This window comes from Papio anubis, chromosome 20 (assembly GCF_008728515.1).
Source record: "Papio anubis isolate 15944 chromosome 20, Panubis1.0, whole genome shotgun sequence".
Lineage (NCBI taxonomy): Eukaryota > Metazoa > Chordata > Mammalia > Primates > Cercopithecidae > Papio > Papio anubis.
The window spans coordinates 44,639,830-44,703,746 of record NC_044995.1 but is presented as its reverse complement, the minus strand read 5'-3'; the positions used below and the strand labels follow the sequence as shown (position 1 = coordinate 44,703,746).

At 44.4% G+C, this 63,917-nt stretch overlaps 3 protein-coding genes across 6 annotated transcripts in view; 2 read left to right on the top strand and 1 right to left on the bottom strand.

Moving 5' to 3' along the window:
- The first annotated feature begins 4,843 nt into the window (after positions 1–4,843).
- LOC116271702 (adhesion G protein-coupled receptor E1-like) lies at positions 4,844–16,249 on the top strand. The gene is made up of 4 exons (XM_031660045.1): positions 4,844–5,424; positions 8,324–8,386; positions 15,344–15,487; positions 16,092–16,249. The coding sequence occupies exons 1-4, from the start codon at positions 5,394–5,396 to the stop codon at positions 16,130–16,132; spliced, it is 279 nt and encodes a 92-aa protein (XP_031515905.1). The 5' UTR covers positions 4,844–5,393; the 3' UTR covers positions 16,133–16,249.
- Positions 16,250–18,004: 1,755 nt separating this feature from the next.
- Positions 18,005–55,480, top strand: ADGRE1 (adhesion G protein-coupled receptor E1). The gene is made up of 16 exons (XM_031660044.1): positions 18,005–18,296; positions 20,079–20,219; positions 20,305–20,451; positions 22,403–22,491; positions 24,125–24,208; positions 30,089–30,266; positions 32,714–32,833; positions 36,501–36,700; positions 38,952–39,122; positions 41,930–42,124; positions 43,647–43,882; positions 45,787–45,853; positions 48,915–49,006; positions 52,323–52,491; positions 52,607–52,711; positions 54,974–55,480. The coding sequence occupies exons 1-16, from the start codon at positions 18,182–18,184 to the stop codon at positions 54,977–54,979; spliced, it is 2,115 nt and encodes a 704-aa protein (XP_031515904.1). The 5' UTR covers positions 18,005–18,181; the 3' UTR covers positions 54,980–55,480.
- Positions 55,481–59,974: 4,494 nt separating this feature from the next.
- Positions 59,975–63,917, bottom strand: part of LOC101006089 (putative adhesion G protein-coupled receptor E4P) — a 53,624-nt gene continuing 49,681 nt past the window's right edge. For 3 of the 4 annotated variants that reach the window (XM_031660042.1, XM_031660043.1, XM_031660041.1), the window contains 3 exons: positions 63,472–63,652; positions 61,144–61,239; positions 59,975–60,116 (listed from right to left, as the gene is read on the bottom strand). In XM_031660042.1, the coding sequence (XP_031515902.1) occupies positions 59,991–60,116; positions 61,144–61,239; positions 63,472–63,652 (403 nt within the window). In that variant the 3' untranslated portion in view covers positions 59,975–59,990. Of the gene's footprint in view, positions 60,117–60,743; positions 60,854–61,143; positions 61,240–63,471; positions 63,653–63,917 lie in introns of all 4 variants that reach the window. The other variant, XR_004180411.1, reaches the window with a different exon arrangement.

Below are 63,917 nucleotides of genomic sequence, written 5' to 3'. Positions count from 1 at the left end.
AAGAGGATCATTTGAGCCCAGGAGTTTGAGACCAGCCTGAGCAATAAAGCAAGAGCTCATCTATTAAAAAAAAAAAAAAAAGAAGGGTATAGTAGTGTACGCCTGTGGTCTCAGCTACTTAGGAGGCTGAGGTGGGAGGATTGCTTGAACTCAGGCAGTTGAGGCTACAGTGAGCTGTGATTGAGCCATCGCACTCCAGCCTGGGCAACAGAGCAAGACCCTGTCTCAAAAAAAAAAAAAAAAAAAAAAGAGAGAGAGAGTTTGAAGTAGAACTGCTGTGAGGTTTCTTGTGCACAGGTGTTTTTGAGGGAGAAGATCAGGACAGAGCAAGGGAAAGAACTAAGCAAGGAAGTGGTCTCAGCTGGAGTCCAGCCTTAGCTGGATCCCATGGGGAGCCCTGGAGTGTGATTGGCGCCACCAGGTTGATCTCACCCTGGGGGCATGGGGCTGGCCTTCTGCACTTCTGTGACCATCTGTTATGGCTGTGGGCTGGGTCTGAGGGTTTGGACAGCTGAGGAGAAGGGGGAAGCTGTGAGCTATGAGCTACTGTAGGCAGCACTCACTCACAGCAGCCCCGGGATGGGTGCACCAACCTGGGAAAGGCCAGCGGGCAGAGCGTTGACTGCACCCACAACAGGAGCTTCAAGTATTTTATAATCACTGGGGGGCTTTTTGTTGTTGTTGTTGTTTTGAGACAGGGTCTCACTCTGTTGCCCAGGCTGGAGTAGAGGTGCCATCATGGCTCACTGTGACCTTGACCTCCTGGGCTCAAGCAATCCTCCCGAGTAGCTGGGACTACAGGCATGCACCACTATGCCTGGCTTATTAAAAATTTTCTTTTGCAGAGATGGGATTTCGCCATGTTGCTCAAGCTGGCCTTGAACTCCTGGACTCAAACGATCCTCCCACCTCAGCCTCCTGAGTAGCTGGGACCACAGGTGTGCACCAGCCACTATGCCTAGCTAATTAAAAAATATTTTTTTTTTTTCTGTAGAGACAGGATCTCAGTATGTTGCCCAGGCTGACCTTGAACTCCTGGGTTCAAGTGATCCTACCACCTTGATTTCTCAAAGGGGTGGGATGACAGGCACGAGCCACTGTGTCTAGCTCATCACTGGAGCTTTAGGGGGTGACCAGAGTCAGACTAAGTTGAGCCTTGAGTGACGTATTAATAAGCCTGAGCTTCATCCTGAGGGCAATAGGGAGCCATGGAAGGGTTTAGACTCTAAGCAGGGCATGGACAGGTTAGGCAGGGATTCCCCAGCTTCCCTGTCCCTTCCCTGCACTCTGTGTGACAGTAAGTGATGTTCCTACAGCTCCCCAGGCTTATTTCTTCAATCTTGAGAGTCCCTTGTATTCCCCTTTGCTGGAGAAGTCATTAGGGGTTAGACTTTGTAAGCTGCTTGGCCAGAATTGTTGATTTCCTCTTCCATATCCTTCCTCTTCTCATTCTCACACCCCCACCCGCAACCCTGCAGGGCCGCTGCAGGACGGTCTTTATAACCTCGGTCACCTCTGCAGGTTTGAAGGGTGTCTGGAGTCTTGGGTCTTCAGGTTCTCACCAGGACCTGAGACCCCGCCTGTGGTAGGTGGGATAAAGGGGCCTCCTCTCCCTCCACGAGGCATCCACAGCCTAATACCTAAAATCCATGGATGTGTTCCCTTCTATGACAAAAGGGACTTTTGCAGATGGGATTCAGTTAAGGACTATTTTTTTTTGGAGGGGCTGGGGGACAGAGTCTTACTCTGCTGCCCAGGCTGGAGTGCAATGGCACGATCTCGGCTCACTGCAACCTCCGCCCAATGTCATTACGAGAATTCTTATGAGAAGGAGACAGGAGGATCAGAGAGAGACAGATGGAAAGATAGAGATGGAGAGATAGAGATATACAGAGAGAGAGAGAGAGAGAGAACAAGAGCAACAAGAGAGAACAAGACAGAGACACTGGGCCGGGTGTGGTGGCTCACACCTGTAATCCCAGCACTTTGGGAGGCCGAGGCAGGTGGATCACCTGAGGTCAGAAGATCGAGGCCAGCCTGGCCAATATGGTGAATGAAACCTCACCTCTTCTAAAAATACAAAAGTTAGCCAGGCATGGTGGCAGATGCCTGTAATCCCAGCTATACTCGGGAGGCTGAGGCAGGAGAATCGCTTGAACCCTACAGGAGGAGGTTGCAGTGAGCCGAGATTGTACCACTGCACTCCAGCCTGGGTGACAGAGTGAGACTCTGTCTCAAAAAAAAAAAAAAAGAAGAAAAAAAGGGAGAATGAAAGAGCCAGAGGGAGGGAAAAGTGAGAGAATAAGCAAGAGAGAGAACTAGAGAGAGACAGACAGAGAAAAAGAGAGAGGGAGAGCGAGAGAGAGAATGAGAGAGCAAGAGGGCGGGAAAATGAGAGAGAACAAGAACGAGAGATTTAGAGTACGCAAGAGACATTTGAAGCTGCTAGCTGCTGGCTTTGCATGGGAAGGAAGGGACCGTGAGCCAGGGCATGCGGGTTGCCTCCAGAAGCCGGAAAAGACAAGGAACGGATTCTGCCCTGGAACCTCGGGAAGGAGTGCAGCCCTGCTGGTATCTTGGTTTCAGTCCCATAAGACTTGAGAGGACTCTGACCTCCGGATCAATCGTATACTTTATGTTTTCCCCAAGCTGCCAGGTCCATGGTAAACCTCATCCCATCCCCATCCCCAGGAGGGATCTGGGCTTGCTTGCAAAACCTTCCAACTCTTTAGCCCAGCCTGCAAATGTCAACTCCTTCTTCTGTCTCAAACTCCCCTGCTACATCCAGACAGTCCCCAAATTCGGTTGTTCCTGTCTCCTAAATTCTTCTCCGTCACTACAGCCCCTGCCCCAGACTTCTCTCTCTCCTGGCTATATCCCCAGCCTCCTCCCTGTCTGTTTATCTGTGAGCCCATCCTGTCCAACACCCACCTACAAAACACAGGCGTAAAATTCCAACCTGAGCCTGTGGCTCCCTTGCTGAACCCCCTTTTATTGCCCCGAGGGTAAAGCCTAAACTCTTTCACCCACGTTACAAGGTTCTGTCTGATATGAAATTTGCTGGCTTCTCCAATTCAAGTTTTGCTGGTATCAGGATTTTTTTTTTTTTTTTTGAGACGGAGTCTCACTCTGTCGCCCAGGCTGGAGTGCAGTGGCCGGATCTCAGCTCACTGCAAGCTCCGCCTCCCGGGTTCACGCCATTCTCCTGCCTCAGCCTCCCGAGTAGCTGGGACTACAGGCGTCCGCCACATCGCCCGGCTAGTTTTTTGTATTTTTTAGTAGAGACGGGGTTTCACCATGTTAGCCAGGATGGTCTCGATCTCCTGACCTCGTGATCCACCCGTCTCGGCCTCCCAAAGTGCTGGGATTACAGGCTTGAGCCACCGCGCCCGGCCAGGATTTTTTTCTAGGAGTAGCTGCGACCATTTAGTATGGTGGAAAAATAATCATGCCAATAATAACTAATAGTATTTAAGCATTTAATCTGTCCCAGGCAAGGTTTTATTATTGTATCACCTTAACCCTCAAACCCTGTGAAGTTAGACACTTTATTTATTTATTTATTGATATATTTATTTATTTTTGAGACAGAGTCTTGCTCTGTGGCCCAGGCTGGAGTGCAATGGCATCATCTCTGCTTACTGCAACCTCCGCCTCCCAGGTTCAAGTGATTCTCCTGCCTCAGCCTCCTGAGTAGCTGGGACACTACAGGCATGTGCCCCCATGCCTGCCTAATTTTTTTGTATTTTTAGTGGAGATGGGGTTTCACCATGTTGCCCAGGCTGGTCTCGAACTCCTGATCTTAGGTGATCCACCCATCTTGGCCTCCCAAAGTGCTGGGATTACAGGCATAAGCCACTGTGCCCAGCCTAAACCTTTGCTCTAAAACTCATTTTTTGTGTCTGCATTTTATTTTATTTTATTTTATTTTGAGATGAAATCTCACTCTGTTGCCCAGGCTGGAGTGCAGTGGCACTGTCTCAGCTCACTGCAGCCTCCGCCTCCTGGATTCAAGCAATTCTCTGCCTCAGCCTTCAGAGTGGCTGGGATTACAAGCACTTAACACCACACCTGCTGGCTAATTTTTTGTATTTTTAGTAGAAACAGGATTTCACCATCTTGGCCAGGCTGGTCCTGAACTCCTGATCTTGTGATCCATCCTCCTAAGCCTCCCGAAGTGCTGGGATTACAGGTGTGAGCCATGGCGCCTGGCCGTGTCTGCATTTTTTATTTCCTTGGTGTGAGGCAATGAACCTTGGGTATTACCCCAGATGGATGATACTACTTCAATATCTGCCAGTCACTGCAATTTGTTATCAGTGGGATTATATCAACTGCAGCACATTCTATCTGCTTGGAGGCCAGGCCTGAAGTTTCAAGGGGTTGACACCCCCTAGGAGCAAGCCTCAAGTCAACCCATGACTGACAGTAGGTGGGATATAAATACCTCAGCTCCCTCACCCCTCGGTTGGAATAACTGAAGAGTATGTTCCATGCCACTTCCCAGATGTACCTGGGGAGGTTAAGTTCCACTTTCTCACCATGTAACTTGTTTGAAGACACACCCGGTATTGGCTCTTTGCCTTTCCTCTTCCACTTTCTCCTTCCCCAGCTGGCGTCTTCTGGGGTCACCTTCTTGATAAACTATGTTTGCTAGAATCCTTGTCTGAGGATCTGCCCTTGTGAGACCCTAAGATGTTACCAGAGAGAGTTAGGAAGCTCGGAATGGGGTGGAAGTGTTGCTGTATAGTGGTTAGACAGAGTTGAGATCTGAAGGAAAATAAGATAGTTAAAGCTCTTGACTCTGGAGTCAGAGGGTCCTGGGTTCAAATCTCAGGTCTGAGAGATCTTGGACAAGTTATAACTCCTCTGCAAGTCTCAGTTTCCATTTTGTTGGTGAATGGAGGGAGGGAGGGGAATTCCTACTTTATGAGGTTGACACGATAATGAAATTACACTTTGTTGTCAATGTGCCTAGCACAGTGCCTGGTACATGATGGTTGTGATGGCTGTTATACGGGAGACTGGGAAGAGATCCTAAGGGCTGAGATTTGCTTCACTGGAGGCAGGAAGTGGAAGCTCCTTTATTGGGTGCAATGAAAGAAGGTGTTGAGAGATGGGAGATAGATGTTGATGGGAAAGAAAAAGGGAGAGATGGTGGGAAGGAGAGAGAGAGAATGGTACGCATTAGGCAGATTAACTTCTCTTTATTGCAGAGAAAGGGGGGAAATTAGGATTTTCTAGGCTGTCTGCAACTCAGCAAAAAGGGCTGTGATGACCGGGCAGCATTGAGCAACTCTGACTCCGCCTTCTCCTCTTCCCACACCTTCTGGTTACCGAAAACCCAGGGTGTAGAAAAGCTTCTTCTCTTTGAATGACAGAACCACAGCATAATGCGTGGCTTCAACCTGCTCCTCTTCTGGGGTAAGTGTGAGGTTGAATGGGGGTTAGGGGAGGCCTGGGTTGGACATAGGCTTCAGGGGAAATGGGAGGGCCATGGATGGTCCAGCCAAGAGATCATAAGTCCAGGCTGGATGCTGCAAACACCTTCATTCGGGGAACCTTTGACAAAATTCCATTGCCCAGGGAAGTCCATCTGTCAGATTAGATTTTTCTCAATAGTCATTCATTTGACCTGTGTTTCCTGAGCACTTCCTGTGTCTTAGGTGCTGTTCTAGGCACTAGAGGATATAGCAGTGAGAAAAAAAGACTAAGTTCCTGCACTCTTGAGGCTGATATTCTAGTGGGTAGGAGCAGACGGGAAAGAAGGCACAAACGATCATAGTCCACTTAGCACTGCTCTAACTTCTTTAAACATAGAACGTATCCAATTGTCACAACATTTCTATGACATTGGGTTATTATTAGTCCTATTTTGCAGATGAGAAAACTGAGGCAAAGGAGATAAAATAATTTTCCCAAGGCCACTTAGTCAATAAGGGGTAGAGGCAGGATTTCAAGCCAGGCAGTCTGACTGCAGAGTCTGTAAGCTTTTCCATTACACTATGTTGCCCCAAATTATAAGTAAACATAGGAATTTCAGGTAGCGATAAGTGCTATGAAAGAAGTTGTTACAGAATGTGGTTGGGGGTTATGTTGAAGGGAGAAGTCTGGGGTTGAGGAGGGGCAATTCGAGCTGAGTCCTGAACAATGAGATAGACCCTTCCTGTGCTCTTATTTCTCTTTCTTCAGGTGTCAGTTTGTCTCAACCTTGTTTATCTTCTATGTTTCTGGTTTTTCTTCTATGTCTTGTGTATTTTGGTCATTGGATCACATTTAAGAATGGAGGATATCGGGGACATATTCTAAGTAGCAAGTATGGGTTTCCTCTGCTGTTGTACAGTGGATCTGAATCCCCTATTTTAACAAGGAGGAAACTGAGGTACAAAGAGATTAAATAACTTCCTCAAGGCCACACAATCATTAATTGGTGAAGCCAGATTTTTAAACCCAAGCATTTTGACTCCAGACGTTGTATGCCTAAACAGTATGCTGAATTGCCTCTAAAATAATTAATGAATGAGCAGAAGAATTTTTGTTAGTAATAATAGATAGAATTTGGGAGTTTGGATCTGTGGGACCTGTTGACCGGCAGGCTACATTAGAAGAAATAGGTGGCCTGTGGGCATCAAATGTAGGAATGTAGAGTTGTTATTTTGGGGTGTTGGCAATGGTATTAACTGTTAACACTCCTTATTCTGCCCTGAAGCTAATCAGCAAAGAGTTGTGATGATGATAGTGATGATAATGATGGTGATGATCATGATGGTGGTGGTGATAATAGTGATGATGAAGATGGTAATGATTATGGTGATGGTGATGATGATGATGATGAGGATGATAATGGTGATGATAGGGATAATGAAGATGATGATGGTGATGATGGTGTGATAATGACCATGAAGATGGTGATGATGGTGGTGATGATGGTGATAATGCTGATGGTGATGATGATAATGGTGATGATGGCAATTATAATGGTGATGATGATGATGGTGATGATGAAGATGATGATGGTGATGATGACAGTGATAATGATGGAGATAATGATGATGGTGCAGGAGACCTAAATGCTGCAGGGCTGCATTGCCTTTAAACATTAAAAAATGGGCTGGGTGCGGTGGCTCACGCTTGTAATCCCAGCAGTTTAGGAGGCTAAGGCAGGCGGATCATGAGGTCAGGAGATCGAGACCATCCTGTCCAACATAGTGAAACCCTGTCTCTACTAAAAATACAAAAATTAGCTGGGCGTGGTGGCACGTGCCTGTAATCCCAGCTACTCGGGAGGCTGAGGCAGGAGAATAGCTTGAACCAGGGAGTTGGAGGTTGCAGTGAGCCTAGATCCCACCCCTGCACTCCAGCCTGGCGACAGAGCGAGACTCCATCTCAAAAAAAAAAAAGAAAAGAAAAGAAAAGAAAGGAAAAGAAAAGAAAAATGAACTGCCCTACCCTGTCACGAAATTTTAATACTATAGACACACTGTATATCTATATATGTATTTTCTGTATATACATATGCATCTTTTACATAAAAGAGTGAGCTTAAAAAAATCTCTTCCTGAGAACCAAGTTTGAGTCCTTTGGGGGAGATATCACCCCTTTTGAGAATGCATGCTTTAATGTATGCTTTAGAAAATCAACTGGAACTTTTTTTTTTTTTAGAGACAGGGTCACCTAGGCTGGAGAGTAGTGGCATGATCTTGGTTCACTGCAGTCTCAATCCCCTGGGCTCAAGCAATCCTCCCACCTCAGCATCCTGAGTAGCTGGGACTACAAGGAGTCACCGCCACCCAGCTAATTAAAAAAGTTTTTTTTTTTGTAGAGACGAAGTCTCACTGTGTTGCCCAGGCTGGTCTCAAACTGCTGGTCTCAAGTGATCCTCCCAACTTGGCCTCCTGAGTAGCTGGGGCTATAGGCATGTGCCACTATGCCCAGATAGTTTTTGTATTTTTTGTAGAGATGGAGTTTTGCCATATTGTCCAGGCTGGTCTTGAACTCCTGGTCTCAAGGAATTTACCCACCTTGGCCTCCCAAAGTGCTGGGATTACAGGTGTGCACCATAGTGCTTAGCCTGGAACTATTTAATCAAAAAGAAAAAGAAGATAAAGACAGACAAAATGAAAAGCAAAAACAAAGTGCAGAAAACCAGGAATGGTCATTGTTAAGCTTATGCAAAATAGTGTATGTTTGTTCCTTAACTAAGTTTGTCATCTAGCCTCTTCAAACCTGTTTCCGTGGGGCCAAGCCAGGAGTAATTTTGCAGATTGAGCCCAAAAGGTTTTCTTTTGGTGGTTCATGGTGATTTTCTTTTCTCTCTTCACAGGATGTTGTGTTATGCACAGCTGGGAAAGGCACACAGGACCCACACTGAAACCAACGACGAAGGGTAAGTGGGCCAGAGAGAATGCAGATACCGGAAGGGGTGGAGAATGTTTTCTCCCCAGGAAATATCCCAGGAAGCTGAGCCTCATCCAGATGCTTGCTGGGAGCTAGTTAGTGGCAGAGCAAGGGTTAATATGCAGGTCTCCTGATTCTCACTTCAGGATCTTTCCTTTGTACTTAGAATAGCTGTGTGATCTCAGATAAGTCACCTAACCTCCCTGAACTTCAGTTTCCCAAGCTGTGAAATACAGATAACAATAGGGATGTTGTGAAACTTAACTTCAAAGAAGTAGCTTTGGAAACCACCTAAGATAGATAGATAGATAGATAGATAGATAGATAGATAGATATAGTGTGTGTATATATAATGTAGTATATATTTTTAAATATTAATATATATTTAAATATATAAAATATATCCACTACATATTAATATATATTAAATGCATACATTATATATTATTAGTATATAAGATATATTTTATTAATATATAAATATATTTTATATGTTTTATAAATATAATATATATGTTTTATATATTGTTTATATATAAAATATATTTTAAAAATAAAATAAAAGCAAGGAGAGGAGGAGGAGGAAGAGGAGGAGGAAAGGGAGCGAAAAGAAGAGGGCATCGAGAAATTGTAAAAATGTGGAACCAACCCAAATGCCCATCAGTCAACAAGTGGATAAAGAAACTGTAGGCTGGGCACACTGGCTCACGCTATAATTTCAGCGCTTTGGGAGGCCGAGCCAGGCAGATCACTAGAGGCCAGGAGTTCAAGACCAGCCTGGCCAATATGCTGAAACCCCCATCTCTACTAAAAACGCAAAAATTAGCTGGGCATGATGGCACATGCCTGCAATCCCAGCTACTCAGGAGGCTGAAGCAGGAGAATTTTATATATAAAATATATATTATTATAATAATATATAATGTATTATATAATAATATAACAATATATGATATATAAAATATTATATATTATATAATAATAAATCATTTATATAATATATAACATTAATATATAATGTATTGTATTATTAAAATACATATTAATAGTATTCATATATTAATAATATATAACATATTATATATTAATAATATATAACGTATAATACAATACATGATTAATATATAAACCATATTTTATATATTATTAGTCGAGTGTGGTGGTGCGTGCCTACATGCTGCAGTCCTCGAACCCCCAGGCTGGAGCGCAGTGGTGCTACCATAGCTGACTTCTGCCTCGAACCCCCAGGCTCAAGCGATCCTCCCGCCTCAGCTTCCCGAGTAGCTGGGACTACAGGCACGCACCACCAAACTCGACTAATTTTCTTGATTTTTTAAAATAGTAGAGATGGGGTCTTGCTATGTTGCCTAGGCTAGTCTCAAACTTCTGGGCTCAAACAATCCTCTCACCTCAGCCTCCCAAATTGTTGGGATTACAGGCATGAGCCACTGTGTCCAGCTGGCTCCTGAAATATTTATAGGGACTTTTAAGATATCTTTTCCCCCATTCACGTCTTTGCTTTCTGAGAACTCAATCAGCCAATTTGGTAATTAAAGAGTAAACATTACTGTTTTGCTCTCATTGTGTGTCTGGTGCTAAAGCATCTCCAGTTCTCCTAAATGAGATGAAATCTTTCTCAGAATGGGTTGGGGGTAGTCACATCCATATACGTGGAAAAGAGAAAATTCCATTAAAACATTTTCAAAAAGATTATCTTTGATAAAACAGCCATCATTATTATTGATCCCAGAAAGCCCTTGGAGGGTGGGGAAGAGGCTGTATTAATCTTTATACCTCTGGAACTCAGCCAGGATCTGGAAGCATGTAGGCAAGTAACGTGGGTAAATAAAAAAAGGAATAGACCGGGCATGGTGGCTCATGCCTGTAAACCCAGCGCTGTGGGAGGCCTAAGCCTTGGATTGCTTGAATCTATTGTGTCATTCTTATGCCTTTGCATCCTCATAGTTTAGCTCCCGTTTATGAGTGAGACCATATAAGGTTTGGTTTTCCATTCCTGAGTTATTTCACTTAGAATAATGGTCTTCAGTCTCATCCAGGTTGTTGCAAATGCCATTAATTCATTCTTTTTTATGGCTGAGTAGTGTTCTGTCATGCATGTATGTATGTGTGTGTGTGTGTGTATATATATATATATATCACAGTTTCCTTTTTTTTTTTTTTTTTGATGGAGTCTCACTTCGTCACCCAGGCTGAAGTGCAATGCCACGATTTCAGCTCACTGAAACCTCTGCTTCCTGGGTTCAAGTGATTCTCCTGCCTTGGCCTCCCAAGTAGTTGGGATTACAGGCATGTGCCACCACACCTGGCTAATTTTTGCATTTTTAGTAGAGATGGGGGTTTCACCATCTTGGCCAGGCTGGTCTCAAACTCCTGACCTCAAGAGATCTGCCCGCCTCGGCCTCCCAAGGTGCTGGGATTACAGGTGTAAGCCACCATGTCCGGCCTACAGTTTCTTTATCCACTTGTTGATTGATGGGCATTTGGGTTGGTTCCACATTTTTGCAATTTCTCAATGTCCTCTTCTTTTTCCTCCCTTTCTTCCTCCTCTTCCTCCCCCTCCTCCTCTCCTTCCTTTCCCTCCTCCTTTTCCTCCTCCTCCTCTTTGTCTTTGGGGTCTTTAAAAATTAAATCATCCTTTGGAAGTTAGTAATGAAGACTGAATTTAAACGGAGGCAGGATTCTGACAAACCCACTTCTTTTCATGCTTTATTTAATCTGTATAGTAACAGAGAACACATCTAAAGTATGGTAAACAACACTACAGAAAAAAAATGTGCTGGTTTAAAAAACCTTTCTTTACCCTGTTTTGTATGTTTCTTTCTTTTTCTTCCCATGCTTGCATTTGATAAAAGAGCTATTATTTTCCTGCATTATGATAAACTTTAAATTTATCCTGGTATGGTTTGGCTGTGTCCCCACCTAAATCTCATCTTGAATTGTAGCTCCCAGAATCCCCATGTGTCAGGGAAGAGACCCAGTGGGAGCTAATTGAATCATGGGGGCAGGTTTTCCCATGCTGTTCTTGTGATAGCATCTCGTGAATAAGTCTCATGAGATCTGATGGTTTGATAAAGGGTAGTTCCCCTGCACACGCTCTTGCCTGCCGCCATGTAAGACATGCCTTTGCTCTTCCTTCACCTTCCACCATGATTGTGAGGCCTCCCCCGCCAAGCTGAACTGTCAATCAAGTAAACTCCTTTCCTTTATAAATTACCCAGTCTTGGATAGGTCTCTATTAGCAGCGTAAGAACAGATGGATACAATCCCAACTTACTTTTTTCTGAAAATTATTTATGTTCTATTTTTTTTAAAGACATGAGCTGTCCCTCGTAGATTTTTTTTTTTTTTTTTTTTTTGAGATGGAGTCTCACTCTTGTTCCCCAGGCGGGAGTACAGTGGCACAATTTTGGCTCACTGCAACCTCCACCTCCTGGGTTCAAGCGATTCCCTTGCCTCAGCCTCCTGAGTAGCTGGGATTATAGGCACCTGCCACCACGCCTGGCTAATTTTTGTATTTTTAGTAGAGATGGGCTTTCACCATGTTGGTCAGGCTGGTCTTGAACCCCTGACCTTAGGTGATCTGCCCACCTCAACCTTCCAAAGTGCTGGGATTACAGGCATGAGCCACTGTGCCTGGTCCCTTTGTAGGATTTTTTAAAAAGGGCTTTATTGAGATGGTTAGGAAAATTTTTTTAAGGAAGTGACGTTCCAGTGGACTTAAAGGATGGATGAATTGATGTTACCCAGGCAAAAGGGCAGGGTGGAATACGGCATGACTGATGGCCAGAACAGTGGGTGCAAAGGTCCTGAGGTTGGAAAGAAGTTGGAGGACCGAGCGAAGGTGAGTGTGACTGATGGCAGATGGCAGGAGATGAGATGGGGAGGTGAACAGGTACGTAGTCCCGCAAGACTGGGTTGTTATTCTGGACTTGGGTGGGTTTCAGTTGTGAGGGAGAGGGCTAGAGGAAGAGGATGATGGAAAACTCACAGCATGAAGGGACCACAAGTGATAAAATACCGGAAGTCTGCATAGAGAAATGTTGCCTCTGCAGATGAAAGAGGAAGATGGAAATGAGAAGAGAGATACCATCTGAGGTCTCATGCAGGGAAGGGAAATAAACAAGGCACATTATAGGAGCAAAGAACTTAGATCTCAAAACTGAGTGTATAACATAAACAGGGCGAATAATGTCACAGTCATGATAATCCCTTCCTTCTATTTTTATGATACGTTTTAGTTTTTCCGTACTACCAATTGATGTTGGCATTATCGTTGGTTCCTCTCTTTTCACCCCTCACGTCCAATCCATTGGCAAATTTTGTTAGTGTTGCTTTAAAAAGAAAATTCTGAATTGCATTCCCTCCATTACTCCCCTCCGGGTTGTATCCACAGACATTGTTCAACTGGACAAGTGCAGCCACCCCGTCCTTGGTCAGTTTGTTTCTGATCTTCTATAGTTCATCTTCCAACCAGTGGCCAGAAGGCTCATGTTAAAACCTTATGCTGTGTCCCTACTCTGCTCTAAATCCTCCCATGACTCCCATCTTTCTTTGATACAAAGCCCAAGTCTACTATTCATAATAGTCAAGATGTGGAATCCACCTCAGTGTCCATCAACAGATGAATGGATGAACACAGTGTGGTCTGCATACACAACGGATTGCTATTTGGCCATAAAAAGAATGACATTCCACAATTTGCAGCAACGTGGATGAAACTGGAGGTTGTTAAGTGAAATGAGCCAGGCACAGAAAGGCAAATATCACATGTCCTGACTCATATGTAGTTGCCCTATTGTGCCACTGAGCACTGGATCTTATTCCTTCCATCTAACTGTGGTTTTTGTACCGACTAGTTAATCCCTCATTATCCCGCTTCCCCACTATCCTTCCCAGCCTCTGGTAATTACCATTCTACTCTCTACCTCGGTGAGATAATGATGATGATTATTTTTAGCTCCCACATAGGAATGAGAACATGCAATATTTATCTTTCTGTGCATGGCTTATTTCACTTAACATAATGTCCTCCAGTCTTCCAGTTCCATCTATGTTTCTGCAAATGATAGAATTTCATTATTTCTTCTCTTTTCTTTTCCCTTTCCTTTCCCCTTTCCTTTCCCCTTTCCTTTCCCCTTTCCTTTCCCCTTCCCTTTCCCCTTCCCTTCCCTTCCCTTCCCTTCCCTTCCCCTCCCTTCCTTTCCTATTTTCTTTTTTGATGGAGTTTTGCTCTTATTGCTCAGGCCGGAGTGCAATGCGTGATCTTGGCTCACTGCAACCTCCACCTCCGTGGTTCAAGTGATTCTCCTGCTTCAGCCTCCTGAGTAGCTGGGATTACAGGCATGCGCCACCACACCTGGCTAATTTTTTGTATTTTTAGTAGAGACGGGGCTTTTTCATGTTGGTCAGGCTGGTCTCGAACTCCCGACCACAAGTGATCCACCCACCTCGGCCTCCCCATGTGCTGGGATTGCAGGTGTGAGCCACCGTGCCCGGTGAATGCTGAATAGCTGAATGCTATTCCATTGAGTATGTATACCACATCTTCCTCACCCATTCATCCATTGATGGACACTTAGGTTGATTCCATCTCTCGCATGCCCACCACAAGAATGACAGCATCAAGTGAGCCTCTTTCCTAGCACCTAGGAGCCTGACCCCACCTGTGATCTTGTCCTTTTGAAGCTCACAGTGTGGTGGTGAAGGTGGCCATGAAGGAGGGAATCACTGAAACAATCAAGCAGTCACAGTTTTGATGAATTCCATAAAAGAAGAGCTCAGGGAGCTATGGAGGAGTCAGGGAAGGCTTCTTGGAGGAAGTGACATTAAAGCAAGATCTGAGAAATGAGTGGAAGCTGGCCTGGCAAAGCAGAGGCAGAGGGAACAGCATGTGCAAAGGCCCTGTGATAGGAAGGTTAGAAATGGAGCACAGAGAGAAACTGACATGATGAGGCTGAATGATGTGGTTGGGTCTGGTCACTGGGGGCTTTGCAGTTCATGTTGAGTGATTTGAGTTTTATTTGTAAGGAGAACAAAGAGCATTATAGGCAAGGGGTGGAGGTGGGAGGTCGAATGTGCATTCAGAGATGACCATGGTGTGGAGTAGAAGACTGTGGAGGACAATGGGGGTATGTAGAAATGTTGAATTTAGAGGAAGATCTGGATCAGGCAGATGGTGGGGTGATGGTGGGTAATTGTCAAATGTTATTTGGGAGCGGGGATCAACAGGGCTTGGAGGCTCATTAAATGTGGTGGTTAAACAGGCAAACTGAGGTACAGAGACGTGAAATCACTTGTCCCAAGACTGGACTGGCTAGTATAGAGTGTTGATTGCTTTCATAGAAACAAAGTAACCACGAATGAAACAATGCAGATGTTTATTTTTATCCATCTCATAAATCTCCAACTTGAAGATGGAACAGGGTCGTGGAACAACCTTGCCTAGGAGGTCATCCCGTCTCCCAGGTGCCTTTTGCCTTGTTGCCTCTCCAACCTTAGATGTGAGCCTCATCTGCCATGGTTGGGAATGGATCACCCTACTCTGTCCATCTTCCAGCCCAGGTGAAAAGTGAAAGGAAGTGTAGAGTATGCTCTTTCTTTTCAAGGTCATGATCAGACAGTGAACACATCACTTCTATTCATTCTCCTCAGCCAGATTTTTGCCAGGTGGCCACAGCTAGCTGCGTCTGGCCCACCCTACTCCAGCACTACTTCATCTTAACTTATATCTTAATTACATCTACAAAGACGCAGTTTCTAAATAAGATGAAATTCACAGGTACCAGGGTTTAGGACTTTAACGTATCTTCTGGGAGGAACACAGTCCAACCCATAACAGCCACCTCCACCCTTGTATGCTGGGCTCCCTTGCAGCCTCACTCTAATGCTCTAATCTTGTCTAAACTTTTCTTTATACACCACCTAGATAATAAATGTAGAGACAGTACCATGTGCCCATCTCATGCCACCTGCACCAGCACTGTGGACAGTTACTATTGTGCTTGCAAACAAGGATTCCGGTCCAGCAATGGACAAAATCACTTCAAGGATCCAGGAGTGGAATGCAAAGGTGAGTTCATATCCCCTCAAACCCTCCAGCATTTGGTAGTAAAATCAAGCAAAAGCGGGCTGGGTATTGAATGTAGGTACTCCCCCACCCCCCTTTTTTAAAATCTGGTTTAATAATCTATACCTTTTAAGTGGAGCATTAGGCCATTTCTGTTCAAGGTTAATATTGATATGTGACGGTTTTGTTCCTGTCACAGCATTACTAGCTAGTGTTGCTAGCAAATGTACTTACTTATTTCCTTCCTTCTTTCCCTTCTCTCTCTTCTTCCTCTTCTTCCTTCCTCTTCCTTTTCTTCTCCTTACGTCTGGCAAACCACCGTTCTGTCGGTTCGTCGATCCTGAGGATTCCAAGGGGATAAGCATCCTGAAGAGCAGCCAGGTGTGGAAGGACATCATTTCGCGACCCAGTGTCACTTCCACCATATGTCGCCAGCATGCTCAGATTCCAGATGAGTAGACATAAGATTTCATTGCTTGATGGAATTGAAGTCGCAAGCATTGAATGATGCATATGGAATGGTATATTGTTTTACTTATTTTCCTTTTTTTTCAAAATACAGTCTTCCAGCGTAGTAGGGCAAATTTGTAACCTTAACTCTGTCTAGATGTTGATGAATGTTCCTGGAAAGCCAGCCCCGCGTCCTAATTCAGCGTCTGCAAACCTGTCGGGAGGTGGTATCAATGAAAGTGCAGTTGTTTACTTGGTTTCTCTTCTCCCACTGGAAATAACTGGAAACCAGGAAAGCCAGGCAATTCTCCACTGGTAATGCTCGTGACTCCCAGCAGGGATGGGTCTTGGGTGGGGATGATTTCATGTATTTTCAAACTTAGGCACCCACTTCTCTTATCTGCTCAAATCTCTCTTCCACTGCTTCAGATATTAATGAGTGCCTCACCTGCAGGGTGTGTGCCCTGAGCATTCTCCTGACTGTGTCAGCCCATGGGAAGCTAAGCAATTGCAACTGTCAAGTTGATTCATCTCTAGAAACTCCATCTGTTTATTATTACCTACTTAATTACACTAAGGGTCATCTCACCGGAAGACCTTATAGAAAGGGATTTTTCCATGTAGGGATGAGAAAAATAGCTCGTCTAGAGAGGTAAAAACATATAGTTGCTCTATGTCTTTTCCTCTATCCTCATTTTGGGCCTGTGGCTGTTCCTACATGTTGTAGGTAGGTTCCCAGGCAGCAATACGGTTGAGGTCTTTTTTTGTTTTGTATCTTGTTTAACAATCTATATCTTTAAGTGGAGCATTAGGCCATTTCTGGGTTCAAGGTTAATATTGATATTTGAGGGTTTTGTCTTATCACAGTAAGCAGTAAAGAAGGTTGCTTTGTGATCTCAATTGTGTAAAATGCTTTATATCTGTGAACTATATGCAAAATGTTAAGTGGGAAATGGATTAAACCTCTTGCTCTAACTGAGTAAGTCAGATAATGGTATCAGAATATGATGGGGTGCATTGTCTCACATGTCTGGGGATTCATCTGGGAGGGATTCATTTCTTTTTTTGTTTTATTTTATTTTCTTTTTTTTGTTTTGTTTTTTTTTGAGGCGAGCTCCTGTTTCATATCACCCAGGTTGGAGTGCAGTGGGTCGGATCTCGCTCACTGCAAGCCCGCCTCTCCCGGTTTACGCTTATTCTCCTGCCTCAGCCTCCCCGAGTAGTTCGACTGTACCACTACTCTCGCTAAGCTTTTGTATTTTTAGAGACGTGGGGTTTCACTGTGTTAGCCAGGATGGTCTCGATCTCCTGACCTCGTGATGGGAGGATTCATTTCTCTGCCATTTGGTCTTTTGTTCTTCATTAGGCTAGTCAGGGGCTTGTTCGTGTGGCAGAGGTCAGAGGCCCAAGAGAATGAACAGAAGCCAACAGGTCTCTTGAGGCCCATGTTTGGAATTAGCACCTCATTACTTCACTGTCTTCTATTGGTCAGTGCAAGTCATAGGGCCAGCTATATTTAAGGGGTAGAGAAACAGACTCCACCTCCTAGTGCAAGGTATGGTAAAGTCACATGGCTTGCAATCTACATCTTGGGGTATATATACAGAGAGAAGTAAAGGACTATGGCTACTTTTGCAATCTCTGATAATTATGTTTTGAAACTATTTGCCACCCTTCTGCTTACATGCTAGTGGCTAGAATTTGTTCTCATGGCCATGCCTACTGTAAGAAGGGGCTGGGGGCCGGGCGCGGTGGCTCAAGCCTGTAATCCCAGCACTTTGGGAGGCCGAGACGGGCGGATTACGAGGTCAGGAGATCGAGACCATCCTGGCTAGCACGGTGAAACCCCGTCTCTACTAAAAAATACAAAAAACTAGCCGGGCGAGGTGGCGGGCGCCTGTAGTCCCAGCTACTCGGGAGGCTGAGGCAGGAGAATGGCGTAAACCCGGGAGGCGGAGCTTGCAGTGAGCTGAGATCTGGCCACTGCACTCCCGCCTGGGCGACAGAGCGAGACTCCGTCTCAAAAAAAAAAAAAAAAAAAAAAGAAGGGGCTGGGAAATATGCCCCACTGTGTGCCTGGGAAGAAGGGGGGGAACATGGATATCAGGGAGCATCAGCCCTGTCTGCTGAAAATCAACACTCAGAGTGAATCTCCTATTTGTTGTCTCTATTCCTTGCTTTCTCATTTACCTTGACCTGGGTTTTTTCTTCTACTTGTCAGATGACAATGAATGTGCCAACCCAAGAATGTGCCCAGAGCATGCAACTTGTAATAACACTGTTGGAAACTACTCTTGTTTCTGCGACCCAGGATTTGAATCCAGCAGTGGCCACTTGAGTTTCCAGGGTCTCAAGTGTGAAGGTAGATGGGGATGTCGTCTAAGAAATCAGGTCCAAGACTGTTTGCAAAGACAGCAGTGAGGGGATTGGGGTGGGTCTTGGTTGAGTTTGAGACTTTCATCTGCAAATCTGAAGCCAATAATCATTCATTCACTCATTCATTCACTCATTAAAGAAATACCTCTTGAGCACTTACAGTATACGAGGCTCTATTCTAGGTACTGGGGATACAGCAGTAAATAACATCTCTAAATAACATCTCATTGGGGCTTAGGGCTTCCACGTAGGAATTTGGAGGAGGGATACCATTCAGTCCATAGCACCCATGAACAAACAGCCTGTAAGTGACAGCCAGGTTTTGAACTCAGAATGTCCATGTTCTCAATCCCTCTACTCTGTGCCTCTTTTTTTTGTTTGTTTTTTGTTTTGGGGGCTTTTTTTTTTTTTTTTTTTTTGATAGAGTCTTGCTCTGTTGCTCAGGCTGGAGTGCAGTGGTGCAATCTCGGTTCACTGCAACCTCCCCGTCCTGGGTTCAAGCAATTCTCCTGCCTCAGCTTCCCAAGTAGATGGAATTACAGGCATGTGGCACTATGCCCAGCTAATTTTTGTGTTTTTAGTAGAGACAAGGTTTCACCATGTTGGCCAGGCTGGTCTCAAACTCCTGACCCCAGGTGATCCGCCTGCCTTGGCCTCTCAAAGTGTTGGGATTACAGGCGTGAGCCACTGCGCCCAGCCTGTTTTTTGTTTCTGAGACGGAGTCTCGCTCTGTCGCCCAGGCTGGAGTGCAGTGGCGTGATCTCAGCTCACTGCAACCTCTGCCTCCCAGGTTCAAGCAATTCTCCTGCCTCAGCCTCTTGAGTAGCTGGGATTACAGGCATGTGCCACCGTGCCTGGCTAATTTTTGATTCGGGGCAGGCGAGCCCCAAAGTGGGGTTTACCTCACAAGGGTTCTTGGCTTTGCCCAGGAAAGAATTTAAGGGCAAGCCAGAGGTAGAAGAAAACAGCTTTATTGAAGAGGCAGTGTTACAGTTTTGTAAGTGCTGCAGCTCCGGCAGAGCAGGGCTACCTCATAGCAGAGAGCAGCAGCTCTGGGCAGTTTTGCAATCATTCTTATACCGACTTTTAATCATATGCAGATTAACAGGTGGTTTCTGCAAACATTTCTAGGGAAGGGGTAGTAACTTTTGGGTCATCGGGTCATTACCATAGAAAGGGGAAGTAACTCCCCAATGTTGCCATGTCAATGGTAAACTGACCTGGCACACTGGCGAGCATGCCTTATGGAAAGCTGCTTCCACTCTGTCCTTGTTTTAGCTGGTCCTCAATTTCCTCCAGTGTCCGAGTCCCTCCTCTGGAGTTGAGTCCTGTTTCCTACCTCATTACTAGCTTAACATAATAGAAAGTTATCACTCTCATAACAATTCAATATGGATATACCTGGCCAGTGGGCAGCTTTTCTCCACGTGGTGATAAAGGAATTCAATCTCTCTCCATCTTTTGGTTCTTGCGTTCCTTAGAGCCTTGGAGTTCCTGGTTTTAGCCAGTTGAGGTGAAAGAGGGAGGAGAGAAGTTACACTCACTTCTTGACCACCTTGTCCCTGAAATGACATATACTGTGGCTCTCATATTCCACGAGTGAACAGTAGTCACATGACCTCACCTAGACGCAGAGGGTTCTGGGAAATGTAGTCCCTGGCTGGGGTGCCATTTTCTAGTGAAACATGACTCCGTATTTTGCAAAGGGAAGTATGATTTTGTTGGATCACTGACCAACTTGACTCCACACCCATTCTATACCCCACAGATATTGATGAATGCACTGAAATGTGTCCCATCAATTCAACATGCGCCAACACTCCTGGGAGCTACTTTTGCACCTGCCACCCTGGCTTTGCACCAAGCAATGGACAGTTGAATTTCACAGACCAAAAAGTGGAATGTAGAGGTGAGCAGAGGGTTTGATGGACAATCCAGAAAAGACATTTCTCTTTGTTCTTCTGGGTTTCTTGATATTCTCCAGTTCTTTGCAGATATTGATGAGTGCCGCCAAGATCCATCAACATGTGGTCCAAATTCTCTCTGCACCAATGCTCTGGGCTCCTACAGCTGTGGCTGCATTGCAGGCTTTCGTCCCAATCCAGAAAGCTCCCAGAAAGACGGCAACTTCAGCTGCCAAAGTAATCATCTCTTCGTATTGTGTTGGCAATGGAATCTGTTTCTGGCTTTGACTGGAAAATTCTCATTCTACCCAACCTCAGCATCTTCCTCTTACTGTTGCCTCATCCGCATATTCTGTTTCTTTTCTTCTTCATCCATTTCCTCTTTCAATAAATGATTTTTGGAGTACCTATTAATTAATTAATTAGTTAGTTAAACAGGCCCCTGCAGTAGGCGCTGAAGATTTGGTCCTAAATATGATAGGCATGATTCTTGTCCTCTTGTAGCTTATAGTCTAGGGAAGGAGCCAGAAAACACACACACACAATTATTTAATTACAACTATGAATAAAACAACAAAGAAACATAGTGTGCTTTGAAGTGACTAATAGGATATTGATTGTGCTCCAAGCAAACAGTTAAGCAGAAACCTGAAGGAGGAGAAGGACTTCTCTAGAGCAACAATGGAGATCATGCTGTTCTCGGTTATAGCAGATGCAAAGGTCCTGAGGCTCACACCAAATGAGGACAAGGGGAAGTGGCATTAGACATATCTGATGAAGTGGACAGAGGTCAGATTCTGCAGTGTCTTGGTGGCTTGTGAAGAATTTTGAAAGGGCTGGATGCAGTGACATGCCTATAAACAGCACTTTGGCAGGCAAAGGTGAGAGGATCACTTGAGGCCAGGAATTCAAGACCAGCCTGGGCAACATTGCAAGACTCTGTCTCTACAAAAAATAATGATAAAAAATGAGCCAGATATAGTAGCATGGGCTTGTAGTCCTAGCTACTCAGGAGACTGAGGTGGGAATATCACTTGAGCCTAGGAGATCGAGGCCACAGTGAGCTATGCTCATGCCACAGCACTCAAGCCTGGGTGACAGAGTAAGACCCTGTCTTTTATTTATTATTATTTTTTTTGATGGAGTCTCACTCTGTCGCCCAGGCTGGAGTGCAGTGGTGCTATCTCAGCTCACTGCAACCTCCATCTCCAGGTTCAAACAATTCTCCTGCCTCGGCCTGCTGAGTAGCTAGGATTACAGGTGCCCCCACCACGCCCAGCTAATTTTTGTATTTTTAGTAGAGACGGGGTTTCACCATGTTGGCCAAGCTGTTCTTGAACTCCTGACCTCGTGATCCGCCCACCTCGGCCTCTCAAAGTGCTGGTATTACAGGTGTGAGCCACCGTGCCCTGCCAACCCTTTCTTTTAAAAAAGAATTTCAGAGTCCTTTTCCCCCCCAAGAATAATGGGGAACCATGAAAGGTTTAAAACTGTTAAATTATGGATTATTTACATTAAAAATATGTGTACCTTATTGGAGGCAATGAAGTATAACAAGTAAATGAATATAGCTGATGTATTTCCCAATATAATAAAGATAGTATCATCAATGCCACTGGATCTCCTATGCGTTTCTTCTCCACTCTATCTCCTTGTATCCTCCTCAGAAAACCACTTGGAATTTTGTGTTTATTATTTCCCTACTTAAAAAAATATTTTCCCTGGTACGTACCCCTAAACAATATCTGCCTAGTATTGCTTGTTTTGGAGCTTTGTAAAAATGATATCATACTACATATGACTATAGATGTATGTCTTTTATATGTATGACTTCTCTAATTTGCTCTGTTTCACTCATTATCATGCCTTTTAGAGTATAAGTTGTGCAGGGACATAATACGGAGTGAGAAGTCACACATATAAAAAACATACATCCATAGTCATATGCATGACTGCCTCTAAGAGGTGTGATATTGAGTGAAATAGAGCAAAGTAGAAAATTGTGTGTTGTAGTAAACACATCCTTCATGTTGTAGTGTGTAGCTGTGGTTTGTTCATTTTCCCCCTTGTGTATTAGGGTAATACATGGATTTTAAGCCAGGGAGGGGAGGACATGAAATCAGACGTGAATTTTCATCATCTTTTGCTGAGGTTGAAATTTTTTTGGTTACTGTTGTTTTCTTCCTAGGGGTTCCCTTCAAATGTAAGGAAGATGTGATACCCGATAATGAGCAGGTCCAGCAATGCCAAGAGAGAACCACAGTGAAACCTGAATATGCAAGTATTTCTTAAGGTTCCTAGTTTCTGAGGTTTTCTTAGAAGTCATTCAGGTAGAATGTTGTTTTTGCAGTTCTAACAAAGGCAAAAGTAATAGTGGCCAAAACCAGACAGCAGTTTATTTTTCTCCTCTGTAACTGGCTGAGTGTAAGCTGTGCAGAGTTCGTACGATGGCTCCATTATGCTCTGCCAGCATCAACACAAACCTCTCACTTTGTGGTCCAAGATGGCTGCTCCAGCTCCTGCCCTCACATCTGCATTCCAGCTTGTGGGAAAGGGAGAAGAGGAAGTGAAAAGCACGATCCTTCTCTTTAAGCGTATGACCCAGCACCACTTCTGCTTGCACCTGATTGGGTAGAAATTAGTCATGTGGTCACATCTAGCTGCAAGGGAAGCTGGGAAGAGAGGATATTTGCCTATCGAAAACTTCAGGATTCTCTTAATAAAAGAATGGGAGAATATATTGGAGTCTTCCTGTCAGTGAAGGTGTTGATGCTGCAACTGAGGGATGTTGGTGTGGGGCTGTTACACAGCCAGCCAGGCCAAAAGGAATTTGGACATCCTGATTGTCTAATGAAGTCATTGCAATGAGTAAAGACTCCATGGCCTCTTTAGACATTGATGTCACTATTCTAAATATGAGCTTGTAAATTAGCTTTGGACCACTGTTTTTCTTTTTAAATTGTGGTGAGGTACACATAACATAAAATTCACCATTTTAACTATTTTGAAGTGTGCAATTCAGTGGCACTTAGACCATTCACAATGTTGTGCAATCATCACCTCAATCTAGTTCTAGAATATATTTTTTTTTTTTTTGAGATGGAGTCTTGCTCTGTTGCCCAGGCTGGAGTGCAGTGGGGTGATCTTGGCTCACTGCAACCTCCACCTCCCAGGTTCAAACAATTCTTCCTGCCTCAGCCTCCTGAATAGCTGGGACTACAGGCACCCACTACCATGCCTGGCTAATTTTTGTGTTTTTAGTAGAGATGGGGTTTCACTATGTTGGCCAGGGCTGGTTTCAAACTCCTGACCTCAGGTGATCTGCCCACCTCAGCCTCCCAAAGTGCTGGGATTACAGGTGTGAGCCACCATGCTCAGCCAAGTTCTGGAATATTTTTATCATTAAGCAGTCACTCCCCATTTTCCCCTCCCGCTAGCCCATGGCAAACACTAATCAGCTTTCTGTCTCCGTGGATTTGTCTATTCTTGACATTTTATAGAAACGGAATCATGCGATATTTTCTCCTTTGTGTCTGGCTTCTTTCACTTAGCATGATATTTTTGAGGTTTATTCATGCTGTAGTACATATCAGAGAACTCCATTCCTTTTTATGGCTGAATAATATTCCATATGGACCACTGTTAGTTCATACGTTTCCTCTCCTTTTAATATCACTAAGTAGTTTCGCTATTTGTTTATGTTTGCTTTTTTTTATTCATGGGAGGAAAAGGTGATATGATTCTAATTCTGATCAAACAATGAGTTTTTATTTCCCTGAGAATTCTACAGACTCAGGAATTCAGGGTTACCTCATATGATGGGCTTTATGGGCTAATTTATAGATTACATGCTTGGGGGAATAATCAATTCATGCTCATAAATGCTCTTTTTTTTTTTTCTGGGTCACAGGTCTCCTTCTGTGCACAAATAAATAACATCTTCAGTGTTCTGGACAATGTGTGTGAAAATAAAACAACTGTAGTTTCTCTGAAGGTAACAATTGGGTCTTTTAAATTGTGTTTTGAGTTTCAAACATCCTGGGCACACTTTGGGTGTCTTTATGGCCGGGTGTGGTGGCTCACACCCATAATCCCAGCACTTTGGGAGGTTGAGGCATGTGAATCACTTGAGGTCAGGAGTTCGAGACCAGCCTAGCCAACATGATGAAACCCTGTCTCTACTACAAATACAAAAATTAGCCGGGCATGGTGGCGGGTGCCCATAGTACCAGCTACTCAGGAGGCTGAAGCAGGAGAATTGCTTGAACCCGGGAGGCGGAGGTTGTGGTGAGCCGAGATAGCACAACTGCACTCCAGCCTTGGCAACAGAGTGAGACTCCGTCAAAAAAAATAAATAAATAAAGGAAAGAAAGATCTCTTTATAATTAATGGATTGTGAATTAATATTTGATTTTTTATAGCTGTAAGATTTGAAAAATTAGCATATAGTAAAATTACCTTTTTACTTGTATAGTTCGATGAGTTTTCTAACCTGAATAGATTTGTGGAACTACCACTATAATTAAGATGCAGAACAGTTTAATTATCTCTAAACATTCCCTTGGGCTTCTCCTTTATAGTCAGATACTCCCTCCACCACTAACCTCTACAAATCCCTGATCTAGTCTCTGTCACTGGAGTTTTGTCTTTTAAAGATTGTTATATAAATGAAACCACATAGTATGTGGTCTTTTGAGACTGGCTTCTTTGACTCAGCATAATGCATTTGAGATGCCTGGATAGTGTGTGTATAAACAGTGCCATTTCCTCCTCCTCCTCTTTCTTCCTCCTTTCTTTTCCTTCCTCTTTACTGTGAATGAGATTCAGCACATTCTCATTGCTGTATAACCATCCCCACTATCCATCTCGAGAACTTTCTCATCTTTCCCAAAAAACACTGTCCCTGGCAGGGCACAGTGGCTCAGCCTGTAATCCCAGCACTTTGGGAGGCCGAGGCAGGCAGATCATGAGGTCAGGAAGAGGTCAGGAGATCGAGACCATCCTGGCCAACATGGTGAAACACCGTTTCTACTAAAATACAAAAAATTATCTGGGCATGGTGGCACGTGCCTGTTGTCCCAGCTACTCGGGAAGCTGAGGCAGGGGAATCACTTGAACCTGGGAGGCGGAGGTTGCAGTGAGCTGAGATGGAGCCACTGCACTCCAGCCTGGGCAACAGAGTAAGACTTCATCTCAAAACAAAAAAAAAACAAAAACAACAAAAACAAAAAAAACCACAAAATATCCCACTCTGTCTCCCTGAAACACTCACTTCGCATCCCAATCCCCAGCTCCTGGCACCCACCATCCTACTTTCTGTCTTTGTGAATCTGGTGACTCTAGAAACCTCCTAGGAGTGAGATCACACAGGATTTGTCCTTTTGTGTCTGACTTCTCTCACTGAGCGTGATGTCCTCGAGGTTCATCCACGTTGTAGCATGGATCAGTGCTTCATTCCTTTTTCATTACCGAGTAATATTCCATTTTATCAATAGAGCTGCTATAAACAAACATCCATATATAGTTTGTGTGTGTGTGTGTGTGTGTGTATAAGCATAAATTTTAATTTCTCCAGCATAAATACCTAGGAGTTGTTAGGTTATTACAGTTGTTGATATTAAGTTTTTCTTTCTTTCTTTCTTTTTGAGGTGGAGTTTCACTCTTGTTGCCCAGGCTGGAGTGCAATGGTGCAATCTCGGCTCACCAAAACCTCCACCTCCCAGGTTCAAGTGATTCTCCTGTCTCAGCCTCCCAGGTAGCTAGGATTATAGGCATGCACCACCACATCCAGCTAATTTTCTATTTTTAGTAGAGAGGGGGTTTCTCCACGTTGGTCAGGTTGGCTTCAAACTCCCGACCCCAGGTGATCCACCCACCTCAGCCTCCCAAAATGCTAGGATTACAGGTGTGAGCCACCACGTCTGGCCAAAACCTAGTTTTTCTCCAGCTTTAAGTTGAACTCATTGACATTGTCATTTTCTTTATAAATCTGGTTATTTCTGTATGAAAATAAGAATAACTTTTTACTTGTAATTTTATTAATTTTAAATTAATACATTTATTCATAAAGTACACATTCATTCCTAGGGTTTTCAGATTAAATTTTAATAAATGGTTAACCCTATTTACAAACAGTTTAATTTCCTCAAATGTTTTATACTATGTTTATAAATATTCCAAATCCCCCCTCCCCGCTCCACGCAAATTTCAAGTACCTAGTGAAGAGGATTTACAAATCTAACACGCAAAGTCACCTGGGTCCTCAGCGACTCATAAATCCAATTGATCGAATCTGTAAATGTAGTAATTCAGATTCTTTTAGACATTAAATATGGTTTATAGACAGCCATGTTATCTTAAATTGTTCATATAAAATAACAAGTCTAATTGCTTTTTGCAATAAAAATCATGTGGTTAATTGGTTAGCTTCTCTAATGTGTCAGACTGTTCCAACTCTTTTTTTTGAGGGGGGAAAGAGTTTCGCTCTGTTGCCCAGGCTGGAGTGCAGTGGTGCCATCTTGGCTCACTGCAAGCTCCGCCCCCTGGATTCACGCCATTCTTCTGCCTCAGCCTCCCAAGCAGCTCAGCCTACAGGCACCCACCACCACACCCGGCTAATATTTTGTATTTTTAGTAAAGAAGGGGTTTCGTCATGTTGGCCAGGCTGGTCTCAAACTCCTGACCTCAGGTGATCCACCCACCTCGGCCTCCCAAAGTGCTGGGATTACAGGCATGAGCCACCACACCCAGCCCCAACTATTTAAATGACAGATGTTTCTAGATTATGCTAAAGATGTCAAAAACTTCTAAATTTAACACAAATCCTACTAAGGAGTTTTAGTTGGCCTAAAATTTTCTAACTTTCCTGAGGATATAACATAACTTTCCTAGCTAGGAAGAATAGACATGACAAATCAGAGGGGCAGGATTTGAAGAGATTTCGTCAGCTGTAGAATTGAGTAATATGTTTCCTGGAGATGGTGCTACTTGAGATATTTCTGCTATGTCAGTGGGGAGGGGAATCCCACACCCATACCTTTCGGGGAATACAGAACTCAGGGCATCCTGTTTCTCTTGGACACATATCTCGCAACTGTCCTGCTTACCTCGTGTTTATTGAAATCCTTTTTTTCCTTTTATCATCTAATTTGGATAGATAGAAATTTGTGTTGCTGCTCAAATTTCAGTTTAATTTCCTCTACCATCCAACTGGATTTAATTCATTTAATACATTTTCTTGCATTTATTAGGTTCTGAATTCCTTTTAGTTTTGGGGTTTTTTTTTTGCTTGGGTCAGAGTCACATGTGATAATCCATTTATTGGTGATCATCAGTAATAAGGGTAATCACATGAATATTACTATTACTATTGTTGTTATTGTTTTTCTTACCTTAATCCTCTTCCTCAGACATATCCAGTGTTAAGAGGTAGAAAAGTATCTTCCCCTTTTTACTTTGTGAGCAGGTACACACATACACACATATACATACATACACATACAAATAAACACACACATATACTCACATGCACACACACATATATATATACACATACATGTACACTGGATACATACACACAAATACACACATACACATATACACACATATACATCTCCCCCACATGCACACACATGCACACACATAAGTACATGCATACACACATATGTATATGCACATACATATAACACATACATACACACATGCACACACATAAGTACACAATACACACACATATATATGCACATACATATAACACATACATACACACATGCACACACACACCCCCCACACACACATTTACACACATACACACAGGTATATACACATATATGCATATACCCATACACACATACAGACATACAGACATCTACACACAGATACACACATACACATACATACACACACATATCCACGTTCCTCAGACACATACACACATATATACATACAGGCATATACAAATGTACACACATTCATGAACACACATATATACACACACGTATACATACATATACACAAACACACATACACAGATAGGCATACATAGACATACACAGAGATACACACACATGCACACACATGTACACAGCCCAACACATACATATACACACACTCACATACATAAGCGCACACACACACGCACACACATTGGAGTCATTTTATTGAGCACTTATTTGAGAGGTTTAGGACAGTAATTAATGATTCAGCTTCTGCTGCCAGACTGTCAAGGTTCAAATCGTAGTTCTTCCACCTGCTAGATACGAGTCCTTGTTTCTCCTTTCACACATCAAAATAATCATAAATACCCTCTACTTGCTAGATATCTTCTACAAATTAAACAAGTTAATATATAAAAGACATTTAGAGCAATACCTGGCTCATAAAAAGTGTGTGCTATTTTTATTTCTATATACCAGAACATAAATACCATAATATATAATTTAAAATTAAACCAATTGTTTCTAAACCAAATGCGATACTATATACATGATACTCTGTAATTTGCTTTAGTTAACGATGGCTCAGAGACCTTTTTGCTTGTTGGTGCCTGTAGGTGTACTGCGGTATTCATTTTAACAGCTATATGGCTATCTCATTATTTGATTTCATTTTCATTTATTGACCCAACCTATAGGGCATTGAGGCGTTCCACAAACTATCCTGAAATGAACAGCACTGGACAAGATCCTTGCACAACTTTTAAGTATTTCTGGAAAGATTAATTCCTGGAAGGGGAATTGCTGAGTCAAAGGGTGTATGCAATTTACATGGTTATAGGTACAAACTTACTACATTGCATAAAGGTTACATCGATTTATCTTTCTTGCTTGCTTGCTTTTGACAAGGTCTCACTCTGTCACCCACGCTGGAGTGCAGTGGAGTGATCACAGCTCACTGCAGCCTTGAACTCCAGGGCTCAAGAGATCCTCCCACTTCAGCCTCCTGAGCCGCTGGGACTAGAGTTATGCACCACCGTGCCTGCTCATTTTTAATTTGCTTGTATAGATAGGGTCTTGTTGTATTGTCCAGACTGGTCTTGAATTCCTGGACTTGAATTTGTATTTCTTTTTTTCTTTTTTGAGATGGCCTCTTGCACTGTCGCCCAGGCTGGAGTGCAGTGGTGTGACCTCAGCTCACTGCAACCTCTGCCTCCTGGGTTCAAGCGATTCTCCTGCCTCAGCCTCCTGAGTCGCTGGGATTACAGGCACGTGCCACCACACCCGGCTAAATTTTTTTGTATTTTTAGTAGAGACAGGGTTTCACTGTGTTCGCCAGGCTGGTCTCGAACTGCTGACCTCATGATCCACCCACCTCAGCCTCCCAAAGTGCTGGGCTTACAGGTGTGAGCCACTGCACTTGGCCTCAATTTGTATTTCTTTTTTTTTTTTTTTTTTGAGATGGAGTCTCGCTGTGGCACCCAGGCTGGAGTGCAATGGCATGATCTCTGCTCACTGCAAGCTCTGCCTCCCGGGTTCACGCCATTCTTCTGCCTCAGCCTCCCAAGTAGCTGGGACTACAGGCACCCGCCACCATGCCTGGCTAATCGTTTTGTAATTTTAGTAGAGACGGGGTTTCACTGTGTTAACCAGGATGGTCTCGATCTCCTGACCTCGTGATCCGCCCGTCTCATCCTCCCAAAGTGCTGGGATAACAGGCGTGGCCACCACGCCCGGCCTCAGTTTGTATTTGTAATGGGGCTTCTTGAATCAGAAAAAGGAGCCCGAGTGGATGCCCCTTTTAATTCTCCCTTGGACTGACTCCCAGCCTATTCTTAATGAGAAAAAGGACAGCTGTTATTTCATTAATGAGAGAGACAGAGACAGAGAGAGACACAGAGAGAGAGACAGAGAATGAACAAACACGTCTTTCCTTGCAGAATACAACTGAGAGCTTTGTCCCTGTGCTTAAACAAATATCCACGTGGACCAAATTCACCAAGGAAGAGACGTCCTCCCTGGCCACAGTCCTCCTGGAGAGCGTGGAAAGCTTGACACTGGCTGCTTTTTTGAAACCCTCAGCAAATGTCACTCAGACTGTTCGGACGGATTACTTAGGTAGGAGATACCCTTCGTGGCAAGGTTACATCTAGGTGATGATTTTGAGAGTTGACTTTGGCAATGGGATTTTCCCTGGGTTTCCCACCCATTCTTTCTCCAACTGTTTAAATACCTTGAATTCACAGCAAAGTAAATCTAATCATATTAACAATACATTCACTGAGCACTTGGCAAAGGCCAGGCACTATGCTAAGACCATATCATTAATTTATTCTACAAATATTTGCTGATTAGCTGCTATGTGCTGGGCTAAGGTATGACAGTCATAGGCTGTGCTCAAGTACTTCCTGTTTGCCCTGCTGGGCCTACGGTAGAATTGTACTTCCTGGCTACCGTGTGGTTAGGTGGGATTTGGGGACTAGTTCAGGCCAATAAATTGGGGAATAGAGTAGTTGCCAGTATGAGACTTTCCAGAACTTTCTTTCCCTCTGCCCATACGATTAGCAGTGCCTCAGGTCACAGCTGCTCCATCTGCCTGGGTGCCAGAATAAAGATAATATGGAACATGGCCTCAAGTCAATTTACAATAGATACAAAGCATTAATGAGATATAAACGCTTGTTTTTTTTAATCCACTAAGACTTAGGGTTGTTTGTTACTGCTGCAAGACTGATCCTTTCCTGACTCATACATACTTGATAGATGACTACTTGGGAATAGTGGCTGCTGTAGATCTTTTACATTAGCACCCTACTCCTGGTAGTAGTTCCAGTATCATTCACATAAACCTAGGAAGTTCCAACCTAATGGATGCCCAGAAGGCCAAGAGGTGGAAATAAAGTATTTGGTGGACTCCAACCAGTAGTGAACAAAATTAGCCTCATGAATCTTATATTTTAGTGAGTTGAGTCAGATAATAAACAAACAGACATCTGGTATACCAAATAGAGGTAGTGCTACTGAGAAAAAATATAGCAGGCTAGGGAGGTTAGAGAGGGTTGGGATTAGAGGGAGAGTTGCTACTTTATATAGTGAGATCAGGGTAAGTCTCATTGGGGCAGGGATGTCAGGGAAGAGAGTCGTGTAAATATCTGGAGAAAGAGCAAGTGCAGGAATACCTGGAGAATTCAAGGAATCATGAGGTGCCCAGTGTGGCTGAAGTGGCATTGAAGATGGTGATAGCAGTAGGAGAAAGGAAATGTAGACAAATTTAGGGACTTGAGGTTTTTCTTTTTCTTTTTTTTTTTTTTGAGACAGGGTCCCACTCTGTCACCTAGGCTGGAGTGCAGTGGTGCAATCATAGCTCACTATAGTTTCACACTCCCAGGCTCAAACGATCCTCCTGCCTCAGCCTCCTGAGTAGCTGGGAACTATAGGCGTGCACCACCATGCTTGTCTAGTTTTTAAAATTTTTGGTAGAAATGAGGTCTTGCTATGTTGCCCATGCTGGTCTTGAACTCCTGAGCTCAAGTGATCCTCCTGCTTGGCCTCCCAAAGTACTAGGATTACAGGCCTGAACCGCTGTACCCAGCCAAGATTTTATTTGAAGTGAGATGAAAAGACATTGGAAAATTTGGGAATAGGTATGGTATTATCTGGCTTATATTTTATAAGGATACTTCTGGTTCCATTATCTAGTTTGTTTTCAGGAAGGGCCAGTGGGTTAGGTCCTGCAATGTGTTGCCATGATACGGATGAGAAATAGGAGGCATAGGGATGTTAAATCAATGCTCAAATTTAGGCAGCTAGCGCGTGGCAGAGCTGGACCTCCCAGTTACCACCATCTGACTGCAGAACCTGAGCTCTTGTGTACCATGCTAGGCTTGCCCCAATCCCTTACTATTTATTTTGGTTTTAGAAAACACATGAAGCCGGGGGCAGTGGCTCATGCCTGTAATCCCAGCACTTTGGGAGGCCGAGGCGGGCGTATTATGAGGTCAGGAGATCGAGACCATCCTGGCTAACACGGTGAAACCCCGTCTCTACTAAAACTACAAAAAATTAGCTGGGCGTGGTGGCGGGCGCCTGTAGTCCCAGCTACTTGGGAGGCTGAGGCAGGAGAATGGCGTGAACCTGGGAGGCGGAGCTTGCAGTGAGACAAGATCGTGCCACTGCACTCCAGCCCGGGCAACAGAGCGAGACTCTGTCTCCAAAAAAAAAAATCAACAAAACTAAAAAACAAAAACAAAAACAAAAAATTAGAGTAGAGAGAAGATCATGACTGTTGCCTTCCATCACTGTTGACTTTGACCCCATCTTTCCCTGATGCACCTCCTAGGATATGAGAGCTCGCTTCTAAGGCTCCACCTGGGTTACTCATTTGTTTGGTGCTATGGTTCTCCTATCATTCATCATGGGACTCAAGATCTTTCCTATCATGAATTGAACTTTCTATTCTTTTTCTCTGCTCGCCACGATGGATGTGTACCTTTTTTTGGACAGAAACAAAATTCAGGACCGACTTTCTGGGCGACCTCATAGGAACTCTCCCTTTTTCTTTTTAGACATTGAGAGCAAAGTTATCAACAAAGAATGCAGTGAAGAGAATGTGAACTTGAGCTTGGCAGCCAAGGGGGATAAGATGAAGATCCGGTGTTCCACAATTGAGGAATCTGAATCCACAGGTACAGTTCCTCTCCTGAGAATGCAGGTTATGGTGTATTCCATTAATATGCATTTATTGATCCCTTTCAAGGTGCCAAGACCAGTGCCAGATGGTTGAGAACCAATGAGGGCAGAAATGGCCTATGCTCTCAGAGTTTTCCATCTGCTAGGGAAGTCAAACATTAAATGACCTTGTAATAATGGAGTATTGAGACCTTCACTGGCCTGTATGATATGAACTGGTCACATTCAGCTGTTGAGCAGTTGAAATTTGATTAAGCCAGGTTGAGAACTACTGTAAACCTAAAATAAACATTGTATTTCAAAGGCTTGGTGCCCAAAAAGAAGGATTAAAACATCTCACTAGTCATTTTTTTGTATTTAAAATAATATAAAAATAAAAAATATTTAAAATTTTAAAATATTTAAATTTTTAAAATATATAATATTTAAAATTTTAAAATAAATTTTTAAAATATGTAATATTTAAAAATTTAAAATATGCAATATTTAAAATATATTTTTACATTTTAAAATATCATTTATATGTTGAAATGATAATATTTGGCTTATACTGAGTTAATATATTATTAAAATTAATTTTATCTTTTTTTAATTTAAAAAAATGTGTACTAGAAAATTTAAAATCACATATGTGGTTCATACTATATTTCTGTTGGACACTGCTAATCTATGTCAGGGATGGCAAACTTTTTCTGTAGAGGGTTCGTTAGTAACTATTTTAAGCATTGCAATTAATACAACCTCACCGGGCGCGGTGGCTCAAGCCTGTAATCCCAGCACTTTGGGAGGCCGAGACGGGCGGATCACAAGGTCAGGAGATCGAGACCATCCTGGCTAACACGGTGAAACCCCGTCTCTACTAAAAAATACAAAAACCTAGCCGGGCGAGGTGGCGGGCGCCTGCAGTCCCAGCTACTCGGGAGGCTGAGGCAGGAGAATGGCGTGAACCCGGGAGGCGGAGCTTGCAGTGAGCTGAGATCCGGCCACTGCACTCCAGGCTGGGCGACAAAGCAAGACTCTGTCTCAACAAAAAAAACAAAAACAAAAACAAAAAACAAACAAACAAAAAAAAAAAACCTCTATCACAACGACTTAACTACCATTATAGTGTAAAAGCATTCATAGACAATATGTATATGAATGTGCCTGCGCATGTTTCAATAAAACTTTATTTAAAAAAGTAGGTGACAGCCAGATTGGCCCATAGGCCACAGTTTTCCAGCCCCTGATCTGATCTATGCATATGATTAACACTGTGGTTAATACTTTCATGTAAAAGCACAGTGTGAAAAATGGAAGAGATATTTAAGCGAAGTCCTGAGGAATACATAAAGAAAGTAGGAGAGAGTGTGTTACAGGAAGTGCAAGCTATGGCTCTGTGTTGAAAAAAAGCTTGGTATGATCATGGAACTAAAAGTAGAGTGGGCTGGAGCACCAGGAACGTGGGGGAGAGAGGGAAAAGAATTGAAGGTCACTGGGCGTGGCGGCTCACACCTGTAATCCCAACACCTTGGGAGGCCGAGTTAGAAAGAGAGAGACAGGGATATGTCCTATGCCGCTTCCTGTAGGGTCCAGCCCCACAGGGTTGGTGGGTTTTTCTCCCTGTGTGCGGAGACAAGAGATTGTAGGAATAAAGACACAAGACAAAGAGATAAAAGAAAAGACAGCTGGGCCTGGGGGACCACTACCACCAAGACGTGGAGACCGGTAGTGGCCCCGAATGCCAGGCTGAGCTGATATTTATTGGATACAAGACAAAGGGGCAGGGTAAGGAGTGTGAGCCATCTCCAATGATAGGTAAGGTCACATGGGTCACGTGTCCACTGGACAGGGGACCCTACCCTGCCTGGCAGCCGAGGCAGAGAGAAAGAGAGGAGAGAGAGAGAGAGACAGCTTACGCCATTATTTCTGCATACCAGAGACTTTTAATACTTTCACTAATTTGCTACTGTTATCTAAAAGGCAGAGCCAGGTGTACAGCATGGAACATGAAGGTGGACTAGGAGCATGACCACTGAAGCACAGCATCACAGGGAGACGGTTGGGCCTCCGGATAACATCAGTCAGGCCCTTCATAAGAGGTGGAGGAGTAGAGTCTTCTCTGAACTCCTCCGGGGAAAGGGAGACTCCCTTTCCCTGTCTTCCCTGTCTGCTAAGTAGCGGGTGTTTTTCCTTGACACTGACGCTACTGCTAGACCACGGTCTGCTTGGCAACGGGCATCTTCCCAGATGCTGGTGTTACCACTAGACCAAGGAGCCCCCTGGTGGCCCTGCCTGGGCATAACAGAAGGCTCACACTCCTGTCTTCTGGTCACTTCTCACTATGTCCCCTCAGCCCCTATCTCTGTATGGCCTGGTTTTTCCTAAGTTACAATTGTAGATCAAGGATTATTATAATATTGGAGTAAAGAGTCATTGCTACAGACTAATGATTAATGATAGTTATACATAATCATATCTATTATCTATATCTAGTATGACTATTCTTATTCTATATATTTTATTATACTGGAACAGCCCGTGCCCTCGATCTCTTGCCTCGGCACCTGGGTGGCTTGCTGTCCACAGCTTCCTGTCCCAATCAGACAGTACCATCCCCCAGGCTTCATCTGTCACTGCCAAGCTAATGGAGGGACCCCTTGGATGTCCCCCTAGACATCATAAATTGAGCACTTTCTCTCTCCTCCTCCTCCTCCTCCTCCTCCTCCTCCCTCCTCCTCCTCCTCCTCCCTCCTCCTCCTCTTCTTCTTCTTCTTCTTCTTCTTCTTCTTCTTCTTCTTCTTCTTCTTCTTCTTCCTCTTCCTCTTCTTCTTCTTCCTCCTCCTCCTCCTCCTCCTCCTCCTCCTCCTTCTTCTTCTTCTTTTCCTTCTTCTTTTTCTTTTTTTAGAGATGGAGTCTTGCTCTGTTGCCCAGGCTGGAGTGCAATGGCATGGTCTTGGCTCATTGCAACCTCCGCCTCCTGGATTCAAGGGATTCTCGTGCCTCAGCCTCCCGAGTAGCTGGGACTACAGGCGCCCGCCACCATGCCCAGCTAGTTTTTTTTTTAATTTTTAGTAGAGATGGGGTTTCACCATGTTGGCCAGGCTGGTCTTGAACTCCTGACCTCAAGTGATCCACTTGCCTTGGCCTACCAAAGTGCTGGGATTACAGGCGTGAGCCACTCTGCCCAGCTGTGGAAGTTTTTGTTTCATTTTGTTTTGTTTTGTTTTGAGACGGAGTCTTGCTCTGTCACCAGGCTGGAGTGCAGTGGTGCGATCTTGGCTCACTGCAATCTCTGCCTCCCAGGTTCAAGTGATACCCCTGCCTCAGCCTCCCAAGTAGCTGGAGCTACAGGCGCACATCACTACACCAGGCTAATTTTTTGTATTTTAGTAGAGACGGAGTTTCACTATGTTAGCCGGGATGGTCTGGATCTCCTGACCTTGTGATCCACCCGCCTCGGCCTCCCAAAGTGCTGGGATTATAGGCGTCAGCTACCATGCCCGGCCGGAGGTTTATTTTTTAAACCTAGAAGCCTGCTGGTTATTTTAATCTCGGAGCAGCACAGTGAGGTGCATGTCTCTTTCTCTCTCTCTCTCTCTCTCTCTCTCGTGTGTGTTCGATCTTCTATAATAACTATTGAGCAAACGATTCCCTCTTTTTTTCATTTGGGGAAACCTGCAGGGACCACTGGTGTGGCTTTTGTCTCCTTTGTGGGCGTGGAGTCTGTTTTAAACGAACGCTTCTTCCAAGACCACCAGGCTCCCCTGACCACCTCGAAGATCAAGCTGAAGATGAATTCTCGAGTCGTTGGGGGCATCATGACTGGGGAGAAGAAAGATGGCTTCTCAGATCCAGTCATCTACACTCTGGAGAACATTCAGGTTTGTGAAGAGGTCTCTGCTGAGATTCCTGTCTACCTCTTGGGAACTCCTCGTCTCTCGATTTCCTTAACTCTCATTTTTTATGGGAAGCTATTGTGGTCGGTAAGCTTCCACAATTTCTAGCAATTCAAGTCAATTAACAGAAGCCACCGCTAGAGGAATGAGGTCTCCCACTGTTACCAAACAGAACTAGGTCCATTTGCCCATGTGCAACAGAAAGTTAAACACTGAAGCACCGGGTTTTTGTAGAGAGAGAAGTTTATTGCAAGACTGCCAAGGAAGGACACAGGAGTCTGGCTTAAATCTGTCTCCCCAAGCTGGGAGGTTGGGGCAGGTTTTATAGTCAGTGGGTAATGAGCTGCGATTTGATTGCATCTTACAATGAAGTGATGCAGGAAGGCGTGATCTGATTGGATGCTGCCATGGGGTGATGCCAGGGCTTGATCTGATTGGATCCTGGATGCTGCTATGTGGTTGTTGCTTCTTTTATTATTATTATGATTATTATACTTTAAGTTTTACGGTACATGTGCACAACATGCAGGTTTGTTACATATGTATATATGTGCCATGTTGGTGTACTGCACTCATTAACTCGTCATTTACATTAGGTATATCTCCTAATGCTTTCCCTCCCACCTCCCCCCACCCCACAACAGGACCCAGTGTGTGATGTTCCTCTTCCTGTGTCCAAGTGTTCTCATTGTTCAATTCCCACCTATGAGTGAGAACATGCAGTGTTTGGTTTTCTGTTCTTGTGATAGTTTGCTGAGAATGATGGTTTCCAGCTGCATCCATGTCCCTACAAAGGACATGATCTCATCCTTTTTTATGGCTGCATAGTATTCCATAGTGTATATGTGCCACATTTTCTTAATCCAGTCTGTCATCGATGGACATTTGGGTTGGTTCCAAGTCTTTGTTATTGTGAATAGTGCCGCAATAAACATATGTGTGCATGTGTCTTTATAGCAGCATGATTTGTAATCCTTTGGGTATATACCCAGTAATGGGATAACTGGGTCAAATGGTATTTCTAGTTCTAGATCCTTGAGGAATCACCACACTGTCTTCCACAATGGTTGAACTAGTTCACACTGCAACCCCTGCCTCCTCGGTTCAAGCCATTCTCCAGAGTAACTGGGATTACAGGTGCCCACCACCACGCCCAGCTAACCTTTTTGTATTTGGTGGAGACAGGGTTTCACCGTGTTGGTCAGGCTGGTCTTGAACACCTGACCTCAAGTGATCCACCCGCCTCAGCCTCTTAAAGTGCTGGGATTACAGGCATAAGCCACCATGCCCACCCTTCTAATATACATTCTTAAAGCATGTTGTTCTTAAACTGTTACTAAAAATATATCTCTGTTTACTTGGCTTTTATATGTTTTTCCTCCCACTGCACTATGATCTCCTTGGGGGAAGAACTGTGTCTATTTTATTTACTAATGTCTCCCGTAAACAGCACAGATCAAGGCATGTAATAGGTATTCAATAAAAACATGTTGAACGAGGCTGGGTGTGGTGGCTCATGCCTCTAATCCCAACAGTTTGGGCGGCCTATGCAGGCGGATTACTTGAGGTCAGGAGTTCGAGACCAGCCTGGCCAATATGGAGAAACCCCATCTTTACTAAAAATACACAAATTAGCTGGATATGGCGACACATGCCTGTAATCCCAGAACTTTGGGAGGCCCAAGGCAGGTGAATCACTTGACATCAGGAGTTCAATACTGGTCTGGCCAACATAGTAAAACCCCGTCTCTACTAAAAATACCAAAATTAGCCAAGCATGGTGGTGGGCACCTGTAATCTCAGCTACCTGGGAGGCTGAGGAAGAAGAATCACTTGAACCCTGAGGCGGAGGTTGCAGTGAGCTGAGACTGCACCACTGCACTCCAGCCTGGGCGACACAGTGAGACTCAGTCACACACAGACACACAAAAAAACCACACATTGAATGAGTAAGTGAATAATGAGTGACTATGCAGAAGGCCTTATTATGGATTTGATGAAAGGAGGAGTTTTCTTCTAGCAACAGGAATGTAAGCTGCCCCATCAGATTGGCCCTCATTGCATAATGAAATATCAGCATTTTCCCCCATTCCCTCAGAACGCACCCTGTGTATTCTTGTTCCCAGTGACTCTTGAGGATGGTCACATTTAATCTATTTGATGGGGATCCTCAGGTGACCAGGGCCTTTGTTTTTTTTTTTTTTTTTTTTTTTTAATTTTTGGGGTTTTTTTTTAGCCAAAGCAGGAGTTTGAGAGGCCCATCTGTGTTTCCTGGAGCACCGATGTGAAGGGTGGAAGATGGACATCCTTTGGCTGTGTGATCCTGGAAGCCTCTGAGATACATACTGTCTGCAGCTGTAATCGGATGGCGAATCTTGCTGTTATCATGGCTTCTGGGGAGCTCACGGTTAGTCATGATGATTTGTTCCCTGAGGCAGAGTATCTGCCTCCAAATCCAATGGGAAAATATTGATTAAACGTCTGTTGTGTTTCTCCCATGGGGTTGGGTGTTGTGGGACGGAGTCATGGGGACAGAAGGGGTAGGTGATACGCCGTCGCCCCTGCAGAACTTACAGTCTGGTTGGAAGGCCATGAAGCTCACGTATACAATGAGAAATAATGACCCTAAATAGGGCCAGGCACTGGAGCAATCACAGATCTTACTTAATGAGCACCTACAGCGTGCTGGGCTCTTTAAGTTAAGCCGTTTCAGACGCATTTCACAGAATGGGCAAAGTGGCCCGTCTAGTCCTGAAGTTAGAAATTGGGGCAGGTGGAATTCAAATCTGGGGAAATCTCTTTCGACTAAAACATGCAAATGGGTCAAGAAGGAATGCTGTAAGAATTCAGAGGTATTGGCCAGGCGCGGTGGCTCATGCCTGTCATCTCAGCACTTTGGGAGGCCAAGGTGGGTGCATCATGAGGTCAAGAGATCGAGACCATCCTGGTCAACATGGTGAAACCCCATGTCTACTAAGAATACACAAATCAGCTGGGCGTGGTGATGCATGCCTGTTGTCCCAGCTACTCCAGAGGCAGAGGCAGGAGAATCGCTTGAATCGCTTGAACCTGGGAGGCAGAGGTTGCAGTGAGCTGAGATGGCACCACCGCATTCCAGCCTGGCAACAGAGCGAACTCTGTCTCACAAAAAAAAAAAAAAAAAAAAAAAACCCAAAAAACAAACAAAACAAACAAACAAACAAACAAAAAAGAATTCTGAGGTGTTTCCAAGAGAGACGATGATAGATCGGGAGGGAACAGAATATGAAATAAGCCTTGGTGAATGAGTAGATTCGGCAGAGAGGAAGGACGTCCTCATTAGTGTTGTAGAAAGCATCCTTTCGCCGGGCGTGGTGGCTCACGCCTGTCATCTCAGCACTTTGGGAGGCCGAGGCGGGCGGATCAGGAGGTCAGGCGATCCAGACCATCCTGCCTAACACGGTGAAACCCTGTGTCTACTAAAAATACAAAAAATTAGCCGGGCGTGGTGGCAGGCACCTATAGTCCCAGCTACTTGGGAGGCTGAGGCAGGAGAATGGTGTGAACCCGGGAGGCAGAGCTTGCAGTGAGCCGAGATCACGTCACTGCACTCCAGCTTGAGTGACAGGGTGAGACTCTGTTTCAAAAAAAAAAAAAAAAAAGTATCCTTTCCTATCATGGTAGACCCAACGTTTAATTCCCTACCAGGGAGGCCCATAAGTAAGTGCCGTTTTAAGGACCATGTGGCTTAGGATTTAAGAGAACTGGATCCAGAACAAAACTGACTGAGTTTCAAGTCGCATCTCTACCACTTTCTAGCTATGTTTTCTTGGAAAAGTCACTTAACTTCTCTGCACTGAGCCCAGCTGTCTCATCTCAAAAATGAGAACGATAACAAAAATTGCTGATGATCACTAGCATTTATACAGCATGTTTCTGGCACAGTTGTACTTTAAATGTTTTCTTTTAATCCTCCTACAACAACTGTGTAAGGCAGTTACCATTAATATTCTCTTTTTAACAGATGAGGAAACTGAGGGCAAAGAGCAGTTAAGTGTCTTGTCCAAACTCACACAACTAGAAATTGGTCAGTTTTCTTTTCTTTTTTCTGTTTTTTTTTTTTTTTTTTTTTTGAGACTGAATTTCGCTCTTGTCACCAGGCTAGAGTGCAGTGGCGTGATCTCGGCTCACTGCAACCTCCGTCTCCCAGGTTCAAGTGATTCTCCTGACTCAGCCTCCCGAGTAGCTGGGATTACAGGTGCCCACCACCATGCCCAGCTTTTTTCTTTCTTTTTTTTTTTTTGGGGTAGAGTCAGAGTTTTGCCATGTTGGCCAGGCTGGTCTTGAACCCCCTGACCTCAGGTGATCCACCCACCTCAGCCTCCCAAAGTGCTGGAATTACTGCGCCCAGTCAATGGTCGGTTTTCCTAACCACTTTGTGACAATATCATAAGATGGTGCCTGGCATATCTTTAACCCACAGAAAGCACTCGGATACATTTAAAATCAATTTTAAAATTAATTATGAATAAATGGCATAGAAGAAGAACTCAGCTTGTCATGTTCCACTCCTGAAGTTGGAGCATTCCTGAATGTCTGCATTATCAGTGGGGATGCAGTACAGGAAGGAAAAACCACCCCAGGTATTTCAAGCAGAAAGGGATTTAATACAGGGAAGTGGGTGCTCACAAAAATCTCTGGGAGAGGATGGAGGAGTTGAAGTCAGGGGGCTGTCACTTCAATTTTGGCTTCAAGATCATCCCCCAATGCAGCTATAACTCAGAGGTCAGAAATTGCTGCTGTCGTTTTGCCACCCCACTCCACCATGAAATTGGGGACTGGACAGTGGAAATGTGGAATGAAGCTCACTCCTGTCTGCCAAAAGCTGATATTTGCCTCGCTTCTGCATTCCAAGACATTCACAGATGTATCTCACTGGAGAACCTAAATTACATCCAGGACCTTAGTTCCCAAGGATTCTGGGAGATGTAGTTTGTGGACATCCAGTCCCAGTCATACCTGGAGTAGCGCATAGGACAGGGCTGGGAATAGGTGCTGGTGGATGCCAGTTGATTGCAAAGGATAATGAAGGACAATATCTAGTTCACTGAGTGTTAGAGGGAGAAAAGGCTCCCAAGCTAATTTTGCCCGAGCCAGGGTTTTAGATAACTGTTCTTCCCACCTGGGGGAATTTTGATCCCATTCTCAGGCCAACTATGAATTCCTTCCTGACAGATGGACTTCTACTTGTACGTCATTAGCCACGTGGGCATGATCATCTCCTTGGTGTGCCTCGTCTTGGCCATCGCCACCTTTTTGCTGTGTCGCTCCATCCGAAATCACATCACCTACCTCCACCTGCACCTCTGCGTGTGTCTCCTCTTGGCCAAGATCCTCTTCCTCGCCGGTATAGACAAGACTGACAATCAGGTCTACATCGCTGGGGCTGTGTCCCTACCAAACCCCATCTTCTCCCCACCTGCCTCAGCTCATTCCTACCCAATCCCCTCTACCCCTGTTCCTACCTCAGGGCCTTTGCATAGGCTGTGCCCTCTGCCTGTAACACTCACTTCCCAGCTTCTCACCTGCTTGACTCCTTGTGACAGCTCTCAGTTCAAAATTACATCCCTGATCATGTTATGAATTGTAACGGTTCCTCCTATTACTTGTTTTTGTTTGTTTGTTTTTGATACTGAGTTTCGCCCTTGTTGCCCAGGCTGGAGTGCAATGTGATCTTGGCTCACTGCAACCCCGTCCTCTGGGTTCAAGCAATTCTCCTGCCTCAGCCTCCTGAGTAGCTGGGAATACGGGCATGAGCCACTATGTCCTGCTAATTTTTTTGTATTTTTAGTAGAGACGGGGTTTCACCATTTTGGCCAGGCTAGTCCTGAACTCCTGACCTCAGGTGATCCACCCGCCTTGGCCTCCCAAAAAGTGCTGGGATTACAGGCTTGAACCACAACGCACAGCCCCTCCAATACTTTCTAAACCAGAGGTTCTCTCCCTGGGTGCTTTTTCCCTCCCAGGGGAGACTTGGCAATGTCTGGAGACATTTTTGGTTGTCACAACTGGAGGAGCGTGCTACTGGTATCTAGCGGGTAAAGGTTAGGGATGCTGCTAAGGATCTTGTAGTGCACAAGACAGCTCTCCATGACAGAGGATGATCCTGCAATAATGTTACAAATGTCGATAATGCTACAGCTTAGAATCTCCACTTCTCTTTCTTTTTATTTTCTCCTTCCTTCCTTCCTTCCTTCCTTCCTTCCTTTCCTTTGCTTTCTTTCTTTCTTTTTTTTTTTTTTTTTGAGACAGGGTCTTGCTGTGTCACTCAGGCTAGAGTGCAGTGGCTGAATCACACCTCATTACAGCCTCCCGGGGTCAAGCGATCCTCCCACCTCTGCCTCCCAAGTACCTGGGACCACAGGCCTGTGCCACCATGTCTGGCTAATTTTTGTATTTTTTGTATGGAGAGGGGGGTTTCGTCATGTTTCCCAGGCTGGTCTCAAACTCCTGGGCTCAAGCGATCTGCCTGCCTCAGCCTTCCAAAGTGCTGGGATTACAAGCGTGAGCCACCACACCCAGCCAATAAAGCTTTATTTACAAGGCAGGCAGTCAGCCTACGGGGTCTAGTTTGCTGAACTCGCCTATTTTCAACCATTCCCTAAAGTAGGGCCATCAACAGTCAGTTTTCCTAAAACTCTTCCTGTTTTAGAACTGAAAGTCATGCGTCTTGGGAAATTTCAGTTCCAGACAAACCAGGACCATGGGTCGCCTTACCAGGAAGTGGTGCTGCTTGTGGTCGAGAACCATTGCCCATCTCTATAAATGTTTGTGAGATGAATGAGTGAGCTAGGTTTGGGGAATTTCCAGCCGAGGAGTCTCTCTCTTCCTTTCTTCCTCTCGATTTCTCTCTGGGGTGGAGGATCCTGACGTGCATGCTTCTCCCCTCCAGACGGGCTGCGCCATCATCGCGGGCTTCCTGCACTACCTTTTCCTTGCCTGCTTCTTCTGGATGCTGGTGGAGGCTGTGATGCTCTTCTTGATGGTCAGAAACCTGAAGGTGGTGAATTACTTCAGCTCTCGCAACATCAAGATGCTGCACATCTGTGCCTTTGGTTATGGGCTGCCGGTGCTGGTGGTGGTGATCTCCGCCAGTGTGCAGTCGCAGGGCTATGGAATGCATAATCGGTGAGTGACATCCTCTCTCTTCCTGAAGACCGTGCTGCCAAGGATCACAGTGATAATAACATGAGCAACAAGGAGAGTAACAACAGTAGCAGTAGTTGTGGCTACCATTTATCGAGCTCTTACATTATGTGCTATTGGTTTCAGGACCACCATGTACAGGAGCACAGGTTGTGCACTGCACAAATCCACGGTCACTACTATTTGAGATTTATGTTCCAGGAGGAGAATATCTAGTTTACCTAATTGATTATTTTCCTTTTCTTGTGTGTATGACATGGAAGGTGGGGGTGAAAGCGAGAGAGGAATACTTCTGCATGGTGGCGTGTGTCTGTAATTCCAGCTACTTGGGAGGCTGAGGCAGGAGAATTGCTTGAACCCGGGAGGCGGAGGTTGCAATGAGCTGAGATCGCGCCATTGCACTCCAGCCTGGGGAACAAGAGTGAGACTTTGTCTCAAAAAACTGGTGGGGGGAATATTGGGATGCTGTTATTGAACGTGACGGAATGGCTGTTATGTAGTAAAAGCAGCTAATGTACACTAGAGACATAATAAAAAGAGGCAATCCTTTCTTCCTCCCTCCAACCCTCCCTCACTCCCTCCTTCCTCCCTTCTTCCTCTCTCCGTATCTCCCTCCCCTCTTCCCTCCCTCCTTCCTTCCTTCCTCCCTTCCCTCCTTCCCTTTCTTCTTTCCTTCCTTCCCTTCCCTCCCTCCTTCCCTTCTCTCCCTCTCTTCCTCCCTTCCTCCTTTCCCTCCCTCTCTTCCTCCCTTCCTCCTTTCCCTTTCTTCCCTTCCTTCCCTTCCTCCCTTCCTCCCTTCCTTCCTTCCTCCTTTCCCTTTCTTCCCTTCCTTCCTTTCCTCCCTTCCTCCCTTCCTTCCCTTCCCTCCTCCCTCCCTCCTTCCCTCCTTCCTTCCCTTCCTTCTTATCCTTCCCTCCCTCCTTCCCTCCCTCCCTCCCTCCCTTCCTTCCTTCCTTCCTTTAAATAAACAATTATGAAATATCTTGTCTATGCTAGGCTTTGCTCTGAGTGCTGAGTATTCAGAAATGAACAAACACCCAAGGCCCAAATTCTCATGAAGCTCATAGTCTAGTAGTGGAAGACAATTTGCAATTACACAAGCAATTAAACAAGGTAACTTATGATAGCGATAGCTGCTATTTTAAAAATGCAGTGAGTTCTGCTAGATGGATACCAGGAGTAGAGACAGGATGCCCAATCTAAGGATAGTCAGGAGTGGCTTCTCAGAGGAGGTGACATTTGAGCTGAGATTTATTTATTTATTTATTTGTTATTTATTTATTTTGAGGCAGAGTTTTGCTCTTGTCGCCCAGGCTGGAGTGCAGTGGCGTGATCTAGGCTCACTGCAACCTCCACCTCCCGGGTTCAAGCGATTCTCCTGCCTCAGCCTCCCAAGTAGCTGGGATTACAGGCACCCACCACCACGCCCAGCTAATTGTTGTATTTTTAGTAGAGATGGGGTTTCACCATGTTGTCCAGGCTGGTCTGAAACTCCTGACCTCAGGTGATCCACCTGCCTCGGCCTCCCAAAGTGCTGGGATTACAGGCATGAGCCACCGCGCCCGGCCTGAGCTGAGATTTCAATGAGAAAGTGTACCAGTGGAGAGCTCTGCATAGAGGGAAACAGGATTAGGAAGTTGTGAATTGCGAAATGAGCTCAACCTCGGGCACCAGGTAAACATTTCAGGTACATTTGCCCAGGAAGAAGGTCTAAAAGAGGAAGCACGGTGGTCTAAAGGAAGCTGAACTGCAACCGGGACCATCCTGAGTGTCATCTGAGTCTCACCTCCCAGTGTTCTCCTCCACTAGGGCATTCGTTGGGGCAGGGTTAACTGTAAGGTCCGGACTCTGAGACGAGCACTGACTCCTCCTATTTCTCTCCGTAGCTGCTGGCTGAATACAGAGACGGGGTTCATCTGGAGTTTCTTGGGGCCAGTTTGCACAGTCATAGCGGTAAGCAAATACGACAACAGCCTGGCGAAGTGTGTTCTGAAGGAGGAGCAAGGAGACCTGCGAGATCTGGAATTTCCAGGGACGTGTGCAGCTGAGAGGGTCACTTATTCCCGTCAGGAGTTCTTTCCAGGCTGAGCACAGTGGCTCACACCTGTAATCCCAGCACTTTGGGAGACTGAGGCGGGTGGATCACCTGAGGTCAGGAGTTCGAGACCAGTCTGGCCAACGTGGCAAAACCCCGTCTCTACTAAAAATACAAAAAAAAAATTAGCCGGGTGTGGTGGTGAGCACCTGTAATCCCAGCTACTCAGGAGGCTGAGGCAGGAGAATTCCTTGAATCCAGGAGACACGGAGGTTGCAGTGAGCCGAGATCGTGCCACTGCACTCCAGCCTGGGTGACAGAGCGAGACTCCATCTAAAAAAAAGAAAAAAAAAATGGCAGCTCCTTCTTCCCATTTCTTTGTAAACCATGTGGACAGTAAGGAGAAGACAACATGTTGCCAGCCAAGTAAAGGTCCCATTTGCATAATAAAAGATCAGGGTGGGTGGCCAGCTTCCTCGTGCTCTATGTAAATGTCACACTGGGTCCAACCAATCTTTGGGCCCTATGTAAATCAGACACCGCCCCCTCAAGCCAGTCTGTAAAATCTGGTGCACTTTGCTGTGGGCTGGAAGTCCCACTCAGGAGGCCCTCTCTCTTGCAAGATACAGAGATCTAGTCTCCTTTCTCTTTCTTTTGCCTGTTAAACTTCTGCTCTTAAACTCACTCCTCGTGGGTGTCAGTGCCTTGATTTCCTTAGCATGAGGCAATGAACCTCCCGTATTATTACCCCCAGACAACAACTCCACCTCAGAGAGACTCATGGACCCGTACACAAGATGGATACAATTATGGTCCCTCCCAGGGGTATTTGCCTTTCAGAAGGAAAAACAAAATTCGCGAATCAAAGAAATTACTCTGGGACTTAAAAATCTCAAGAATGGGCCGGGCGCGGTGGCTCAAGCCTGTAATCCCAGCACTTTGGGGAGGCCGAACGGCAGATCACGAGGTCAGAGATCGAGACCATCCTGGTCGACACGGGTGAAACTCCCGCCTCAACATAAAAATCCAGCCGGGCTAGGGTGAAGCGGCCTCGTAGTCCCAGTTACTCGAGGCCGAGGCAGGAGAATGGCGTGAACCCGAGGCGGAGTTGCAAGTGAGCCGAGGCCACCGCACTCCAGCCTGGACGGCAGAGCGAGACCCATCCTCAAAAAAAAAAAAAAAATGTCAAGACGAACATTGAAAAAGGAGAACTCTTTTTTGAGACTGAGTTTCACTCTTGTTGCCTAGGCTGGAGTGCAATGGTGCGATCACAGCTCACCAAAACCTCTTCTGCCCCCTGGTTCAAGCAATTCTCTCCTGTCTCAGCCTCCCAGCTGGGATTACAGGCGGCACCTGCTCACGCCCAGCTTAATTTTGTATTTTAGTAGAGATGGGGTTTCTCCATGTTGGTAGGCTCACTGCAACCTCTGCCCTGGTTCTTCAAGCCATTATTCCACCTCAGCCTCCCTGAGTTGCTGGGATTACAGGCTGCACCACTCACACCTGGCTATAATTTTATATTTCACAGAGATGGCTTTCACCATGTTGCTGTTGGTCTTGAACTCCTGACTAGGTAGTTTACTGCCTCGGCCTCCCCCAAGTGCTGGGATTACAGGCACGCGCCACTATGACTAGCTTCACTTTGCATTTTAGTAGAGATGGGTTTCACCACCTCACAGGCCTCACCAAAAAAATACAAAAAATTAGAGTCCAAGGCAGTGTAGGGCACTGAGGTCCCAGCCACTGAGTGCAGGAGAATCGCTTGGACCCGAGAGTAGGAGGCTGCAGTGAGCTGACACCAGGCAGCCCGGGGTGACAGAGTGAGACTGTCTCAAAAAAAGCAACCCCAGTCATATTTCAGTCATATTAGATTAGGGTCTGCCCTAATGAGTTCATCTTAACTTGATTATTTCTGTAAAGATTCTATGTCCAAATAAGGGCATATTCTGAGATCTTGGGACTTAGGGGTTCAACACACCTTTTTCTGGAGACACAATTCAACTAAAACTGGGTACGACCAACCTGAAACAATTTTAAATAAATGCCTCATCTAACAGCTTCCTAGACTATGAAGGTAGTGTAAAATTGGACTCCCAATCCATGGAAGGCCAGAGCTGGGGTTCTTTTCTCTCCCCTCCTCCTTCTCCTCCTCTTTGTCCTCCTCTTCCTCATCTTCCTCCTCCTCCTCCTTGTCCTCATCCTTTTCTTTTTCTTTTTCTTTTTTTTTGAGGCAGGGTCTTACTCTGTTGCCCAGGCTGGAGTGCAGTGGTGCAATCATGGTTCACTGCAGCCTCAACCTTTCGGGCTCAATCGATCCTCCTGCCTCAGCTTCCCAAGTAGCTGGAACTACAGGTGCGTGCCACCATGTGGCCCAGGCTGGTCTTGAACTCCTGGGCTCAAGCCATCCTCCCACCTCAGCCTCCCAAAGTGCTGGGATTACAGGTGTGAGCCTTGGCAGCCGGCCCTCATCCTCTTCCTTACCCCTCTCTTCCCCTGCTTCCCCTACTCTGTCTCTCTCCTCTCTTTTCTTTTCTCTTTGTTCTTCACTAAGATCCAAGACAGAACAGTTACCTTGTTTCCTCTGTTGGCCAGAATTTTCTTTTGTTTTCTTTTCTTTTTTTCTTTTTTGAGATGGAATCTCACTCTGTTGCCTAGGCTAGCACAGTCCCAGCTCACTGCAAGCTCTGCTGCCCGGATTCACGCCATTCTCCTGCCTCAGCCTCCCGAGTAGCTGGGACTACAGGCCTGTGCCACCATGCCTGGCTAACTTTTTGTATTTTTAGTGGAGATGGGGTTTCACTGTGTTAGCCAGGATGGTCTTGATCTCCCGACATCGTGATCCGCCCGCCTTGGCCTCCCAAAGTGCTGGGATTACATATGTGAGCCACCACGCCCAGTCCAGAGTTCTCCTTTTATAGGTGTTCTGGCCGTTGTCCATTTGTATATCCAGCCTCTCCATCCTTCTGCTTGACTTTGCAGATCAACTCCATCCTCCTGACCTGGACCTTGTGGATCCTGAGGCAGCGGCTTTCCAGTGTCAATGCCGAAGTCTCAACACTAAAAGACACCAGGTACAGCCCTCTTTCATCTCTCCTCCTCTTTTAATTTCCTCTTCCTTCTTCCCAGAAAAGTTCTTTGAGCACTTTTTGTGTGCTGGGTCCTATGCCCGAGACAGAGGTGATGAGGTCTGTTTAGCATATCACACCACCTAGATCTGGAGGCTTAAAGTCCAGCTCCCCGTCTCTACTAAAAATACAAAAAAAAAAAATTAGCTGGGCATGGTGGCAGGTGCCTGTAGTTCCAGCTACTCGGGAGGCTGAGGCAGGAGAATGGCGTGAACCCGGGAGGCAGAGCTTGCAGTGAGCCGAGATCGTGCCACTGCACTCCAGCCTGGGCGACAGAGCAAGACTCCGTCTCAGAAGAAAAAAAAAAAATTCCAGCTCAACTATTTACGAGCTATGTGACCTTAGGCAAGTTACATAACCTCTCAGAAGCCCATTTGCCTCACCTACAGAATGGGGATATTAATATTGCTTATTTTAGGTGCCTTACAAAGTGTTTAGCACAGTTACTAGGAACAGTGGGTGTTTCATATATTACAACTATTAATAAACTTTCTAATTTTTCCCTGTGCATGCTTATATGTGCATATTTACAAGAAACTGAATCATAGTATTTGGTTTTTTATGTTTTTTTTTTTCTCTCAAGAATGTCCTGGCGATTTCTGACTTAGTTAGATATTATTCTACAATATGATTTTCTTGCACAGCATTTCGGTGTAAATTTGTAGCACATTGTATCGAAGTCATACCATATTCATGGACACTTAATTTGCTTCTGTGTGTTATCAGTTTTGTTTTGTTCTCTGTATAAACAATACCGCTTTGAGCACCCTTGTAGGTAAATCCTTCCATACCGTGGTTATTTAATTACAACACAAAACATGAAACTACATAAATCCAACTGCCTAAAGGGTAGGTTGGATTGTAATGCTTCTAGTATGTGCGTCATAAATTGATTTTCAGAAAATTTGTTTCCAATGATGAGAATATACCTATTTACTTGCAATATTGTCAACACTGGAGTGTATTGTTTTTGATGCATTTTGTGCTGATTTAATGTGTGAAATATTCTATTTCATTATTTTTGTTACACATATTTTATATTAGGGATTTGGGACTTCTTAAGTATTTTTATAGATCAATTGTGTTTCCTAACTTCCTCACTCAACTACTGTTCATTTCAAGAAACTTCAGCAACCATCGTCTAGGTTTTATTGTCAGTAACCTAATAACATTCTTTGTGTCTTTTTTCTTCTGTATCCAATCCCTTATCCATTTTAAATATGTTTGAAAAGTTAGTACAAAAGACAAAAAGGAGGCCAGGCATGGTGGCTCACGCCTGTAATCCCAGCACTTTGGGAGGCTGAGGCCGGCGGATCATGAGGTCAGGAGATCAAGACCATCGTGGCTAACATGGTGAAACCCCGTCTCTACTAAAAATACAAAAAATCAGCTGGGTGTGGTAGCGGGCACTTGTAGTCCCAGCTACTCGGGAGACTGAGGCAGGAGAATGGCGTGAACCCATGAGGCGGAGACTGCAGTGAGCAGAGATCACGCCACTGCACTCCAGCCTGAGCGACAGAGCGAGAATCTATCTCAAAAAAAGAAAAAAAAAGGCAAAAAGATAAAACAAAGTTAATACATACACATGGCAGAAAATTTAAGCAATAAATTTCACATCAGATGAAATTCACTATTTTAACCATTTTAAAGCATGTAACTCAGTGGCTTTTAGTACATTCACGGTGTTGTGCCCTGACCACCACTATCTAGTGATCTAGTGGCGGATCTTTTTTTGTTTTTAAGAAAGAATCTCACTCTTACCCAGGCTAGAGGGCAGTGGCATGGTCCTGGCTCATTGCAACCTCTGCCTCCCAGGTTCAAGCGATTCTCCTGCCTTAGCCTCCTGAGTAACTGGGATTACAGGCATCTGTGCCTGGACTTTTTTTTTTTTTTTTTTTTTTTAACTTGCAAGATTCATCCATGTTCGGTCATATTCCAATACGTCATTCCGTTTCGCGGCTGAATAAGATTCCATTAAATAAATATACCACATTTTGTGTATCCATTGTTGGATACTTGCATTGCTTCCACTGGAGGGGGAGGAGACTGGGAAACGATCAGTATGGGGTTTCTTTAGGAGCTGATAAAAATGCCTTGCTATGGCCGGGTGCAATGGCTCACGCCTGTAATCCCAGCACTTTGGGAGGCCAAGGTGGGTGGATCACAAGGTCAGGAGTTTGAGACCAGCCTGGCCAAGATGGTGAAACTCCGTCTCTACTAAAAATAGAAAAATTAGCCAGGTGTGGTGGTGGGTGCCTGTAATCTTAGCTACTTGGGAGGCTGAGGCAGGAGAATTGTTTGAACCTGGGAGACGGAGGTTGCAGTGAGCCAAGATCACGCCACTGCACTGCAGCCTGGGCGACAGAGGGAGATTCTATCTTTAAAAAAAAAAAAAAAAAAAAAGCCTTGGTACTATATAGTGGTGATGGTTGCACAACACTGGGATAAAATGGTGAATTTTATGTTAGGTGAATTTGACCTAAATAAAAAGAAAGGCATCACAGTATTTCATACTATGATTTCATCACTCATTTAACATGTCCCGATTTTTTGGACCCATGGGTTTTTCTACCCTTTTATTACTACAAACGAAAATTCACCAAATCCACATGTGCATAGTGTCCATGTATATTGAAGGCTGATTGCATTTTTTTTTTTTGAAATGGAGTTTCACTCTTGTCACCCAGGCTGGAGTACAATGGCATGATCTCGGCTCACTGCCACTTCCACCTCCTGGGTTCAAGTGATTCTCCTGCCTCAGCCTCCCAAGTAGTTGGGACTACAGGCATCCGCCACCATGCCCAGCTAATTTTTGTATTTTTAGTAGAGATTAGTTTTTACCATGTGAGCCAGGGTGGTCTTGAACTCCTGTCCTCAGGTGATCCACCAGCCTCGGCCTCCCAAAGTGCTGGGATTACAGGCACCCACCACCACGCCCAGCTAACTTTTGTATTTTTAGTAGAGACGGGTTTCACCATGTTGGCCAGGCTGGTCTCAAATTTCTGTCCTCAGGTGACCCGCCCACCTTGGCCTCCCAAAGTGCTGGGATTACAGGCTTGAGCCACTGCACCCAGCCTGATTGTGTTTTAAATGTCTATAGGATTTGATTTTCCCACACCTAAGCTTGGAGACCCCACCCTACATTTGTCCCCACCCAGGTGGCAAATTGCACAGTGGCCGCCTCAGACCATTCCTGGAAGCGTGGCCTACAAGGACAATAGCCACCTCCCGGAGCCTTACACGCTGTACATCTCCTCCCCAGGTTACTGACCTTCAAGGCCTTTGCCCAGCTCTTCATCCTGGGCTGCTCCTGGGTGCTGGGCATTTTACAGATTGGACCTGTGGCAGGTGTCATGGCCTACCTATTCACCATCATCAACAGCCTGCAGGGGGCCTTCATCTTCCTCATCCACTGTCTGCTTAACCACCAGGTATGTAGCTGCTGCCCTCCCCATCCCCTCTCCCCACCCCACCCCCAGCATCCCTCCACCCAACATCCCTGTCCCTGGACCATTTCCCTGCATCTGGATGTGCCTCCTTCTCCAGGTACGAGAAGAATACAAGAGGTGGATTACTGGGAAGATGAAGCCCAGCTCCCAGTCCCAGACTTCAAGCATCTTGCTGTCCTCCATGCCATCCACTTCCAAGACGGTGAGAGACTGCATGCTCCCTGCGGGTGCTGGTCAAGGGAGGTGCCGGCCACTTGGTGACACTCAGCTCTGCCACGTGTTGGGCACTGAATGGGAGCTGAGGGTGCTCACCCTAGTTAGCTCATGGATGAAGTGTGGAGTTGAAGACTGGGGATTTTTATGTATATATCAGCAGACACACACACATTATCTATCTGTCTATCATCTATCTATCTATCATCTATCTATCGATCTATCATCTATCTATCTATCATCTGTCATCTATCTGTCTATCTATCATCTATCTATCATCTATCTATCATCTATCATCCATCTATCTATCATCTATCATCTATGTATCTATCATCTATCTATCATCTATCATCTAGCTATCTATCATCTATCTATCATCCCTCTATCATCTATTGATTTAAATAAAATTTCAAGAATAAGACATATATAATTTACAACAGATTTACATAGATGCATTTGTATACAAATTATGTAACATATATTAAACATAATACATATTTTATATATTATGTTTATAAAGTAAATTTATATACATTTATTATGTACATATAATGTATAATATATACACACAAATGTAAGATGTAAGTTGAAATATAGATATCGGCTGGGCATGGTGGCTCACGCCTGTCATCCCAGCACTTTGGGAGGCCGAGGTGGGCAGATTACCTGAGGTCAGGAGTTCGAGACCAGCCTGGCCAACATGGTGAAAACCCCGTCTCTATTAAAAATACAAAATTAGCCAGGCGTGGTGGCAGGCGCCTGTAATCCCAGCTGCTCGTGAGGCCGAGGCAGGAGAACGGCTTGAACCCAGGAGGTGGAGGTTGCAGGGAGCAGAGATTGCGCCATTGCACTCCAGCCCGGGCAAAAAGAGTGAAACTCCGTCTCAAAAAAAAATTAATTAAATAAATATAGATATCTTCACATATATATTTATATAGAGAAATTTTTATGTATTATGGATAGCGTATTTATATATGCAGATTTTCAGGAGTCTCGAAATATTAGAATGAATATGCAAATGGAGGCAAAGTTGATTTTCCCACTAGCATGTCTTATTTTTTTTCAACGATGTTTACCATGCCCCTGAAATGCTGTCTAGCACACAGTAAGTTCTTGGTGAATATTTCCTGAGTAAATAATAATTCAATAGCTTAGTTTCCTCACTGATAAAATGGGGATAATGGTAATCCTTACCTTGGAAGGTTATACTAAATAGTAGATGAACTGGTATGCAACGGGGTTGGAAGAGTGCCTAGGACGTAGCAGGATCTCAGTGTTAAGCCTTGCAAAAGTCCAGTGAGGTAGGTATCATTGGTCTGTTTTCATTATGAGGAAACTGAATGTCATCGAGGTTAAGTTTGGTGATTTCAGAATGAGCCACAAGAATCACCCACTGGAAAAATTGTCCAAATCACGGATGACATATTCTCTTGGCAATAAGTTTTTAAACATAATACGATTTACTATAGTTTTAATGAAAAAGACAGTATAGGTATAGAACATTTTAGAAAACAGTTGTATGCATTGAAAACAAATAAAATTAAAATGTCCCATTATGCCACCACGTAAAGATCCCAGTGAGTCATATTTTTGGATGCAAGCACCTTAGATCCAGTGGCTTAATTAAATAGGGAATGATTTTCCTTGCAAGAAGAGAAGTCCAGAGTTAGGTGTTGGCAATATTGCTGGTGTTGCTGGTTCTATGCTTAGTGGTGTTGTAAAAGCTGTAAACTAAGAATCTAGGTTTTCCCGTTTTCCATTCCACCCTCAGCATGTTGACATTTTATTGTATTTTCATGGTTGCAATACGGTTGCCACAGCTCCAGACATCATGACTATGTTCCAGTCAAGAAGATGAGGGATGGGCAGGACCAGAAAGCCCTTCTCTCATGTCTCTGTCTTTAACAGTAAAGAAAAACTCAGAAAACGCTCAGTAGATTTCCCTTTACCTGGTTGGTCAGAAGTGTATCACGTGACCACTCCTATGGGCAAAAAAATCCGAACCAACAGCTGTTTGACTTTCTGAAGTCCAACATGGGTGCTATCAATGCTGAGGAGGTGGAGAATGGCTTTTGGGTTTTCCAGCTGTGCCTGTCACACTAGGGACAATCGCATTTATCATTTTAATGTGTATCCTTCTAGTCTTTGTTACTGTATTTTTAATACTCCTGCCCCTGTAGACATGACCCTTGGAATCATGTTTGCATTAATCCCGCTGCAGACTCTGAAGAAATTCTTTTCTCTCTCACAGGGTTAAAGCCCTTTCTTGCTTTCAGATATGCTATGGAGCAACAGTTGAGGACAGTAGTTTCCTGCAGGAGCCTACCCTGAAATCTTCTCTTTGCAGCTTGACATGGAAATGAGGATCCCACCAGCCCCAGAACTCTCTGGGGAAGAATGTTTGGGGCCATCTTCCCAGGGTTGTATGCACTGATGAGAATCAGGGGTTTCTGCTCCAAATGATCATTTTATCTTCTGTGCTCTGCAACTCCTTGAGTTCCAGAGTTTTTGAGAACAGACCCCAATTCAATGGCATGACCAAGAACATCTGGCGACCGTTTTGTTTTCTCCCACCCTTGTTGGTGCATGGTTCTAAGCGTGCCCCACTAGCGCCTATCACACGCCGGACGCAGAGGACCTCTCAGTAAATTATTTGTCAGCCGGGCGCGGTGGCTCACGCCTATAATCCCAGCGCTTTGGGAGGCTGAGGCGGGTGGATCACAAGGTCAGGAGATCGAGACCATCCTGGCTAACACGGTGAAACCCTGTCTCTACTAAAAAATAGAAAAATTAGCCGGGCATGGTGGCGGCGCCTGTAGTCCCAGCTACTCGGGAGGCTGAGGCAGGAGAACGGCGTGAACCTGGGAGGTGGAGCTTGCAGTCAGCCAAGATCGCGCCACCGCACTCCAGCCTGGGTGACAGAGCGAGACTCCGTCTCAAAAACAAAATAAGAATAAAAATAAAAAATAAATGATTTGTTGCCTGTCTGACTGATTTACCCTAGGACAAAGACTCTTCGTGATTTTAAAGAAATGGTCAGTAAAACTGTAATGAGAGTCCCAGGGAACCAAGATGGTGCATAGACAGACAAGCTACTTTGGCACAAACATTTAAAAAGAATTATGTTGGTAAGTAGGAGGACGTTTGATGTAGCAGAACTCTAACGCTTCCTGGAGGGTTGACGCACTTGATGACAACACCCTTTGGAAAGTGCTTTGGTTTTCTGGGGTCCTTCAGGTAACTAAGACCTCCCTTTTTTCTAGAAACTTTCTAGTGACTTGGCTAGGATTTAGGATTTGCTCTGTCACAGTTATCTCTACCCATCCTTAATTTTTTTTTTTTTTTTTGACAAGAGTCTCACTCTGTTGCCCAGGCCAGAGTGCAGTGGCATGATCTTGGCTCACTGCAACCTCTGCCTCCCGGATGCAAACGATTCTCCTGCCTCAGCCTCCCGAGCATCTGGGATCACAGGCAACCACCACCACACCTGGCTAATTTTTGTGTTTTTAGTAGAGACGGGGTTTCATCATGTTGACCAGGCTGGTCTTGAACTCCTGACCTCAGGTGATCTGCCCACCTCGGCCTCCCAAAGTGCTGGGATTACAGGCATGAGCCACTGCGCCCAGCCAATTATTATTATTATTTAGTGACAGATCTCACTCTTTCACCCAGGCTGCAGCGCAGTCGGCACAGTCATAGCTCACTATGCTTCAAACTCCTGCACTCAAGTGATCCTTCCACCTCAGCCTAGTAGCTGGAGCTACAGGTGCCCACTACTATGCCTGGCTAATTTTTAAAAAAATTTTATAGAAATGGGATCGAGGGGTGGTCTCACTATGTTACCCAGGCTGTCCTTGAACTCCTGAACTCAAGCAGTCCTCCTGCTTCAGCCTCTTAAAATGCTGGGATTACAGGCATGAGCCACTGCACCTAGCCCCAAATATTTTAAAACTTCTTTATTTTTTTCTTTTTTTGAAGGTCTTCATGGTAATCTGGGGTGTTCTTGTGTCATAAAGTATTTAATCCCAGTTTGTATCATTTCTAAATTTTCAGCACTATAAACAACACTGTAATGAATATATTTGAGCTAAAATTTTAACACTCTACTATGTAAGTGCCTTTAAAATTAGCAGTAGGTTATAAGTGGGAAGAAATTTATATGTTCCCCTTAGTGTTTGATTAAAGACAAACATTTTTCACTGTACAAAGGCTGCCAAAACTTTCCCAAACTGTAAAAAATAAACCATTACAGGCCAGGCATGGTGGAGGCCAAGAATATTTACTGTATCATCTCTGCCATTCTTGCCTTCACAAATTTTATAATTCAGGGAGGCATGATTTACAAACACACACAACATCATTTGTGAAACAGCACGCCACGTGGAGGGGTAAGTCATGTCGTACAGGCCTGAATAAATTGAGTTTAAAAGATGGATTTATTTGGCCAGGCGCAGTGGCTCACACCTGTAATCCCAGCACTTTAGGAGGCTGACAGGCTGACGCGGGTGGATCACGAGGTCAGGAGTTCAAGACCAACCTGGCCAACATGGTGAAACTCTGTCTCTACTAAAAATAGAAAAATTAGCTGGGCATGCTGGCACATGCCTGTAGTCCCAGATACTCTGGAGGCTGAGGCAGGAGAATTGCTTGAACCTGGAAGGCGTACGTTGCAGTGAGCCGAGATGGTGTCATTGCACTCCAGCCTAGCCACACAGCAAGACTCCATCTCAAAAAAGAAAAAAGAAAAAAAGAAAAAAAGATGGATTTATTTGAAAGCCTGAATAAGAAATTGATTTTGAAGGAAGCAGAAGCCGGACTGGCTCTTAAAAAGAGTGGAAAAGAATGGGAGAGGCAGGAAAGAAAGAAAGGAGCCTACTGGGCACGGTGGCTCACACCTGTAATCTCAGCACTTTGAGAGGCTGAGGCAGGTGAATCACCTCAGGTCAGGAGTTCGAGATCAGCCTGGCCAACATGGAGAAACTCCATCTCTACTAAAAATACAAAATTAGCTGGGCGGGCATGGTGGTGTATGCCTGTAATCCAAGGTACTCGGGAGGCAGAGGCAGGAGAATCACTTGAACCTGGGAGGCATAGGTTGCGGTGAGCCGAGATTGCGCCATTGCACTCCAGCGTGGGCAACATGAGTGAAACCCCACAAAAACAAAACAAAAAAACAAGAAAGAAAGAGAGAGAGAGAGAGAAAAAAAAAAAGAAAAGAAAAGAAAAGAAAGAAGGAAGGAAGGAAGGAGAAAGGGGGGGAAGGAAGGAAGGAAGGAAGGAAGAAGGAAGGAAGGAAGGAAGGAAGGAAGGAAGGAAGGAAGGAAGGAAGGAAGGAAGGAAGGAAGCTTTCAAGTTGGAAGGGAGGGAAAATGGCCAATAGAGGAGTCTGAATTCAAACCTGCAGCACTTACAATACATGGCTTATTTATTCTGTCTTTCTTCATCCGCCAAGGACCAGAGAGCAATAGCAACATGAGTAGGAATTCAGCACAAGAGTTTGTCACCTGCCCAGGAAGATCGCATTTTACGCAGCCTTTATTCGTGTAAATTTGAAATTATGCAAAACAAAAAGTTGCGCAGCATGCACACATTTTGCAACCATGTGAATATCCCTACATTTTTTCTTTTCCAAAGGAATTACATCACTTCAAAGCCAGCAGGTGGAGTGGATGTACACTACGCTGTTTACATCTAGGGAGGAGACGTTTGCATTAATTAAGCAGAAAAGTCCTCAACCCTTTTTCTGCAACCCCAAAAGAAGACCTCACATGATTTTCTTTTTCTTTTTCTTTTTCTTTTTCTTTTTTTTTTTTATAAGACAGAGTATCACGGCCTCCCAGGCTGGAGTGCAGTGGTGCAATCATAGCTCACTACAGCCTCGAATTCCTGGGGCTCAAGCAATCCTACTGCCTCAGCCTCCTGGTTGCGGGGATTACAGGAACACACCACTATGCTTAGCTAATTTCATAAATTGTTTGTAGATATGGGGTCTCACTGTGTTTTCCAGGGCGTCCCAAACTCCTGGCCTCAAGCAATCCTCCTACCGCAGCCTCCCAAAGTGCTGGGATTACAGGCATGAGCCACCGCAACTGGTTTGAAATTTCTTCAAATAAATGATGATGATTCTTGCCTATTTTAACATTGACAGTCATTCGCATTTAAAATCTTTTTGGAGCTATTCTGTCATAACAATCATCCACACATTTACTAATGCGCTGAAAACCATACCTAAAAGCCAGGAACTTTGCAAAAGTCATTAGAAATGGTAAAATGAAAAAATGAGTCTGAATGCCCCACGGTTATTGTTTCTGGACATTTTGTACTGGGACATGTTCAAGAAGACACTAAGAAAACAAAATGATCTTTAACCCATGTGTACATGCAGGTTCGAGAAGTCTCAGGCAGGCCGGGCTCGGTGGCTCACGCCTGTAATGCCAACACTTTGGGAGGCCAAAGTGGCTGGATCACCTGAGGTCAGGAGTTCAAGACTAGCCTGGCCAACAATGGTGAAACCCTGTCTCTACTAAAAATACAAAAAATGAGCCAGGCGTTGTGGCGGCCGACTGTAATCCCAGCTACTCGGGAGGCTGAGGCAGGAGAATCTCTTGAACCCAGGAAGCGGAGGTTGCAGTGAACCGAGATGGCACCACTGCATTCCAGCCTGGGCAACAAGTGCAAAACTCTGTCAAAAAAAAAAAAAAAAAAAAAAAAGTCTCAGGCAAAGAAAATGGGGAAAATGCCAGTGTCTTGGACAAAAGAGCCTGTCCAATGACAATGCACCCCTAAGCTGAAATGATGATACCTTTTTGTATTGCGAAATGCAACACCCTCTTTAATATTGAACCGCATGGAAATTGCTGAATTATGTGAATGTGGAGTGACGATGTAAGATCTTTGGGAGCATAAAATACAGCAGAGAGGCCAGAAAGGGAACTATGAACTGAATCCAGATTCCAGTTAGTGATTTTCTGGCAAGGTGGCAGTAACTACAAGAAGAAAATCCACTTCTCCCGCCCGCCATCTTTAAAATGCATCCTTCAGACACTTCATTGCATGTGCCACACTATTGGACTCCGGAGCTAAGAATTCTCCCAAATGTCTTGCTCTTTCTATGAAGATAAAAAGCCAAAATAGGTGAATGAGCCTGGACTTTTCACAGGAAAGCTAGAAATAGTAGCATTTGTCCAATCTGTGTGTGACCACAGGGGCGCCATAGACAAACGGAAAGGAATGGTAACTTCTGGGTCATTGCCATGGCATTTGCCAGGTCAGTTCACCTTTAGCCAATCAACAGAGACGAGATGAACCTGTGGCTGTGGTTGCTTGCTTGAAACTGCAGATGATGATGGAGTGTCTCCTTTATGAATGAATTCTGAGGACTTCCCCACTTCTTCCTACTTAGGGGAAAGATAATAAGGAGAAAAGGTAAAAGAGAATGTAATACCTCAGAAATTAACTAAAACTTCTAACCTGCCCAGAGATGACAAGCTAGGATTTCTGTAAGATCCAAAGCTCAATATCTGACATTACCACTTCCCACCCTCCTCCAAAAGAGCTCCACCATCTAATAATGGTTATTTTATTTTATCTTTTCACAAACGTTTACAGGGGCTTCCTGTGGTGCCAGGCAGCCTTCTACGTGCTTATTTGACATCATTTAATCCTCACGATGAGAGGTGCTACCCTAGCTAAGAAGCTCTCTGTCCCAAATAAAGCTCATATCTTTGCAACAGCTCCATGGTCTTAGCATTCAGGATGCCCTCTAGGGGTAAACCCAGTTTCATGAGTCACAGCACTCAGGAATCTGTGGTTTCTGACCAAAAATCTCTTCCTAGTCCTCCAAATCTAGATAATTTCACAAACCAGAGGTCGTTTTTATCATACACAGCCTTCAAATTTTTGGTCAAGTGCCAACTTCTTGTAGTCACCTTATTTAAAACTGGAATCCTCCCACCCTGTCATTCCTGGCTGCTCTCCATTGCTCTATTTTTTTCTGAAGCATTTATCACTTTGTAACATACCATAAAATTCACTTTTTGAGGTCTGTTGTCAGTCCCCTCACCCAACTAGAATGTTAGCTCTGTGAGGTCAAGGAGTACTGTCAATGTGTCCACTGTTGGTTCTCCGGCACCTAAACAGTGCCGGACAATAAATATTTGTTAAATGAGTGTAGCTAATAAATTTTTTAAAATGTTAAATATCCTTTGGATATTTGTTGAAGGAAGAAATGAAAAGAGAGAGGAAGAGAAGGAGGGAGGGATAGAAAGAATGGATCAGAGAGTCAGAAAAGAGAGAAGGAGGAAGGGAGCGACAAAGAGAGATAGTGAAAAAGAGAATGAGAAAGAAATCAAAGAGCCAGGAAGCTTCCAGAGGCATGAGATGTTGGGTTCCAATAAGGAACTCAGAAAGGGCTGATCTTACCGTTTTGGTTTGGGTAGTAGAGCGAGACATCTCAGTGCTTTCAGTTTCTACTCCTTTCCGCATCCCACTAAACCATTTTTTGTATTCCATTCGCACCTGGAAATTTGAGTAGAGAGGTCCATGTTACATCCAGGGCTCAGTTTAGGAGAAAGGATCCTAAAATGGGAGGTTAAAGATAAAGACACCAAGCCCTACTCTCTTTCTAGTTTTCCATATAATCTTGGCCATGCTTATGTTGATTCATTTTATTTAAACTCAAACTTCTCAGCTGTAAAAAAAGGTGTGTATTAAATATCAGACACTATAGGACTCAATAGATGATGATGATGATGGTGATGAAGGTGACTGTTGGTGGTGGTGGTAATGAAGGTAATTAAGATGATGATGGTGATGATGATGAAGGTGATGGTAATGGTGATGATGGTGATGATGAAGGTGATGATGATGAAGGTGATAAAGGTAATGATATTGGTGATGGTGACGTTGATGGTAATGGTGATGATGGTGAGGGTGATGATAATGAAGATGATGATAATGAAGGTGATAGTGATGATGATGGTGAAGGTGATGATGATGAAGTTGATGATAATGGAACGGACAATGGTAAAAGTAACGGTGATGATGGTGATGATGATGAAAATGATCATGATGAAGGTGATGATGGTGATGATGAAGGTGATGGTAGTGAAGGTGATGATGAAGGTCATGGTGACGGTGGTGATAGTGATGTTGATGAAAGTAATGTGAAGGTGATGATGAAGGTGATGGTAATGGTGATGATGGTGATGATCATGAAGATGGTGATGTAGGTGATGATGGTGAAAGTGATGATAAAGGTGGTGGTGATGCTAGTGATGATAAGGGTGATATTAAAGGTTATGGTAATGGTGATGATGGTGATGGTGATAATAGTAAAGATGATGAAGGTGTGATAAAGGTAATGAAGGTGGTGATGGTGAAGGTGATTATGATAAAGATGATAAGGTGGTAATGATAAAAGTGACTATTGTGATGATGGTTAGATGATAATGGTGGGAGTGTTGGTGATTATATGATGGTGAAGGTCACCATTTGTTGAACACTAGCTATATTCAATACACTGTATATGCAATATATCATTTAATTCTTACATAAATGGAGTGAGAAAGACATTTCTTCTACCCACAATTAAAGATGAAGAAGTTGAGACTCTTGCAGGTAAATTGACATGCCCAAGGTCACACAGCCAGGACTCAAAACCTTGTCATCTTTATTCAGAGCCCTGACGCTAGCCATTACACTCACCCATCCTCCATGATTCCAAGAATTGCCTTCCTCTAACCTCCTTAACATGCTAAAACTGATTTTATTTCTTCTGTGAGTGAGAAGTATCAAGCATTAAGGCACTAAAAGATTGAAGAGAAATTAATGACATGTTAAGATAGCATTTTGCCACTAGCGTTTTAACTGCTTGTAGTTTTATTCAACAGCAAAGGGAAAATGACAGGAGAACTGGTCCTAATTTTCTATGGAGAGTAAAATTGAAATAACGACACTCACTGAGATCTTAATGTGTACTAAGGACTATGCTAGGAGATTGCACTGATTCATTTAAATATTCAACCCGGTAATGAAGGCATCACCACATTTGCAGATGAGAAAACTACAGATGATGCTCAGAAAGGATGGGAAGTTTACCCAGAGTCACACAGCCACATACTCAGTGGAGGAACTGGGATTAGACTTGAAGTCTCTTTGAGTTTATGGTAGATTATACCACATATTTCAGCATCACTTCCTGTAGTGCTCCTCACTACAGGAGGATTATTCATCCCCTTCTTGGTGAACTGAGGTATGGCCATGTGACTCGCTTTGACCAATTAAATGAGAGCAGAACAGAGGTGCATCACTACTAGGTAGAAGCTTTAAGAGAGCTAAGCTGTGCTTTCCCACAATCTCCTTTTCCTGTGCCATGAAACCATCAATGTTCTAAAGAGGTCACACCTTCAGCCTGCACCCCAGAGGAAAGACGATGTACTTATGTAGCACAAGCAAGAAATAAACATTTATTGTTGTAAGTTGCTAAGACTGAGTGTGGGAGGCAAGGGGCTATTTGTTATTGCAGCATAATCCATCTTATCCTGACTGATCCATGCTCTTCAGAGATATGATGCCAAACAGATGAAACTCACAGGATATAGCATACCCCAGCAACACCTAAGCCCTCATCTTCAAATCAAGAAGACCCCAAAATACAATTATAAAAGGTCAGAGAAGAGTGAGAATGTGAACAACCATTCAATTAGACTTTGGGACTAGGCTGATGACAGACAAAATAAGTAGCCTTACCTGGCGATTAAGGAGACAGTGTACCACAAACAGCAATGCTCCCTGAAGAGTGTTGATGATGGTGAATGAGTATGCAAAGATTGATCCAATCGTCTTCCCTACTTCTTCAACCATAAAAAGACCAAGGCCCCAAGAACAGCCCAGGATAAATAGCTGAGCAATGGCTTTAAATGTCATGACTCTGCAGGGAATAAAAGTAATAATAACTACAGTTTACCAGGTATTCACCACAAGTGTAGTTAACGTTAGTGCTAACTAAATGCTTTCCCTTATTTAAACCTCACAACAGCTTCATGCAGTTAAGTGACATATACAACAAGGTCACACAGCTTGAGGATGAAGTGGAACCCATGGTTTCAATCATGGCAAATCACTGAGAATAGTGCTTTTTCCCTACCGTTGAAAATAATTTGATTTATCTGCATGTCTTCTGCCTAGACTTTTTG

Bases quoted from the DNA above. Each gene is read 5' to 3' on its own strand.
- LOC116271702 (XM_031660045.1), top strand. From the start codon at position 5,394: ATGCGTGGCTTCAACCTGCTCCTCTTCTGGG. The intron at 5,425-8,323 runs GTAAGTGTGAGG...CTCTCTTCACAG, and splicing joins CAACCTGCTCCTCTTCTGGG to GATGTTGTGTTATGCACAGC. The intron at 15,488-16,091 runs GTGAGTTCATAT...AACTCTGTCTAG, and splicing joins TCCAGGAGTGGAATGCAAAG to ATGTTGATGAATGTTCCTGG.
- ADGRE1 (XM_031660044.1), top strand. From the start codon at position 18,182: ATGTGCCCAGAGCATGCAACTTGTAATAACACTGTTGGAAACTACTCT. The intron at 22,492-24,124 runs GCAAGTATTTCT...TCTGGGTCACAG, and splicing joins CCACAGTGAAACCTGAATAT to GTCTCCTTCTGTGCACAAAT. The intron at 43,883-45,786 runs GTGAGTGACATC...TTCTCTCCGTAG, and splicing joins GGCTATGGAATGCATAATCG to CTGCTGGCTGAATACAGAGA.